The sequence below is a fragment of the Cervus elaphus genome, chromosome 19, assembly GCF_910594005.1.
Source record: "Cervus elaphus chromosome 19, mCerEla1.1, whole genome shotgun sequence".
Taxonomy (NCBI): Eukaryota; Metazoa; Chordata; class Mammalia; order Artiodactyla; family Cervidae; genus Cervus; species Cervus elaphus.
In genome coordinates, this window is record NC_057833.1 from 97,297,676 (window position 1) to 97,369,601 (window position 71,926).

A 71,926-nucleotide genomic window follows, 5' to 3' on the forward strand; every position below is an offset into this window, starting at 1 on the left:
TGAATGCAGGCTCGTCTTGCATCTCCCAAGACGAAAGGATGTCTGAATCCCCTGTGGAGACCACAGAGAAAGACCTAGTTCCCCACCTCATCGCGACCGGAGGCCTCACATCCTTTGAAAACTCCAGAGGTACGCGGAGATCAGTGCCTCCAAAGGAGACGATGCCTGACTCCTCGTGAAACTTGATAGGAGTCCCAGGATTCCTGTGGCACGTGGAAAGGGACCCTTGGTCTCCCGCCTCAGCTGGAGAGGCGTCCCAATTGCCCTGCCAAGCCTCGAGGAGAATCCCGAGTTGTCCCTCGCAACTAGGCAGGAGTCCTGAAGTCGCTGAACAAACACGTGGGTGGAGGTACCATCCCCGTCTTAACTCGAGAATATACCCCAGGTTCCCGCCGCAACTCGAGAAAAACCATGAGACTTCCCCCTCGCCGCGAGATGAGGCCCAATTCCCTTGCACTGCGTGCAGAGCAATTCCGTGTTGCACATCACACATGAAAGGAGCCTTGATTTCCTTGGTGGCACTCCAGAGAAACCCCAAGAACACTGTTTCAAGTCTACAGGGATCCTGAGGTCACTGTAGCAACACGAAAGAGCTCCGTGGACCAAAAATCAACTCGAGATGAGAGGTTAGTCCCTGGTTTCGACTCCAGAGGAATACCACCTTACCTCAAGCACCTCAAGAGGAGGCTTCTCTCAGCTCTAGGTATGTGAGAGGGACCCTGATTTTGCGGCCTCAAGTGGAATGGACACTGCGATGCCCTGACGCGAAATAAGGCCGGATATCCCTGCAGTGACTTGAATGCAGGCTCGTCTTGCATCTCCCAAGACGAAAGGATGTCTGAATCCCCTGTGGAGACCACAGAGAAAGACCTAGTTCCCCACCTCATCGCGACCGGAGGCCTCACATCCTTTGAAAACTCCAGAGGTACGCGGGGATCAGTGCCTCCAAAGGAGACGAAGCCTGACTCCTCGTGAAACTTGATAGGAGTCCCAGGATTCCTGTGGCACGTGGAAAGGGACCCTTGGTCTCCCGCCTCAGCTGGAGAGGCGTCCCAATTGCCCTGCCAAGCCTCGAGGAGAATCCCGAGTTGTCCCTCGCAACTAGGCAGGAGTCCTGACGTCGCTGAACAAACACGTGGGTGGAAGGGCCATCCCCGTCGTAACTCGAGAATATACACCAGGTTCCCGCCGCAACTCGAGAAAAACCATGAGACTTCCCCCTCGCCGCGACATGAGGCCCGATTCCCCTGCACTGCGTGCAGAGCAATTCCGTGTTGCACATCTCACATGAAAGGAGCCTTGATTTCCTTGATGACACTCCAGAGAAAACCCAAGAACACTGTTTCAATGCTAGAGGGATCCTGAGCTCACTGTAACAACACGAAAGAGCTCCGTGGACCAAAAATCAACTCGAGATGAGAGGTTAGTCCCTGGCTTCGACTCCAGAGGAATACCACCTTACCACAAGCACCTCAAGAGGAGGCTTCTCTCAGCTCTAGCTATGTGAGAGGGACCCTGAGTTTGCGGCCTCAAGTGGAATGGACACCGGGATGACCTGACTCGAAATAAGGCTGGATATCCTTACAGTGACTTGAATGCAGGCACGTCTTGCATCTCCCAAGAAGAAAGGATGTCTGAATCCCCTGTGGAGACCACAGAGAAAGACCTAGTTCCCCACCTCATCGCGACCGGAGGCCTCACATCCTTTGAAAGCTCCAGAGGTATGCGGAGATCAGTGCCTCCAAAGGAGAGGATGCCTGACTCCTCGTGAAACTTGATAGGAGTCCCAGGATTCCTGTGGCACGTGGAAAGGGACCCTTGGTCTCCCACCTCAGCTGGAGAGGCGTCCCAATTGCCCTGCCAAGCCTCGAGGAGAATCCCGAGTTGTCCCTCGCAACTAGGCAGGAGTCCTGACGTCGCTGAACAAACACGTGTGTGGAAGGGCCATCCCCGTCGTAACTCGAGAATATACCCCAGGTTCCCGCCGCAACTCGAGAAAAACCATGAGAGTTCCCCCTCGCCGCGAGATGAGGCCCGATTCCCATGCACTGCGTGCAGAGCAATTCCGTCTTGCACATCACACATGAAAGGAGTCTTGATTTCCTTGGTGGCACTCCAGAGAAACTCCAAGAACACTGTTTCAAGGCTAGAGGGATCCTGAGGTCACTGTAGCAACATGAAAGAGCTCCGTGGACCAAAAATCCACTCGAGATGAAAGGTTAGTCCCTGGCTTCGACTCCAGAGGAATACCACCTTTCCACAAGCACCTCAAGAGGAGGCTTCTCTCAGCTCTAGGTATGTTAGAGGGACCCTGAGTTTGCGGCCTCAAGTGGAATGGACACCGCGATGCCCTGACTCGAAATAAGGCCGGATATCCTTGCAGTGACTTGAATGCAGGCTCATCTTGCATCTCTCAAGACGAAAGGATGTCTGAATCACCTGTGTAGACCACAGAGAAGACCTAGTTCCCCACCTCATCGCGACCGGAGGCCTCACATCCTTTGAAAACTCCAGAGGTACACGGAGATCAGTGCCTCCAAAGGAGACGATGCCTGACTCCTCGTGAAACTTGATAGGAGTCCCAGGATTCCTGTGGCACGTGGAAAGAGAACCTTGGTCTCCCGCCTCAGGTGGAGAGGCGTCCCAATTGCCCTGCCAAGCCTCGAGGAGAATCCCGAGTTGTCCCTCGCAACTAGGCAGGAGTCCTGCCATCGCTGAACAAACACGTGGGTGGAAGGGCCATTCCCGTCGTAACTCGAGAATATACCCCAGGTTCCCGCCGCAACTTGAGAAAAACCATGAGACTTCCCCCTCGCCGCGAGATGAGGCCCGATTCCCTTGCACTGCGTGCAGAGCAATTCCGTGTTGCACATCACACATGAAAGGAGCCTTGATTTCCTTGGTGGCACTCCAGAGAAACCCCAAGAACACTGTTTCAAGTCTACAGGGATCCTGAGGTCACTGTAGCAACACGAAAGAGCTCCGTGGACCAAAAATCAACTAGAGATGAGAGGTTAGTCCCTGGCTTCGACTCCAGAGGAATACCACCTTACCACAAGCACCTCAAGAGGAGGCTTCTCTCAGCTCTAGGTAAGTGAAAGGGACCCTGAGTTTGCGGCCTCAAATGGAATGGACACTGCGATGCCCTGACGCGAAATAAGGCCGGATATCCCTGCAGTGACTTGAATGCAGGCTCGTCTTGCATCTCCCAAGACGAAAGGATGTCTGAATCCCCTGTGGAGACCACAGAGAAAGACCTAGTTCCCCACCTCATCGCGACCGGAGGCCTCACATCCTTTGAAAACTCCAGAGGTACGCGGAGATCAGTGCCTCCAAAGGAGACGATGCCTGACTCCTCGTGAAACTTGATAGGAGTCCCAGGATTCCTGTGGCACGTGGAAAGGGACCCTTGGTCTCCCGCCTCAGCTGGAGAGGCGTCCCAATTGCCCTGCCAAGCCTCGAGGAGAATCCCGAGTTGTCCCTCGCAACTAGGCAGGAGTCCTGACGTCGCTGAAAAAACACGTGTGTGGAAGGGCCATCCCCGTCGTAACTCGAGAATATACCCCAGGTTCCCGCCGCAACTCGAGAAAAACCATGAGACTTCCCCCTCGCCGCGAGATGAGGCCCGATTCCCCTGCACTGCGTGCAGAGCAATTCCGTGTTGCACATCACACATGAAAGGAGTCTTGATTTCCTTGGTGACACTCCAGAGAAACCCCAAGAACACTGTTTCAAGGCTAGAGGGATCCTGAGGTCACTGTAGCAACACGAAAGAGCTCCGTGGACCAAAAATCAACTCGAGATGAGAGGTTAGTCCCTGGCTTCGATTCCAGAGGAATACCACCTTACCACAAGCACCTCAAGAGGAGGCTTCTCTCAGCTCTATGTATGTTAGAGGGACCCTGAGTTTGCGGCCTCAGGTGGAATGGACACCGCGATGCCCTGACTCAAAATAAGGCCGGATATCCTTGCAGTGACTTGAATGCAGGCTCGTCTTCCATCTCCCAAGACGAAAGGATGTCTGAATCACCTGTGTAGACCACAGAAAAAGACCTAGTTCCCCACCTCATCGCGATCGGAGGCCTCACATCCTTTGAAAACTCCAGAGGTACACGGAGACCAGTGCCTCCAAAGGAGACGATGCCTGACTCCTCGTGAAACTTGATAGGAATCCCAGGATTCCTGTGGCACGTGGAAAGGGACCCTTGGTCTCCCGCCTCAGCTGGAGAGGCGTCCCAATTGCCCTGCCAAGCCTCGAGGAGAATCCCGAGTTGTCCCTCGCAACTAGGCAGGAGTCCTGAAGTCGCTGAACAAACACGTGGGTGGAGGTACCATCCCCGTCGTAACTCGAGAATATACCCCAGGTTCCCGCCGCAACTCGAGAAAAACCATGAGACTTCCCCCTCGCCTCGAGATGAGGCCCGATTCCCTTTCACTGCGTGCAGAGCAATTCCGTGTTGCACATCACACATGAAAGGAGCCTTGATTTCCTTGGTGGCACTCCAGAGAAACCCCAAGAACACTGTTTCAAGTCTACAGGGATCCTGAGGTCACTGTAGCAACACGAAAGAGCTCCGTGGACCAAAAATCAACTCGAGATGAGAGGTTAGTCCCTGGCTTCGACTCCAGAGGAATACCACCTTACCACAAGCACCTCAAGAGGAGGCTTCTCTCAGCTCTAGGTATGTGAGAGGGACCCTGAGTTTGCGGCCTCAAGTGGAATGGACACTGCGATGCCCTGACGCGAAATAAGGCCGGATATCCCTGCAGTGACTTGAATGCAGGCTCGTCTTGCATCTCCCAAGACGAAAGGATGTCTGAATCCCCTGTGGAGACCACAGAGAAAGACCTAGTTCCCCACCTCATCGCGACCGGAGGCCTCACATCCTTTGAAAACTCCAGAGGTACGCAGAGATCAGTGCCTGCAAAGGAGACGAAGCCTGACTCCTCGAGAAACTTGATAGGAGTCCCAGGATTCCTGTGGCACGTGGAAAGGGACCCTTGGTCTCCCGCCTCAGCTGGAGAGGCGTCTCAATTGCCCTGCCAAGCCTCGAGGAGAATCCCGAGTTGTCCCTCGCAACTAGGCAGGAGTCCTGACGTCGCTGAACAAACACGTGGGTGGAGGTACCATCCCCGTCGTAACTCGAGAATATACCCCAGGTTCCCGCCGCAACTCGAGAAAAACCATGAGACTTCCCCCTCGCCGCGAGATGAGGCCCGATTCCCCTGCACTGCGTGCAGAGCAATTTCGTGTTGCACATCACACATGAAAGAAGTCTTGATTTCCTTGGTGGCACTCCAGAGAAACCACAAGAACACGGTTTCAAGGCTAGAGGGATCCTGAGGTCACTGTAGCAACACGAAAGAGCTCCGTGGACCAAAAATCAACTCGAGATGAGAGGTTAGTCCCTGGCTTCGACTCCAGAGGAATACCACCTTACCACAAGCACCTCAAGAGGAGGCTTCTCTCAGCTCTAGGTATGTTAGAGGGACCCTGAGTTTGCGGCCTCAAGTGGAATGGACACCGCGATGCCCTGACTCAAAATAAGGCCGGATATCCTTGCAGTGACTTGAATGCAGGCCCGTCTTGCATCTCCCAAGACGAAAGGATGTCTGAATCACCTGTGTAGACCACAGAGAAAGAATTAGTTCCCCACCTCATCGCGATCGGAGGCCTCACATCCTTTGAAAACTCCAGAGGTACACGGAGATCAGTGCCTCGAAAGGAGACGATGCCTGACTCCTCGTTAAACTTGATTGGAGTCCCAGGATTCCTGTGGCACGTGGAAAGGGACCCTTGGTCTCCCGCCTCAGCTGGAGAGGCGTCCCAATTGCCCTGCCAAGCCTCGAGGATAATCCCGAGTTGTCCCTCGCAACTAGGCAGGAGTCCTGCCGTCGCTGAACAAACACGTGTGTGGAAGGGCCGTCCCCGTCGTAACTCGAGAATATACCCCAGGTTCCCGCCGCAACTCGAGAAAAACCATGAGACTTCCCCCTCGCCGCGAGATGAGGCCCGATTCCCCTGCACTGCGTGCAGAGCAATTCCGTGTTGCACATCACACATGAAAGGAGCCTTGAGTTCCTTGATGGCACTCCAGAGAAACCCCAAGAACACTGTTTCAAGGCTAGAGGGATCCTGAGGTCACTGTAGCAACACGAAAGAGCTCCGTGGACCAAGAATCAACTCGAGATGAAAGGTTAGTCCCTGGCTTCGAATCCAGCGGTATACCACCTTACCACAAGCACCTCAAGAGGAGGCTTCTCTGAGCTCTAGGTATGTGAGAGGGACCCTGAGTTTGCGGCCTCAAGTGGAATGGACACTGCGATGCCCTGACGCGAAATAAGGCCGGATATCCCTGCAGTGACTTGAATGCAGGCTCGTCTTGCATCTCCCAAGATGAAAGGATGTCTGAATCCCCTGTGGAGACCACAGAGAAAGACCTAGTTCCCCACGTCATCGCGACCGGAGGCCTCACATCCTTTGAAAACTCCAGAGGTACGCGGAGATCAGTGCCTCCAAAGGAGACGATGCCTGACTCCTCGTGAAACTTGATAGGAGTCCCAGGATTCCTGTGGCACGTGGAAAGGGACCCTTGGTCTCCCGCCTCAGCTGGAGAGGCGTCCCAATTGCCCTGCCAAGCCTCGAGGAGAATCCCGAGTTGTCCCTCGCAACTAGGCAGGAGTCCTGACGTCGCTGAACAAACACGTGTGTGGAAGGGCCATCCCCGTCGTAACTCGAGAATATACCCCAGGTTCCCGCCGCAACTCGAGAAAAACCATGAGACTTCCCCCTCGCCGCGAGATGAGGCCCGATTCCCCTGCACTGCGTGCAGAGCAATTTCGTGTTGCACATCACACATGAAAGAAGTCTTGATTTCCTTGGTGGCACTCCAGAGAAACCCCAAGAACACTGTTTCAAGGCTAGAGGGATCCTGAGGTCACTGTAGCAAAACGAAAGAGCTCCGTGGACCAAAAATCAACTCGAGATGAGAGGTTAGTCCCTGGCTTCGACTCCAGAGGAATACCACCTTACCACAAGCACCTCAAGAGGAGGCTTCTCTCAGCTCTAGGTATGTTAGAGGGACCCTGAGTTTGCGGCCTCAAGTGGAATGGACACCGCGATGCCCTGACTCAAAATAAGGCCGGATATCCTTGCAGTGACTTGAATGCAGGCTCGTCTTGCATCTCCCAAGACGAAAGGATGTCTGAATCACCTGTGTAGACCACAGAGAAAGACCTAGTTCCCCACCTCATGGCGATCGGAGGCCTCACATCCTTTGAAAACTCCAGAGGTACACGGAGATCAGTGCCTCGAAAGGAGACGATGCATGACTCCTCGTGAAACTTGATAGGAGTCCCAGGATTCCTGTGGCACGTGGAAAGGGACCCTTGGTCTCCCGCCTCAGCTGGAGAGGCGTCCCAATTGCCCTGCCAAGCCTCGAGGAGAATCCCGAGTTGTCCCTCGCAACTAGGCAGGAGTCCTGCCGTCGCTGATCAAACACGTGTGTGGAAGGTCCATCCCCGTCGTAACTCGAGAATATACCCCAGGTTCCCGCCGCAACTCGAGAAAAACCATGAGACTTCGCCCTCGCCGCGAGATGAGGCCCGATTCCCCTGCACTGCGTGCAGAGCAATTCCGTGTTGCACATCACACATGAAAGGAGCCTTGATTTCCTTGGTGGCACCCCAGAGAAACCCCAAGAACACTGTTTCAAGGCTAGAGGGATCCTGAGGTCACTGTAGCAACACGAAAGAGCTCCGTGGACCAAGAATCAACTCGAGATGAGAGGTTAGTCCCTGGCTTCGACTCCAGAGGAATACCACCTTACCACAAGCAGCTCAAGAGGAGGCTTCTCTCAGCTCTAGGTATGTGAGAGGGACCCTAGTTTGCGGCCTCAAGTGAAATGGACACTGCGATGCCCTGACGCGAAATAAGGCCGGATATCCCTGCAGTGACTTGAATGCAGGCTCGTCTTGCATCTCCCAAGACGATAGGATGTCTGAATCCCCTGTGGAGACCACAGAGAAAGACCTAGTTCCCCACCTCATCGCGACCGGAGGCCTCACATCCTTTGAAAACTCCAGAGGTACGCGGAGATCAGTGCCTCCAAAGGAGACGTTGCCTGACTCCTCGTGAAACTTGATAGGAGTCCCAGGATTCCTGTGGCACGTGGAAAGGGACCCTTGGTCTCCCGCCTCAGCTGGAGAGGCGTCCCAATTGCCCTGCCAAGCCTCGAGGAGAATCCCGAGTTGTCCCTCGCAACTAGGCAGGAGTCCTGAAGTCGCTGAACAAACACGTGGGTGGAGGTACCATCCCCGTCTTAACTCGAGAATATACCCCAGGTTCCCGCCGCAACTCGAGAAAAACCATGAGACTTCCCCCTCGCCGCGAGATGAGGCCCGATTCCCTTGCACTGCGTGCAGAGCAATTCCGTGTTGCACATCACACATGAAAGGAGCCTTGATTTCCTTGGTGGCACTCCAGAGAAACCCCAAGAACACTGTTTCAAGTCTACAGGGATCCTGAGGTCACTGTAGCAACACGAAAGAGCTCCGTGGACCAAAAATCAACTCGAGATGAGAGGTTAGTCCCTGGCTTCGACTCCAGAGGAATACCACCTTACCTCAAGCACCTCAAGAGGAGGCTTCTCTCAGCTCTAGGTATGTGAGAGGGACCCTGAGTTTGCGGCCTCAAGTGGAATGGAAACTGCGATGCCCTGACGCGAAAGAAGGCCGGATATCCCTGCAGTGACTTGAATGCAGGCTCGTCTTGCATCTCCCAAGACGAAAGGATGTCTGAATCCCCTGTGGAGAACACAGAGAAAGACCTAGTTTCCCACCTCATCGCGACCGGAGGCCTCACATCCTTTGAAAACTCCAGAGGTACGCGGAGATCAGTGCCTCCAAAGGAGACGATGCCTGACTCCTCGTGAAACTTGATAGGAGTCCAGGATTCCTGTGGCTCGTGGAAAGGGAACCTTGGTCTCCCGCCTCAGCTGGAGAGGCGTCCCAATTGCCCTGCCAAGCCTCGAGGAGAATCCCGAGTTGTCCCTCGCAACTAGGCAGGAGTCCTGAAGTCGCTGAACAAACACGTGGGTAGAGGTACCATCCCCGATTTAACTCGAGAATATACCCCAGGTTCCCGCCGCAACTCGAGAAAAACCATGAGACTTCCCCCTCGCCGCGAGATGAGGCCCGATTCCCTTGCACTGCGTGCAGAGCAATTCCGTGTTGCACATCACACATGAAAGGAGCCTTGATTTCCTTGGTGGCACTCCAGAGAAACCCCAAGAACACTGTTTCAAGTCTACAGGGATCCTGAGGTCACTGTAGAAACACGAAAGAGCTCCGTGGACCAAAAATCAACTCGAGATGAGAGGTTAGTCCCTGGCTTCGACTCCAGAGGAATACCACCTTACCACAAGCACCTCAAGAGGAGGCTTCTCTCAGCTCTAGGTAAGTGAAAGGGACCCTGAGTTTGCGGCCTCAAGTGGAATGGACACTGCGATGCCCTGACTCGAAATAAGGCCGGATATCCCTGCAGTGACTTGAATGCAGGCTCGTCTTGCATCTCCCAAGATGAAAGGATGTCTGAATCCCCTGTGGAGACCACAGAGAAAGACCTAGTTCCCCACCTCATCGCGACCGGAGGCCTCACATCCTTTGAAAACTCCAGAGGTACGCAGAGATCAGTGCCTCCAAAGGAGACGATGCCTGACTCCTCGTGAAACTTGATAGGAGTCCCAGGATTCCTGTGGCACGTGGAAAGGGACCCTTGGTCTCCCGCCTCAGCTGGAGAGGCGTCCCAATTGCCCTGCCAAGCCTCGAGGAGAATCCCGAGTTGTCCCTCGCAACTAGGCAGGAGTCCTGACGTCGCTGAACAAACACGTGGGTGGAAGGGCCATCAACGTCGTAACTCGAGAATATACCCCAGTTTCCCGCCGCAACTCGAGAAAAACCATGAGACTTCCCCCTCGCCGCGAGATGAGGCCCGATTCCCCTGCACTGCGTGCAGAGCAATTTCGTGTTGCACATCACACATGAAAGAAGTCTTGATTTCCTTGGTGGCACTCCAGAGAAACCCCAAGAACACTGTTTCAAGGCTAGAGGGATCCTGAGGTCACTGTAGCAACACGAAAGAGGTCCGTGGACCAAGAATCAACTCGAGATGAAAGGTTAGTCCCTGGCTTCGACTCCAGCAGTATACCACCTTACCACAAGCACCTCAAGAGGAGGCTTCTCTGAGCTCTAGGTATGTGAGAGGGACCCTGAGTTTGCGGCCTCAAGTGGAATGGACACTGCGATGCCCTGACGCGAAATAAGGCCGGATATCCCTGCAGTGACTTGAATGCAGGCTCGTCTTGCATCTCCCAAGACGAAAGGATGTCTGAATCCCCTGTGGAGACCACAGAGAAAGACCTAGTTCCCCACCTCATCGCGACCGGAGGCCTCACATCCTTTGAAAACTCCAGAGGTACGCGGAGATCAGTGCCTCCAAAGGAGACGATGCCTGACTCCTCGTGAAACTTGATAGGAGTCCCAGGATTCCTGTGGCACGTGGAAAGGGACCCTTGGTCTCCCGCCTCAGCTGGAGAGGCGTCCCAATTGCCCTGCCAAGCCTCGAGGAGAATCCCGAGTTGTCCCTCGCAACTAGGCAGGAGTCCTGAAGTCGCTGAATAAACACGTGGGTGGAGGTACCATCCCCGTCTTAACTCGAGAATATACCCCAGGTTCCCGCCGCAACTCGAGAAAAACCATGAGACTTCCCCCTCGCCGCGAGATGAGGCCCGATTCCCTTGCACTGCGTGCAGAGCAATTCCGTGTTGCACATCACACATGAAAGGAGCCTTGATTTCCTTGGTGGCACTCCAGAGAAACCCCAAGAACACTGTTTCAAGTGTACAGGGATCCTGAGGTCACTGTAGCAACACGAAAGAGCTCCGTGGACCAAGAATCAACTCGAGATGAGAGGTTAGTCCCTGGCTTCGACTCCAGAGGAATACCACCTTACCACAAGCACCTCAAGAGGAGGCTTCTCTCAGCTCTAGGTAAGTGAAAGGGACCCTGAGTTTGCGGCCTCAAGTGGAATGGACACTGCGATGCCCTGACTCGAAATAAGGCCGGATATCCCTGCAGTGACTTGAATGCAGGCTCGTCTTGCATCTCCCAAGATGAAAGGATGTCTGAATCCCCTGTGGAGACCACAGAGAAAGACCTAGTTCCCCACGTCATCGCGACCGGAGGCCTCACATCCTTTGAAAACTCCAGAGGTACGCGGAGATCAGTGCCTCCAAAGGAGACGATGCCTGACTCCTCGTGAAACTTGATAGGAGTCCCAGGATTCCTGTGGCACGTGGAAAGGGACCCTTGGTCTCCCGCCTCAGCTGGAGAGGCGTCCCAATTGCCCTGCCAAGCCTCGAGGAGAATCCCGAGTTGTCCCTCGCAACTAGGCAGGAGTCCTGACGTCGCTGAACAAACACGTGTGTGGAAGGGCCATCACCGTCGTAACTCGAGAATATACCCCAGTTTCCCGCCGCAACTTGAGAAAAACCATGAGACTTCCCCCTCGCCGCGAGATGAGGCCCGATTCCCCTGCACTGCGTGCAGAGCAATTTCGTGTTGCACATCACACATGAAAGAAGTCTTGATTTCCTTGGTGGCACTCCAGAGAAACCCCAAGAACACTGTTTCAAGGCTAGAGGGATCCTGAGGTCACTGTAGCAACACGAAAGAGCTCCGTGGACCAAAAATCAACTCGAGATGAGAGGTTAGTCCCTGGCTTCGACTCCAGAGGAATACCACCTTACCACAAGCACCTCAAGAGGAGGCTTCTCTCAGCTCTAGGTATGTTAGAGGGACCCTGAGTTTGCGGCCTCAAGTGGAATGGACACCGCGATGCCCTGACTCAAAATAAGGCCGGATATCCTTGCAGTGACTTGAATGCAGGCTCGTCTTGCATCTCCCAAGACGAAAGGATGTCTGAATCACCTGTGTAGACCACAGAGAAAGACCTAGTTCCCCACCTCATGGCGATCGGAGGCCTCACATCCTTTGAAAACTCCAGAGGTACACGGAGATCAGTGCCTCGAAAGGAGACGATGCATGACTCCTCGTGAAACTTGATAGGAGTTCCAGGATTCCTGTGGCACGTGGAAAGGGACCCTTGGTCTCCCGCCTCAGCTGGAGAGGCGTCCCAATTGCCCTGCCAAGCCTCGAGGAGAATCCCGAGTTGTCCCTCGCAACTAGGCAGGAGTCCTGACGTCGCTGAACAAACACGTGTGTGGAAGGGCCATCCCCGTCGTAACTCGAGAATATACCCCAGGTTCCCGCCGCAACTCGAGAAAAACCATGAGACTTCGCCCTCGCCGCGAGATGAGGCCCGATTCCCCTGCACTGCGTGCAGAGCAATTCCGTGTTGCACATCACACATGAAAGGAGCCTTGATTTCCTTGGTGGCACCCCAGAGAAACCCCAAGAACACTGTTTCAAGGCTAGAGGGATCCTGAGGTCACTGTAGCAACACGAAAGAGCTCCGTGGACCAAGAATCAACTCGAGATGAGAGGTTAGTCCCTGGCTTCGACTCCAGAGGAATACCACCTTACCACAAGCACCTCAAGAGGAGGCTTCTCTCAGCTCTAGGTATGTGAGAGGGACCCTAGTTTGCGGCCTCAAGTGAAATGGACACTGCGATGCCCTGACGCGAAATAAGGCCGGATATCCCTGCAGTGACTTGAATGCAGGCTCGTCTTGCATCTCCCAAGACGATAGGATGTCTGAATCCCCTGTGGAGACCACAGAGAAAGACCTAGTTCCCCACCTCATCGCGACCGGAGGCCTCACATCCTTTGAAAACTCCAGAGGTACGCGGAGATCAGTGCCTCCAAAGGAGACGTTGCCTGACTCCTCGTGAAACTTGATAGGAGTCCCAGGATTCCTGTGGCACGTGGAAAGGGACCCTTGGTCTCCCGCCTCAGCTGGAGAGGCGTCCCAATTGCCCTGCCAAGCCTCGAGGAGAATCCCGAGTTGTCCCTCGCAACTAGGCAGGAGTCCTGAAGTCGCTGAACAAACACGTGGGTGGAGGTACCATCCCCGTCTTAACTCGAGAATATACCCCAGGTTCCCGCCGCAACTCGAGAAAAACCATGAGACTTCCCCCTCGCCGCGAGATGAGGCCCGATTCCCTTGCACTGCGTGCAGAGCAATTCCGTGTTGCACATCACACATGAAAGGAGCCTTGATTTCCTTGGTAGCACTCCAGAGAAACCCCAAGAACACTGTTTCAAGTCTACAGGGATCCTGAGGTCACTGTAGCAACACGAAAGAGCTCCGTGGACCAAAAATCAACTCGAGATGAGAGGTTAGTCCCTGGCTTCGACTCCAGAGGAATACCACCTTACCTCAAGCACCTCAAGAGGAGGCTTCTCTCAGCTCTAGGTATGTGAGAGGGACCCTGAGTTTGCGGCCTCAAGTGGAATGGAAACTGCGATGCCCTGACGCGAAAGAAGGCCGGATATCCCTGCAGTGACTTGAATGCAGGCTCGTCTTGCATCTGCCAAGACGAAAGGATGTCTGAATCCCCTGTGGAGAACACAGAGAAAGACCTAGTTTCCCACCTCATCGCGACCGGAGGCCTCACATCCTTTGAAAACTCCAGAGGTACGCGGAGATCAGTGCCTCCAAAGGAGACGATGCCTGACTCCTCGTGAAACTTGATAGGAGTCCAGGATTCCTGTGGCACGTGGAAAGGGACCCTTGGTCTCCCGCCTCAGCTGGAGAGGCGTCCCAATTGCCCTGCCAAGCCTCGAGGAGAATCCCGAGTTGTCCCTCGCAACTAGGCAGGAGTCCTGAAGTCGCTGAACAAACACGTGGGTAGAGGTACCATCCCCGTCTTAACTCGAGAATATACCCCAGGTTCCCGCCGCAACTCGAGAAAAACCATGAGACTTCCCCCTCGCCGCGAGATGAGGCCCGATTCCCTTGCACTGCGTGCAGAGCAATTCCGTGTTGCACATCACACATGAAAGGAGCCTTGATTTCCTTGGTGGCACTCCAGAGAAACCCCAAGAACACTGTTTCAAGTCTACAGGGATCCTGAGGTCACTGTAGAAACACGAAAGAGCTCCGTGGACCAAAAATCAACTCGAGATGAGAGGTTAGTCCCTGGCTTCGACTCCAGAGGAATACCACCTTACCACAAGCACCTCAAGAGGAGGCTTCTCTCAGCTCTAGGTAAGTGAAAGGGACCCTGAGTTTGCGGCCTCAAGTGGAATGGACACTGCGATGCCCTGACTCGAAATAAGGCCGGATATCCCTGCAGTGACTTGAATGCAGGCTCGTCTTGCATCTCCCAAGATGAAAGGATGTCTGAATCCCCTGTGGAGACCACAGAGAAAGACCTAGTTCCCCACCTCATCGCGACCGGAGGCCTCACATCCTTTGAAAACTCCAGAGGTACGCGGAGATCAGTGCCTCCAAAGGAGACGATGCCTGACTCCTCGTGAAACTTGATAGGAGTCCCAGGATTCCTGTGGCACGTGGAAAGGGACCCTTGGTCTCCCGCCTCAGCTGGAGAGGCGTCCCAATTGCCCTGCCAAGCCTCGAGGAGAATCCCGAGTTGTCCCTCGCAACTAGGCAGGAGTCCTGACGTCGCTGAACAAACACGTGGGTGGAAGGGCCATCACCGTCGTAACTCGAGAATATACCCCAGTTTCCCGCCGCAACTCGAGAAAAACCATGAGACTTCCCCCTCGCCGCGAGATGAGGCCCGATTCCCCTGCACTGCGTGCAGAGCAATTTCGTGTTGCACATCACACATGAAAGAAGTCTTGATTTCCTTGGTGGCACTCCAGAGAAACCCCAAGAACACTGTTTCAAGGCTAGAGGGATCCTGAGGTCACTGTAGCAACACGAAAGAGGTCCGTGGACCAAGAATCAACTCGAGATGAAAGGTTAGTCCCTGGCTTCGACTCCAGCGGTATACCACCTTACCACAAGCAGCTCAAGAGGAGGCTTCTCTGAGCTCTAGGTATGTGAGAGGGACCCTGAGTTTGCGGCCTCAAGTGGAATGGACACTGCGATGCCCTGACGCGAAATAAGGCCGGATATCCCTGCAGTGACTTGAATGCAGGCTCGTCTTGCATCTCCCAAGACGAAAGGATGTCTGAATCCCCTGTGGAGACCACAGAGAAAGACCTAGTTCCCCACCTCATCGCGACCGGAGGCCTCACATCCTTTGAAAACTCCAGAGGTACGCGGAGATCAGTGCCTCCAAAGGAGACGATGCCTGACTCCTCGTGAAACTTGATAGGAGTCCCAGGATTCCTGTGGCACGTGGAAAGGGACCCTTGGTCTCCCGCCTCAGCTGGAGAGGCGTCCCAATTGCCCTGCCAAGCCTCGAGGAGAATCCCGAGTTGTCCCTCGCAACTAGGCAGGAGTCCTGAAGTCGCTGAATAAACACGTGGGTGGAGGTACCATCCCCGTCTTAACTCGAGAATATACCCCAGGTTCCCGCCGCAACTCGAGAAAAACCATGAGACTTCCCCCTCGCCGCGAGATGAGGCCCGATTCCCTTGCACTGCGTGCAGAGCAATTCCGTGTTGCACATCACACATGAAAGGAGCCTTGATTTCCTTGGTGGCACTCCAGAGAAACCCCAAGAACACTGTTTCAAGTGTACAGGGATCCTGAGGTCACTGTAGCAACACGAAAGAGCTCCGTGGACCAAGAATCAACTCGAGATGAGAGGTTAGTCCCTGGCTTCGACTCCAGAGGAATACCACCTTACCACAAGCACCTCAAGAGGAGGCTTCTCTCAGCTCTAGGTAAGTGAAAGGGACCCTGAGTTTGCGGCCTCAAGTGGAATGGACACTGCGATGCCCTGACTCGAAATAAGGCCGGATATCCCTGCAGTGACTTGAATGCAGGCTCGTCTTGCATCTCCCAAGATGAAAGGATGTCTGAATCCCCTGTGGAGACCACAGAGAAAGACCTAGTTCCCCACCTCATCGCGACCGGAGGCCTCACATCCTTTGAAAACTCCAGAGGTACGCGGAGATCAGTGCCTCCAAAGGAGACGATGCCTGACTCCTCGTGAAACTTGATAGGAGTCCCAGGATTCCTGTGGCACGTGGAAAGGGACCCTTGGTCTCCCGCCTCAGCTGGAGAGGCGTCCCAATTGCCCTGCCAAGCCTCGAGGAGAATCCCGAGTTGTCCCTCGCAACTAGGCAGGAGTCCTGACGTCGCTGAACAAACACGTGTGTGGAAGGGCCATCACCGTCGTAACTCGAGAATATACCCCAGTTTCCCGCCGCAACTCGAGAAAAACCATGAGACTTCCCCCTCGCCGCGAGATGAGGCCCGATTCCCCTGCACTGCGTGCAGAGCAATTTCGTGTTTCACATCACACATGAAAGAAGTCTTGATTTCCTTGGTGGCACTCCAGAGAAACCCCAAGAACACTGTTTCAAGGCTAGAGGGATCCTGAGGTCACTGTAGCAACACGAAAGAGCTCCGTGGCCCAAAAATCAACTCGAGATGAGAGGTTAGTCCCTGGCTTCGACTCCAGAGGAATACCACCTTACCACAAGCACCTCAAGAGGAGGCTTCTCTCAGCTCTAGGTATGTTAGAGGGACCCTGAGTTTGCGGCCTCAAGTGGAATGGACACCGCGATGCCCTGACTCAAAATAAGGCCGGATATCCTTGCAGTGACTTGAATGCAGGCTCGTCTTGCATCTCCCAAGACGAAAGGATGTCTGAATCACCTGTGTAGACCACAGAGAAAGAATTAGTTCCCCACCTCATCGCGATCGGAGGCCTCACATCCTTTGAAAACTCCAGAGGTACACGGAGATCAGTGCCTCGAAAGGAGACGATGCCTGACTCCTCGTGAAACTTGATTGGAGTCCCAGTATTCCTGTGGCTCGTGGAAAGGGACCCTTGGTCTCCCGCCTCAGCTGGAGAGGCGTCCCAATTGCCCTGCCAAGCCTCGAGGAGAATCCCGAGTTGTCCCTCGCAACTAGGCAGGAGTCCTGCCGTCGCTGAACAAACACGTGTGTGGAAGGGCCATCCCCGTCGTAACTCGAGAATATACCCCAGGTTCCCGCCGCAACTCGAGAAAAACCATGAGACTTCCCCCTCGCCGCGAGATGAGGCCCGATTCCCCTGCACTGCGTGCAGAGCAATTCCGTGTTGCACATCACACATGAAAGGAGCCTTGATTTCCTTGATGGCACTCCAGAGAAACCCCAAGAACACTGTTTCAAGGCTAGAGGGATCCTGAGGTCACTGTAGCAACACGAAAGAGCTCCGTGGACCAAGAATCAACTCGAGATGAGAGGTTAGTCCCTGGCTTCGACTCCAGAGGAATACCACCTTACACAAGCAGCTCAAGAGGAGGCTTCTCTCAGCTCTAGGTATGTGAGAGGGACCCTAGTTTGCGGCCTCAAGTGGAATGGACACTGCGATGCCCTGACGCGAAATAAGGCCGGATATCCCTGCAGTGACTTGAATGCCGGCTCGTCTTGCATCTCCCAAGACGAAAGGATGTCTGAATCCCCTGTGGAGACCACAGAGAAAGACCTAGTTCCCCACCTCATCGCGACCGGAGGCCTCACATCCTTTGAAACCTCCAGAGGTACGCGGAGATCAGTGCCTCCAAAGGAGACGATGCCTGACTCCTCGTGAAACTTGATAGGAGTCCCAGGATTCCTGTGGCACGTGGAAAGGGACCCTTGGTCTCCCGCCTCAGCTGGAGAGGCGTCCCAATTGCCCTGCCAAGCCTCGAGGAGAATCCCGAGTTGTCCCTCGCAACTAGGCAGGAGTCCTGAAGTCGCTGAACAAACACGTGGGTGGAGGTACCATCCCCGTCTTAACTCGAGAATATACCCCAGGTTCCCGCCGCAACTCGAGAAAAACCATGAGACTTCCCCCTCGCCGCGAGATGAGGCCCGATTCCCTTGCACTGCGTGCAGAGCAATTCCGTGTTGCACATCACACATGAAAGGAGCCTTGATTTCCTTGGTGGCACTCCAGAGAAACCCCAAGAACACTGTTTCAAGTCTACAGGGATCCTGAGGTCACTGTAGCAACACGAAAGAGCTCCGTGGACCAAAAATCAACTCGAGATGAGAGGTTAGTCCCTGGCTTCGACTCCAGAGGAATACCACCTTACCTCAAGCACCTCAAGAGGAGGCTTCTCTCAGCTCTAGGTATGTGAGAGGGACCCTGAGTTTGCGGCCTCAAGTGGAATGGACACTGCGATGCCCTGACGCGAAATAAGGCCGGATATCCCTGCAGTGACTTGAATGCAGGCTCGTCTTGCATCTCCCAAGACGAAAGGATGTCTGAATCCCCTGTGGAGACCACAGAGAAAGACCTAGTTCCCCACCTCATCGCGACCAGAGGCCTCACATCCTTTGAAAACTCCAGAGGTACGCGGAGATCAGTGCCTCCAAAGGAGACGAAGCCTGACTCCTCGTGAAACTTGATAGGAGTCCCAGGATTCCTGTGGCACGTGGAAAGGGGACCCTTGGTCTCCCGCCTCAGCTGGAGAGGCGTCCCAATTGCCCTGCCAAGCCTCGAGGAGAATCCCGAGTTGTCCCTCGCAACTAGGCAGGAGTCCTGAAGTCGCTGAACAAACACGTGGGTGGAGGTACCATCCCCGTCTTAACTCGAGAATATACCCCAGGTTCCCGCCGCAACTCGAGAAAAACCATGAGACTTCCCCCTCGCCGCGAGATGAGGCCCGATTCCCTTGCACTGCGTGCAGAGCAATTCCGTGTTGCACATCACACATGAAAGGAGCCTTGATTTCCTTGGTGGCACTCCAGAGAAACCCCAAGAACACTGTTTCAAGTCTACAGGGATCCTGAGGTCACTGTAGCAACACGAAAGAGCTCCGTGGACCAAAAATCAACTCGAGATGAGAGGTTAGTCCCTGGCTTCGACTCCAGAGGAATACCACCTTACCACAAGCACCTCAAGAGGAGGCTTCTCTCAGCTCTAGGTAAGTGAGAGGGACCCTGAGTTTGCGGCCTCAAGTGGAATGGACACTGCGATGCCCTGACTCGAAATAAGGCCAGATATCCCTGCAGTGACTTGAATGCAGGCTCGTCTTGCATCTCCCAAGACGAAAGGATGTCTGAATCCCCTGTGGAGACCACAGAGAAAGACCTAGTTCCCCACCTCATCGCGACCGGAGGCCTCACATCCTTTGAAAACTCCAGAGGTACGCGGAGATCAGTGCCTCCAAAGGAGACGATGCCTGACTCCTCGTGAAACTTGATAGGAGTCCCAGGATTCCTGTGGCACGTGGAAAGGGACCCTTGGTCTCCCGCCTCAGCTGGAGAGGCGTCCCAATTGCCCTGCCAAGCCTCGAGGAGAATCCCGAGTTGTCCCTCGCAACTAGGCAGGAGTCCTGACGTCGCTGAACAAACACGTGGGTGGAAGGGCCATCCCCGTCGTAACTCGAGAATATACCCCAGGTTCCCGCCGCAACTCGAGAAAAACCATGAGACTTCCCCCTCGCCGCGACATGAGGCCCGATTCCCCTGCACTGCGTGCAGAGCAATTCCGTGTTGCACATCTCACATGAAAGGAGCCTTGATTTCCTTGATGACACTCCAGAGAAAACCCAAGAACACTGTTTCAATGCTAGAGGGATCCTGAGGTCACTGTAACAACACGAAAGAGCTCCGTGGACCAAAAATCAACTCGAGATGAGAGGTTAGTCCCTGGCTTCGACTCCAGAGGAATACCACCTTACCACAAGCACCTCAAGAGGAGGCTTCTCTCAGCTCTAGCTATGTGAGAGGGACCCTGAGTTTGCGGCCTCAAGTGGAATGGACACCGGGATGACCTGACTCGAAATAAGGCTGGATATCCTTACAGTGACTTGAATGCAGGCACGTCTTGCATCTCCCAAGAAGAAAGGATGTCTGAATCCCCTGTGGAGACCACAGAGAAAGACCTAGTTCCCCACCTCATCGCGACCGGAGGCCTCACATCCTTTGAAAACTCCAGAGGTATGCGGAGATCAGTGCCTCCAAAGGAGACGATGCCTGACTCCTCGTGAAACTTGATAGGGGTCCCAGGATTCCTGTGGCACGTGGAAAGGGACCCTTGGTCTCCCACCTCAGCTGGAGAGGCGTCCCAATTGCCCTGCCAAGCCTCGAGGAGAATCCCGAGTTGTCCCTCGCAACTAGGCAGGAGTCCTGACGTCGCTGAACAAACACGTGTGTGGAAGGGCCATCCCCGTCGTAACTCGAGAATATACCCCAGGTTCCCGCCGCAACTCGAGAAAAACCATGAGAGTTCCCCCTCGCCGCGAGATGAGGCCCGATTCCCATGCACTGCGTGCAGAGCAATTCCGTCTTGCACATCACACATGAAAGGAGTCTTGATTTCCTTGGTGGCACTCCAGAGAAATTTCAAGAACACTGTTTCAAGGCTAGAGGGATCCTGAGGTCACTGTAGCAACACGAAAGAGCTCCGTGGACCAAAAATCAACTCGAGATGAAAGGTTAGTCCCTGGCTTCGACTCCAGAGGAATACCACCTTTCCACAAGCACCTCAAGAGGAGGCTTCTCTCAGCTCTAGGTATGTTAGAGGGACCCTGAGTTTGCGGCCTCAAGTGGAATGGACACCGCGATGCCCTGACTCGAAATAAGGCCGGATATCCTTGCAGTGACTTGAATGCAGGCTCGTCTTGCATCTCTCAAGACGAAAGGATGTCTGAATCACCTGTGTAGACCACAGAGAAAGACCTAGTTCCCCACCTCATCGCGACCGGAGGCCTCACATCCTTTGAAAACTCCAGAGGTACACGGAGATTAGTGCCTCCAAAGGAGACGATGCATGACTCCTCGTGAAACTTGATAGGAGTCCCAGGATTCCTTTGGCACGTGGAAAGAGAACCTTGGTCTCCCGCCTCAGGTGGAGAGGCGTCCCAATTGCCCTGCCAAGCCTCGAGGAGAATCCCGAGTTGTCCCTCGCAACTAGGCAGGAGTCCTGCCATCGCTGAACAAACACGTGGCTGGAAGGGCCATCCCCGTCGTAACTCGAGAATATACCCCAGGTTCCCGCCGCAACTCGAGAAAAACCATGAGACTTCCCCGTCGCCGGGAGATGAGGCCCGATTCCCCTGCACTGCGTGCACAGCAATTCAGTGTTGCACATCAAACATGAAAGGAGCCTTGATTTCCTTGATGGCACTGCAGAGAAACCCCAAGAACACTGTTTCAAGGCTAGAGGGATCCTGAGGTGACTGTAGCAACATGAAAGAGCTCCGTGGACCACAAATCAACTCGAGATGAGAGGTTAGTCCCTGGCTTCGACTCCAGAGGAATACCACCTTACCACAAGCACCTCAAGAGGAGGCTTCTCTGAGCTCTAGGTATGTGAGAGGGACCCTGAGTTTGCGGCCTCAAGTGGAATGGACACTGCGATGCCCTGGCTCGAAATAAGGCCGGATATCCCTGCAGTGACTTGAATGCAGGCTCGTCTTGCATCTCCCAAGACGAAAGGATGTCTGAATCCCCTGTGGAGACCACAGAGAAAGACCTAGTTCCCCACCTCATCGCGACCGGAGGCCTCACATCCTTTGAAAACTCCAGAGGTACGCGGAGATCAGTGCCTCCAAAGGAGACGATGCCTGACTCCTCGTGAAACTTGATAGGAGTCCCAGGATTCCTGTGGCACGTGGAAAGGGACCCTTGGTCTCCCGCCTCAGCTGGAGAGGGGTCCCAATTGCCCTGCCAAGCCTCGAGGAGAATCCCGAGTTTTCCCTCGCAACTAGGCAGGAGTCCTGAAGTCGCTGAACAAACACGTGGGTGGAGGTACCATCCCCGTCTTAACTCGAGAATATACCCCAGGTTCCCGCCGCAACTCGAGAAAAACCATGAGACTTCCCCTTCGCCGCGAGATGAGGCCCGATTCCCTTGCAATGCGTGCAGAGCAATTCCGTGTTGCACATCACACATGAAAGGAGCCTTGATTTCCTTGGTGGCACTCCAGAGAAACCCCAAGAACACTGTTTCAAGTCTACAGGGATCCTGAGGTCACTGTAGCAACACGAAAGAGCTCCGTGGACCAAAAATCAACTCGAGATGAGAGGTTAGTCCCTGGCTTCGACTCCAGAGGAATACCACCTTACCACAAGCACCTCAAGAGGAGGCTTCTCTCAGCTCTAGGTAAGCGAAAGGGACCCTGAGTTTGCGGCCTCAAATGGAATGGACACTGCGATGCCCTGACGCGAAATAAGGCGGGATATCCCTGCAGTGACTTGAATGCAGGCTCGTCTTGCATCTCCCAAGACGAAAGGATGTCTGAATCCCCTGTGGAGACCACAGAGAAAGAACTAGTTCACCACCTCATCGCGACCGGAGGCCTCACATCCTTTGAAAACTCCAGAGGTACGCGGAGATCAGTGCCTCCAAAGGAGACGATGCCTGACTCCTCGTGAAACTTGATAGGAGTCCCAGGATTCCTGTGGCACGTGGAAAGGGACCCTTGGTCTCCCGCCTCAGCTGGAGAGGCGTCCCAATTGCCCTGCCAAGCCTCGAGGAGAATCCCGAGTTGTCCCTCGCAACTAGGCAGGAGTCCTGACGTCGCTGAACAAACACGTGTGTGGAAGGGCCATCCCCGTCGTAACTCGAGAATATACCCCAGTTTCCCGCCGCAACTCGAGAAAAACCATGAGACTTCCCCCTCGCCGCGAGATGAGGCCCGATTCCCCTGCACTGCGTGCAGAGCAATTCCATGTTGCACATCACACATGAAAGGAGTCTTGATTTCCATGGTGACACTCCAGAGAAACCCCAAGAACACTGTTTCAAGGCTAGAGGGATCCTGAGGTCACTGTAGCAACACGAAAGAGCTCCGTGGACCAAAAATCAACTCGAGATGAGAGGTTAGTCCCTGGCTTCGACTCCAGAGGAATACCACCTTACCACAAGCACCTCAAGAGGAGGCTTCTCTCAGCTCTAGGTATGTTAGAGGGACCCTGAGTTTGCGGCCTCAAGTGGAATGGACACCGCGATGCCCTGACTCAAAATAAGGCCGGATATCCTTGCAGTGACTTGAATGCAGGCTCGTCTTCCATCTCCCAAGACGAAAGGATGTCTGAATCACCTGTGTAGACCACAGAGAAAGACCTAGTTCCCCAGCTCATCGCGATCGGAGGCCTCACATCCTTTGAAAACTCCAGAGGTACACGGAGATCAGTGCCTCCAAAGCAGACGATGCCTGACTCCTCGTGAAACTTGATAGGAATCCCAGGATTCCTGTGGCACGTGGAAAGGGACCCTTGGTCTCCCGCCTCAGCTTGAGAGGCGTCCCAATTGCCCTTCCAAGCCTCCAGAAGAATCCCGAGTTGTCCCTCGCAACTAGGCAGGAGTCCTGAAGTCACTGAACAAACACGTGGGTGGAGGTACCATCCCCGTCGTAACTCGAGAATATACCCCAGGTTCCCGCCGCATCTCGAGAAAAACCATGAGACTTCCCCCTCGCCTCGAGATGAGGCCCGATTCCCTTTCACTGCGTGCAGAGCAATTCCGTGTTGCACATCACACATGAAAGGAGCCTTGATTTCCTTGGTGGCACTCCAGAGAAACCCCTAGAACACTGTTTCAAGTCTACAGGGATCCTGAGGTCACTGTAGCAACACGAAAGAGCTCCATGGACCAAAAATCAACTCGAGATGAGAGGTTAGTCCCTGGCTTCGACTCCAGAGGAATACCACCTTACCACAAGCACCTCAAGAGGAGGCTTCTCTCAGCTCTAGGTATGTGAGAGGGACCCTGAGTTTGCGGCCTCAAGTGGAATGGACACTGCGATGCCCTGACGCGAAATAAGGCCGGATATCCCTGCAGTGACTTGAATGCAGGCTCGTCTTGCATCTCCCAAGACGAAAGGATGTCTGAATCCCCTGTGGAGACCACAGAGAAAGACCTAGTTCCCCACCTCATCGCGACCGGAGGCCTCACATCCTTTGAAAACTCCAGAGGTACGCAGAGATCAGTGCCTGCAAAGGAGACGAAGCCTGACTCCTCGAGAAACTTGATAGGAGTCCCAGGATTCCTGTGGCACGTGGAAAGGGACCCTTGGTCTCCCGCCTCAGCTGGAGAGGCGTCCCAATTGCCCTGCCAAGCCTCGAGGAGAATCCCGAGTTGTCCCTCGCAACTAGGCAGGAGTCCTGACGTCGCTGAACAAACACGTGGGTGGAGGTACCATCCCCGTCGTAACTCGAGAATATACCCCAGGTTCCCGCCGCAACTCGAGAAAAACCATGAGACTTCCCCCTCGCCGCGAGATGAGGCCCGATTCCCCTGCACTGCGTGCAGAGCAATTTCGTGTTGCACATCACACATGAAAGAAGTCTTGATTTCCTTGGTGGCACTCCAGAGAAACCCCAAGAACACTGTTTCAAGGCTAGAGGGATCCTGAGGTCACTGTAGCAACACGAAAGAGCTCCGTGGACCAAAAATCAACTCGAGATGAGAGGTTAGTCCCTGGCTTCGACTCCAGAGGAATACCACCTTACCACAAGCACCTCAAGAGGAGGCTTCTCTCAGCTCTAGGTATGTTAGAGGGACCCTGAGTTTGCGGCCTCAAGTGGAATGGACACCGCGATGCCCTGACTCGAGATAAGGCCGGATATCCCTGCAGTGACTTGAATGCAGGCTCGTCTTGCATCTCCCAAGACGAAAGGATGTCTGAATCACCTGTGTAGACCACAGAGAAAGAATTAGTTCCCCACCTCATCGCGATCGGAGGCCTCACATCCTTTGAAAACTCCAGAGGTACACGGAGATCAGTGCCTCGAAAGGAGACGATGCCTGACTCCTCGTTAAACTTGATTGGAGTCCCAGGATTCCTGTGGCACGTGGAAAGGGACCCTTGGTCTCCCGCCTCAGCTGGAGAGGCGTCCCAATTGCCCTGCCAAGCCTCGAGGATAATCCCGAGTTGTCCCTCGCAACTAGGCAGGAGTCCTGCCGTCGCTGAACAAACACGTGTGTGGAAGGGCCATCCCCGTCGTAACTCGAGAATATACCCCAGGTTCCCGCCGCAACTCGAGAAAAACCATGAGACTTCCCCCTCGCCGCGAGATGAGGCCCGATTCCCCTGCACTGCGTGCAGAGCAATTCCGTGTTGCACATCACACATGAAAGGAGCCTTGATTTCCTTGATGGCACTCCAGAGAAACCCCAAGAACACTGTTTCAAGGCTAGAGGGATCCTGAGGTCACTGTAGCAACACGAAAGAGCTCCGTGGACCAAGAATCAACTCGAGATGAGAGGTTAGTCCCTGGCTTCGACTCCAGAGGAATACCACCTTACCACAAGCAGCTCAAGAGGAGGCTTCTCTCAGCTCTAGGTATGTGAGAGGGACCCTAGTTTGCGGCCTCAAGTGAAATGGACACTGCGATGCCCTGACGTGAAATAAGGCCGGATATCCCTGCAGTGACTTGAATGCAGGCTCGTCTTGCATCTCCCAAGACGAAAGGATGTCTGAATCCCCTGTGGAGACCACAGAGAAAGACCTAGTTCCCCACCTCATCGCGACCGGAGGCCTCACATCCTTTGAAAACTCCAGAGGTACGCGGAGATCAGTGCCTCCAAAGGAGACGAAGCCTGACTCCTCGTGAAACTTGATAGGAGTCCCAGGATTCCTGTGGCACGTGGAAAGGGACCCTTGGTCTCCCGCCTCAGCTGGAGAGGCGTCCCAATTGCCCTGCCAAGCCTCGAGGAGAATCCCGAGTTGTCCCTCGCAACTAGGCAGGAGTCCTGAAGTCGCTGAACAAACACGTGGGTGGAGGTACCATCCCCGTCTTAACTCGAGAATATACCCCAGGTTCCCGCCGCAACTCGAGAAAAACCATGAGACTTCCCCCTCGCCGCGAGATGAGGCCCGATTCCCTTGCACTGCGTGCAGAGCAATTCCGTGTTGCACATCACACATGAAAGGAGCCTTGATTTCCTTGGTGGCACTCCAGAGAAACCCCAAGAACACTGTTTCAAGTCTACAGGGATCCTGAGGTCACTGTAGCAACACGAAAGAGCTCCGTGGACCAAAAATCAACTCGAGATGAGAGGTTAGTCCCTGGCTTCGACTCCAGAGGAATACCACCTTACCTCAAGCACCTCAAGAGGAGGCTTCTCTCAGCTCTAGGTATGTGAGAGGGACCCTGAGTTTGCGGCCTCAAGTGGAATGGACACTGCGATGCCCTGACGCGAAATAAGGCCGGATATCCCTGCAGTGACTTGAATGCAGGCTCGTCTTGCATCTCCCAAGACGAAAGGATGTCTGAATCCCCTGTGGAGACCACAGAGAAAGACCTAGTTCCCCACCTCATCGCGACCGGAGGCCTCACATACTTCGAAAACTCCAGAGGTACGCGGGGATCAGTGCCTCCAAAGGAGACGAAGCCTGACTCCTCGTGAAACTTGATAGGAGTCCCAGGATTCCTGTGGCACGTGGAAAGGGACCCTTGGTCTCCCGCCTCAGCTGGAGAGGCGTCCCAATTGCCCTGCCAAGCCTCGAGGAGAATCCCGAGTTGTCCCTCGCAACTAGGCAGGAGTCCTGAAGTCGCTGAACAAACACGTGGGTGGAGGTACCATCCCCGTCTTAACTCGAGAATATACCCCAGGTTCCCGCCGCAACTCGAGAAAAACCATGAGACTTCCCCCTCGCCACGAGATGAGGCCCGATTCCCTTGCACTGCGTGCAGAGCAATTCCGTGTTGCACATCACACATGAAAGGAGCCTTGATTTCCTTGGTGGCACTCCAGAGAAACCCCAAGAACACTGTTTCAAGTCTACAGGGATCCTGAGGTCACTGTAGCAACACGAAAGAGCTCCGTGGACCAAAAATCAACTCGAGATGAGAGGTTAGTCCCTGGCTTCGACTCCAGAGGAATACCACCTTACCACAAGCACCTCAAGAAGAGGCTTCTCTCAGCTCTAGGTAAGTGAGAGGGACCCTGAGTTTGCGGCCTCAAGTGGAATGGACACTGCGATGCCCTGACTCGAAATAAGGCCGGATATCCCTGCAGTGACTTGAATGCAGGCTCGTCTTGCATCTCCCAAGACGAAAGGATGTCTGAATGCCCTGTGGAGACCATAGAGAAAGACCTAGTTCCCCACCTCATCGCGACCGGAGGCCTCACATCCTTTGAAAACTCCAGAGGTACGCGGAGATCAGTGCCTCCAAAGGAGACGATGCCTGACTCCTCGTGAAACTTGATAGGAGTCCCAGGATTCCTGTGGCACGTGGAAAGGGACCCTTGGTCTCCCGCCTCAGCTGGAGAGGCGTCCCAATTGCCCTGCCAAGCCTCGAGGAGAATCCCGAGTTGTCCCTCGCAACTAGGCAGGAGTCCTGACGTCGCTGAATAAACACGTGGGTGGAAGGGCCATCCCCGTCGTAACTCGAGAATATACACCAGGTTCCCGCCGCAACTCGAGAAAAACCATGAGACTTCCCCCTCGCCGCGAGATGAGGCCCGATTCCCCTGCAATGCGTCCAGAGCAATTCCGTGTTGCACATCACACATGAAAGGAGCCTTGATTTCCTTGGTGGCACTCCAGAGAAACCCCAAGAACACTGTTTCAAGTCTACAGGGATCCTGAGGTCACTGTAGCAACACGAAAGAGCTCCGTGGACCAAAAATCAACTCGAGATGAGAGGTTAGTCCCTGGCTTCGACTCCAGAGGAATACCACCTTACCACAAGCACCTCAAGAGGAGGCTTCTCTCAGCTCTAGCTATGTGAGAGGGACCCTGAGTTTGCGGCCTCAAGTGGAATGGACACCGGGATGACCTGACTCGAAATAAGGCTGGATATCCTTACAGTGACTTGAATGCAGGCACGTCTTGCATCTCCCAAGAAGAAAGGATGTCTGAATCCCCTGTGGAGACCACAGAGAAAGACCTAGTTCCCCACCTCATCGCGACCGGAGGCCTCACATCCTTTGAAAGCTCCAGAGGTATGCGGAGATCAGTGCCTCCAAAGGAGACGAAGCCTGACTCCTCGTGAAACTTGATAGGAGTCCCAGGATTCCTGTGGCACGTGGAAAGGGACCCTTGGTCTCCCACCTCAGCTGGAGAGGCGTCCCAATTGCCCTGCCAAGCCTCGAGGAGAATCCCGAGTTGTCCCTCGCAGGTAGGCAGGAGTCCTGACGTCGCTGAACAAACACGTGTGTGGAAGGGCCTTCCCCGTCGTAACTCGAGAATATACCCCAGGTTCCCGCCGCAACTCGAGAAAAACCATGAGAGTTCCCCCTCGCTGCGAGATGAGGCCCGATTCCCATGCACTGCGTGCAGAGCAATTCCGTCTTGCACATCACACATGAAAGGAGTCTTGATTTCCTTGGTGGCACTCCAGAGAAACCCCAAGAACACTGTTTCAAGGCTAGAGGGATCCTGAGGTCACTGTAGCAACATGAAAGAGCTCCGTGGACCAAAAATCAACTCGAGATGAAAGGTTAGTCCCTGGCTTCGACTCCAGAGGAATACCACCTTTCCACAAGCACCTCAAGAGGAGGCTTCTCTCAGCTCTAGGTACGTTAGAGGGACCCTGAGTTTGCGGCCTCAAGTGGAATGGACACCGCGATGCCCTGACTCGAAATAAGGCCGGATATACTTGCAGTGACTTGAATGCAGGCTCGTCTTGCATCTCTCAAGACGAAAGGATGTCTGAATCACCTGTGTAGACCACAGAGAAAGACCTAGTTCCCCACCTCATCGCGACCGGAGGCCTCACATCATTTGAAAACTCCAGAGGTACACGGAGATCAGTGCCTCCAAAGGAGACGATGCCTGACTCCTCGTGAAACTTGATAGGAGTCCCAGGATTCCTGTGTCACGTGGAAAGAGAAACTTGGTCTCCCGCCTCAGGTGGAGAGGCGTCCCAATTGCCCTGCCAAGCCTCGAGGAGAATCCCGAGTTGTCCCTCGCAACTAGGCAGGAGTCCTGAAGTCGCTGAACAAACACGTGGGTGGAGGTACCATCCCCGTCTTAACTCGAGAATATACCCCAGGTTCCCGCCGCAACTCGAGAAAAACCATGAGACTTCCCCTTCGCCGCGAGATGAGGCCCGATTCCCTTGCAATGCGTGCAGAGCAATTCCGTGTTGCACATCACACATGAAAGGAGCCTTGATTTCCTTGGTGGCACTCCAGAGAAACCCCAAGAACACTGTTTCAAGTCTACAGGGATCCTGAGGTCACTGTAGCAACACGAAAGAGCTCCGTGGACCAAAAATCAACTCGAGATGAGAGGTTAGTCCCTGGCTTCGACTCCAGAGGAATACCACCTTACCGCAAGCACCTCAAGAGGAGGCTTCTCTCAGCTCTAGGTAAGTGAGAGGGACCCTGAGTTTGCGGCCTCAAATGGAATGGACACTGCGATGCCCTGACGCGAAATAAGGCCGGATATCCCTGCAGTGACTTGAATGCAGGCTCGTCTTGCATCTCCCAAGACGAAAGGATGTCTGAATCCCCTGTGGAGACCACAGAGAAAGACCTAGTTCCCCACCTCATCGCGACCGGAGGCCTCACATCCTTTGAAAACTCCAGAGGGACGCGGAGATCAGTGCCTCCAAAGGAGACGATGCCTGACTCCTCGTGAAACTTGATAGGAGTCCCAGGATTCCTGTGGCACGTGGAAAGGGACCCTTGGTCTCCCGCCTCAGCTGGAGAGGCGTCCCAATTGCCCTGCCAAGCCTCGAGGAGAATCCCGAGTTGTCCCTCGCAACTAGGCAGGAGTCCTGACTTCGCTGAGCAAACACGTGTGTGGAAGGGCCATCCCCGTCGTAACTCGAGAATATACCCCAGTTTCCCGCCGCAACTCGAGAAAAACCATGAGACTTCCCCCTCGCCGCGAGATGAAGCCCGATTCCCCTGCACTGCGTGCAGAGCAATTCCGTGTTGCACATCACACATGAAAGGAGTCTTGATTTCCTTGGTGACACTCCAGAGAAACCCCAAGAACACTGTTTCAAGGCTAGAGGGATCCTGAGGTCACTGTAGCAACACGAAAGAGCTCCGTGGACCAAAAATCAACTCGAGATGAGAGGTTAGTCCCTGGCTTCGATTCCAGAGGAATACCACCTTACCACAAGCACCTCAAGAGGAGGCTTCTCTCAGCTCTAGGTATGTTAGAGGGACCCTGAGTTTGCGGCCTCAAGTGGAATGGACACCGCGATGCCCTGACTCAAAATAAGGCCGGATATCCTTGCAGTGACTTGAATGCAGGCTCGTCTTCCATCTCCCAAGACGAAAGGATGTCTGAATCACCTGTGTAGACCACAGAGAAAGACCTAGTTCCCCACCTCATCGCGATCGGAGGCCTCACATCCTTTGAAAACTCCAGAGGTACACGGAGATCAGTGCCTCCAAAGGAGACGATGCCTGACTCCTCGTGAAACTTGATAGGAATCCCAGGATTCCTGTGGCACGTGGAAAGGGACCCTTGGTCTCCCGCCTCAGCTGGAGAGGCGTCCCAATTGCCCTGCCAAGCCTCGAGGAGAATCCCGAGTTGTCCCTCGCAACTAGGCAGGAGTCCTGAAGTCGCTGAACAAACACGTGGGTGGAGGTACCATCCCCGTCGTAACTCGAGAATATACCCCAGGTTCCCGCCGCAACTCCAGAAAAACCATGAGACTTCCCCCTCGCCTCGAGATAAGGCCCGATTCCCTTTCACTGCGTGCAGAGCAATTCCGTGTTGCACATCACACATGAAAGAAGTCTTGATTTCCTTGGTGGCACTCCAGAGAAACCCCAAGAACACTGTTTCAAGGCTAGAGGGATCCTGAGGTCACTGTAGCAACACGAAAGAGCTCCGTGGACCAAAAATCAACTCGAGATGAGAGGTTAGTCCCTGGCTTCGACTCCAGAGGAATACCACCTTACCACAAGCACCTCAAGAGGAGGCTTCTCTCAGCTCTAGGTATGTTAGAGGGACCCTGAGTTTGCGGCCTCAAGTGGAATCGACACCGCGATGCCCTGACTCAAAATAAGGCCGGATATCCTTGCAGTGACTTGAATGCAGGCTCGTCTTGCATCTCCCAAGACGAAAGGATGTCTGAATCACCTGTGTAGACCACAGAGAAAGAATTAGTTCCCCACCTCATCGCGATCGGAGGCCTCACATCCTTTGAAAACTCCAGAGGTACACGGAGATCAGTGCCTCGAAAGGAGACGATGCCTGACTCCTCGTTAAACTTGATTGGAGTCCCAGGATTCCTGTGGCACGTGGAAAGGGACCCTTGGTCTCCCGCCTCAGCTGGAGAGGCGTCCCAATTGCCCTGCCAAGCCTCGAGGATAATCCCGAGTTGTCCCTCGCAACTAGGCAGGAGTCCTGCCGTCGCTGAACAAACACGTGTGTGGAAGGGCCATCCCCGTCGTAACTCGAGAATATACCCCAGGTTCCCGCCGCAACTCGAGAAAAACCATGAGACTTCCCCCTCGCCGCGAGATGAGGCCCGATTCCCCTGCACTGCGTGCAGAGCAATTCCGTGTTGCACATCACACATGAAAGGAGCCTTGATTTCCTTGATGGCACTCCAGAGAAACCCCAAGAACACTGTTTCAAGGCTAGAGGGATCCTGAGGTCACTGTAGCAACACGAAAGAGCTCCGTGGACCAAGAATCAACTCGAGATGAGAGGTTAGTCCCTGGCTTCGACTCCAGAGGAATACCACCTTACCACAAGCAGCTCAAGAGGAGGCTTCTCTCAGCTCTAGGTATGTGAGAGGGACCCTAGTTTGCGGCCTCAAGTGAAATGGACACTGCGATGCCCTGACGCGAAATAAGGCCGGATATCCCTGCAGTGACTTGAATGCAGGCTCGTCTTGCATCTCCCAAGACGAAAGGATGTCTGAATCCCCTGTGGAGACCACAGAGAAAGACCTAGTTCCCCACCTCATCGCGACCGGAGGCCTCACATCCTTTGAAAACTCCAGAGGTACGCGGAGATCAGTGCCTCCAAAGGAGACGATGCCTGACTCCTCGTGAAACTTGATAGGAGTCCCAGGATTCCTGTGGCACGTGGAAAGGGACCCTTGGTCTCCCGCCTCAGCTGGAGAGGCGTCCCAATTGCCCTGCCAAGCCTCGAGGAGAATCCCGAGTTGTCCCTCGCAACTAGGCAGGAGTCCTGAAGTCGCTGAAAAAACACGTGGGTGGAGGTACCATCCCCGTCTTAACTCGAGAATATACCCCAGGTTCCCGCCGCAACTCGAGAAAAACCATGAGACTTCCCCCTCGCCACGAGATGAGGCCCGATTCCCTTGCACTGCGTGCAGAGCAATTCCGTGTTGCACATCACACATGAAAGGAGCCTTGATTTCCTTGGTGGCACTCCAGAGAAACCCCAAGAACACTGTTTCAAGTCTACAGGGATCCTGAGGTCACTGTAGCAACACGAAAGAGCTCCGTGGACCAAAAATCAACTCGAGATGAGAGGTTAGTCCCTGGCTTCGACTCCAGAGGAATACCACCTTACCACAAGCACCTCAAGAGGAGGCTTCTCTCAGCTGTAGGTAAGTGAGAGGGACCCTGAGTTTGCGGCCTCAAGTGGAATGGACACTGCGATGCCCTGTCTCGAAATAAGGCCGGATATCCCTGCAGTGACTTGAATGCAGGCTCGTCTTGCATCTCCCAAGACGAAAGGATGTCTGAATCCCCTGTGGAGACCACAGAGAAAGACCTAGTTCCCCACATCATCGCGACCGGAGGCCTCACATCCTTTGAAAACTCCAGAGGTACGCGGAGATCAGTGCCTCCAAAGGAGACGATGCCTGACTCCTCGTGAAACTTGATAGGAGTCCCAGGATTCCTGTGGCACGTGGAAAGGGACCCTTGGTCTCCCGCCTCAGCTGGAGAGGCGTCCCAATTGCCCTGCCAAGCCTCGAGGAGAATCCCGAGTTGTCCCTCGCAACTAGGCAGGAGTCCTGACGTCGCTGAACAAACACGTGGGTGGAAGGGCCATCCCCGTCGTAACTCGAGAATATACACCAGGTTCCCGCCGCAACTCCAGAAAAACCATGAGACTTCCCCCTCGCCGCGACATGAGGCCCGATTCCCCTGCACTGCGTGCAGAGCAATTCCGTGTTGCACATCTCACATGAAAGGAGCCTTGATTTCCTTGATGACACTCCAGAGAAAACCCAAAAACACTGTTTCAATGCTAGAGGGATCCTGAGGTCACTGTAACAACACGAAAGAGCTCCGTGGACCAAAAATCAACTCGAGATGAGAGGTTAGTCCCTGGCTTCGACTCCAGAGGAATACCACCTTACCACAAGCACCTCAAGAGGAGGCTTCTCTCAGCTCTAGGTATGTTAGAGGGACCCTGAGTTTGCGGCCTCAAGTGGAATGGACACCGCGATGCCCTGACTCAAAATAAGGCCGGATATCCTTGCAGTGACTTAAATGCAGGCTCGTCTTGCATCTCCCAAGAGGAAAGGATGTCTGAATCACCTGTGTAGACCACAGAGAAAGACCTAGTTCCCCACCTCATCGCGACCGGAGGCCTCACATCCTTTGAAAACTCCAGAGGTACGCGGAGATCAGTGCCTCCAAAGGAGACGATGCCTGACTCCTCGTGAAACTTGATAGGAGTCCCAGGATTCCTGTGGCACGTGGAAAGAGAACCTTGGTCTCCCGCCTCAGGTGGAGAGGCGTCCCAATTGCCCTGCCAAGCCTCGAGGAGAATCCCGAGTTGTCCCTCGCAACTAGGCAGGAGTCCTGCCATCGCTGAACAAACACGTGGGTGGAAGGGCCATTCCCGTCGTAACTCGAGAATATACCCCAGGTTCCCGCCGCAACTTGAGAAAAACCATGAGACTTCCCCCTCGCCGCGAGATGAGGCCCGATTCCCCTGCACTGCGTGCAGAGAAATTCCGTGTTGCACATCACACATGAAAAGAGCCTTGATTTCCTTGATGGCACTCCAGAGAAACCCCAAGAACACTGTTTCAAGGCTAGAGGGATCCTGAGGTCACTGTAGCAACACGAAAGAGCTCCGTGGACCAAGAATCAACTCGAGATGAGAGGTTAGTCCCTGGCTTCGACTCCCGAGGAATACCACCTTACCACAAGCACCTCAAGAGGAGGCTTCTCTCAGCTCTAGGTATGTGAGAGGGACCCTGAGTTTGCGGCCTCAAGTGGAATGGACGCTGCGATGCCCTGACGCGAAATAAGGCCGGATATCCCTGCAGTGACTTGAATGCAGGCTCGTCTTGCATCTCCCAAGACGAAAGGATGTCTTAATCCCCTTTGGAGACCACAGAGAAAGACCTAGTTCCCAACCTCATCGCGACCGGAGGCCTCACATCCTTTGAAAACTCCAGAGGTACGCGGAGATCAGTGCCTCCAAAGGAGACGATGCCTGACTCCTCGTGAAACTTGATAGGAGTCCCAGGATTCCTGTGGCACACGGAAAGGGACACTTGGTCTCCCGCCTCAGCTGGAGAGGCGTCCCAATTGCCCTGCCAAGCCTCGAGGAGAATCTCGAGTTGTCCCTCGCAACTAGGCAGGAGTCCTGACGTCGCTGAACAAACACGTGGCTGGAAGGGCCATCCCCGTCGTAACTCGAGAATATACCCCAGGTTCCCGCCGCAACTCGAGAAAAACCATGAGACTTCCCCCTCGCCACGAGATGAGGCCCGATTCCCTTGCACTGCGTGCACAGCAATTCCGTGTTGCACATCAAACATGAAAGGAGCCTTGATTTCCTTGATGGCACTGCAGAGAAACCCCAAGAACACTGTTTCAAGGCTAGAGGGATCCTGAGGTGACTGTAGCACCATGAAAGAGCTCCGTGGACCACAAATCAACTCGAGATGAGAGGTTAGTCCCTGGCTTCGACTCCAGAGGAATACCACCTTACCACAAGCACCTCAAGAGGAGGCTTCTCTGAGCTCTAGGTATGTGAGAGGGACCCTGAGTTTGCGGCCTCAAGTGGAATGGACACTGCGATGCCCTGACGCGAAATAAGGCCGGATATCCCTGCAGTGACTTGAATGCAGGCTCGTCTTGCATCTCCCAAGACGAAAGGATGTCTGAATCCCCTGTGGAGACCACAGAGAAAGACCTCGTTCCCCACCTCATCGCGACCGGAGGCCTCACATCCTTTGAAAACTCCAGAGGTACGCGGAGATGAGTGCCTCCAAAGGAGACGATGCCTGACTCCTCGTGAAACTTGATAGGAGTCCCAGGATTCCTGTGGCACGTGGAAAGGGACCCTTGGTCTCCCGCCTCAGCTGGAGAGGGGTCCCAATTGCCCTGCCAAGCCTCGAGGAGAATCCCGAGTTGTCCCTCGCAACTAGGCAGGAGTCCTGAAGTCGCTGAACAAACACGTGGGTGGAGGTACCATCCCCGTCTTAACTCGAGAATATACCCCAGGTTCCCGCCGCAACTCGAGAAAAACCATGAGACTTCCCCCTCGCCGCGAGATGAGGCCCGATTCCCTTGCAATGCGCGCAGAGCAATTCCGTGTTGCACATCACACATGAAAGGAGCCTTGATTTCCTTGGTGGCACTCCAGAGAAACCCCAAGAACACTGTTTCAAGTCTACAGGGATCCTGAGGTCACTGTTGCAACACGAAAGAGCTCCGTGGACCAAAAATCAACTCGAGATGAGAGGTTAGTCCCTGGCTTCGACTCCAGAGGAATACCACCTTACCACAAGCACCTCAAGAGGAGGCTTCTCTCAGCTCTAGGTAAGTGAAAGGGACCCTGAGTTTGCGGCCTCAAATGGAATGGACACTGCGATGCCCTGACGCGAAATAAGGCCGGATATCCCTGCAGTGACTTGAATGCAGGCTCGTCTTGCATCTCCCAAGACGAAAGGATGTCTGAATCCCCTGTGGAGACCACAGAGAAAGACCTAGTTCCCCACCTCATCGCGACCGGAAGCCTCACATCCTTTGAAAACTCCAGAGGTACGCGGAGATCAGTGCCTCCAAAGGAGACGATGCCTGACTCCTCGTGAAACTTGATAGGAGTCCCAGGATTCCTGTGGCACGTGGAAAGGGACCCTTGGTCTCCCGCCTCAGCTGGAGAGGCGTCCCAATTGCCCTGCCAAGCCTCGAGGAGAATCCCGAGTTGTCCCTCGCAACTAGGCAGGAGTCCTGACGTCGCTGAACAAACACGTGTGTGGAAGGGCCATCCCCGTCGCAACTCGAGAATATACCCCAGTTTCCCGCCGCAACTCAAGAAAAACCATGAGACTTCCCCCTCGCCGCGAGATTAGGCCCGATTCCCCTGCACTGCGTGCAGAGCAATTCCGTGTTGCACATCACACATGAAAGGAGCCTTGATTTCCTTGGTGGCACTTCAGAGAAACCCCAAGAACACTGTTTCAAGTCTACAGGGATCCTGAGGTCACTGTAGCAACACGAAAGAGCTCCATGGACCAAAAATCAACTCGAGATGAGAGGTTAGTCCCTGGCTTCGACTCCAGAGGAATACCACCTTACCACAAGCACCTCAAGAGGAGGCTTCTCTCAGCTCTAGGTATGTGAGAGGGACCCTGATTTTGCGGCCTCAAGTGGAATGGACACTGCGATGCCCTGACGCCAAATAAGGCCGGATATCCCTGCAGTGACTTGAATGCAGGCTCGTCTTGCATCTCCCAAGACGAAAGGATGTCTGAATCCCCTGTGGAGACCACAGAGAAAGACCTAATTCCCCACCTCATCGCGACCGGAGGCCTCACATCCTTTGAAAACTCCAGAGGTACGCGGAGATCAGTGCCTGCAAAGGAGACGAAGCCTGACTCCTCGAGAAACTTGATAGGAGTCCCAGGATTCCTGTGGCACGTGGAAAGGGACCCTTGGTCTCCCGCCTCAGCTGGAGAGGCGTCCCAATTGCCCTGCCAAGCCTCGAGGAGAATCCCGAGTGGTCCCTCGCAACTAGGCAGGAGTCCTGAAGTCGCTGAACAAACACGGGGGTGGAGGTACCATCCCCGTCTTAACTCGAGAATATACCCCAGGTTCCCGCCGCAACTCGAGAAAAACCATGAGACTTCCCCCTCGCCGCGAGATGAGGCCCGATTCCCTTTCACTGCGTGCAGAGCAACTCCGTGTTGCACATCACACATAAAAGGAGCCTTGATTTCCTTGGTGGCACTCCAGAGAAACCCCAAGAACACTGTTTCAAGTCTACAGGGATCCTGAGGTCACTGTAGCAACACGAAAGAGCTCCGTGGACCAAAAATCAACTCGAGATGAGAGGTTAGTCCCTGGCTTCGACTCTAGAGGAATACCACCTTACCACAAGCACCTCCAGAGGAGGCTTCTCTCAGCTCTAGGTAAGTGAGAGGGACCCTGAGTTTGCGGCCTCAAGGTGAATGGACACTGCGATGCCCTGACTCGAAATAAGGCCGGATATCCCTGCAGTGACTTGAATGCAGGCTCGTCTTGCATCTCTCAAAACGAAAGGATGTCTGAATCCCCTGTGGAGACCACAGAGAAAGACCTAGTTCCCCACCTCATCGCGTCCGGAGGCCTCACATCCTTTGAAAACTCCAGAGGAATGCGGAGATCAGTGCCTCCAAAGGAGACGATGCCTGACTCCTCGTGAAACTTGATAGGAGTCCCAGGATTCTTGTGGCTCGTGGAAAGGGACCCTTGGTCTCCCGCCTCAGCTGGAGAGGCGTCCCAATTGCCCTGCCAAGCCTCGAGGAGAATCCCGAGTTGTCCCTCGCAACTAGGCAGGAGTCCTGACGTCGCTGAACAAACACGTGTGTGGAAGGGCCATCCCCGTCGTAACTCGAGAATATACCCCAGGTTCCCACCGCAACTCGAGAAAAACCATGAGACTTCCCCCTCGCCACGAGATGAGGCCCGATTCCCCTGCACTGCGTGCAGAGCAATTCCGTCCTGCACATCACACATGAAAGGAGACTTGATTTCCTTGGTGGCACTCCAGAGAAACTCCAAGAACACTGTTTCAAGGCTAGAGGGATCCTGACGTCACTGTAGCAACACGAAAGAGCTCCGTGGACCAAAAATCAACTCGAGATGAGAGGTTAGTCCCTGGCTTCGACTCCAGAGGAATACCACCTTACCACAAGCACCTCAAGAGGAGGCTTCTCTCAGCTCTAGGTATGTTAGAGGGACCCTGAGTTTGCGGGCTCAAGTGGAATGGACACTGCGATGCCCTGACGCGAAATAAGGCCGGATATCACTGCAGTGACTTGAATGCAGGCTCGTCTTGCATCTCCCAAGACGAAAGGATGTCTTAATCCCCTTTGGAGACCACAGAGAAAGACCTAGTTCCCAACCTCATCGCGACCGGAGGCCTCACATCCTTTGAAAACTCCAGAGGTACGCGGAGATCAGTGCTTCCAAAGGAGACGATGCCTGACTCCTCGTGAAACTTGATAGGAGTCCCAGGATTCCTGTGGCACACGGAAAGGGACACTTGGTCTCCCGCCTCAGCTGGAGAGGCGTCCCAATTGCCCTGCCAAGCCTCGAGGAGAATCCCGAGTTGTCCCTCGCAACTAGGCAGGAGTCCTGACCTCGCTGAACAAACACGTGGGTGGAAGGGCCATCCCCGTTGTAACTCGAGAATATACCCCAGGTTCCCGCCGCAACTCGAGAAAAACCATGAGACTTCCCCCTCGCCGCGAGATGAGGCCCGATTCCCCTGCACTGCGTGCAGAGCAATTCCGTGTTGCACATCACACATGAAAGGAGCCTTGATTTCCTTGGTGGCACTCCAGAGAAACCCCAAGAACACTGTTTCAAGGCTAGAGGGATCCTGAGGTGACTGTAGCAACATGAAAGAGCTCCGTGGACCACAAATCAACTCGAGATGAGAGGTTAGTCCCTGGTTTCGACTCCAGAGGAATACCACCTTACCACAAGCACCTCAAGAGGAGGCTTCTCTCAGCTCTAGGTATGTGAGAGGGACCCTGAGTTTGCGGCCTCAAGTTTAATGGACACCGCGATGCCCTGACTCGAAATAAGGCCGGATATCCCTGCAGTGACTTGAATGCAGGCTCGTCTTGCATCTCCCAAGACGAAAGGATGTCTGAATCCCCTGTGGAGACCGCAGAGAAAGACCGAGTTCCCCACCTCATCGCGACCGGAGGCCTCACATCCTTTGAAAACTCCAGAGGTATGCGGAGATCAGTGCCTCCAAAGGAGACGATGCCTGACTCCTCGTGAAACTTGATAGGAGTCCCAGGATTCCTGTGGCACGTGGAAAGGGACCCTTGGTCTCCCGCCTCAGCTGGAGAGGCGTCCCAATTGCCCTGCCAAGCCTCGAGGAGAATCCCGAGTTGTCCCTCGCAACTAGGCAGGAGTCCTGCCGTCACTGAACAAACACGTGTGTGGAAGGGCCATCCCCGTCGTAACTCGAGAATATACCCCAGGTTCCGGCCGCAACTCGAGAAAAACCATGAGACTTCCCCCTCGCCGCGAGATGAGGCCCGATTCCCCTGCACTGCGTGCAGAGCAATTCCGTGTTGCACATCACACATGAAAGGAGCCTTGATTTCCTTGATGGCACTCCAGAGAAACCCCAAGAACACTGTTTCAAGGCTAGAGGGATCCTGAGGTCACTGGAGCAACACGAAAGAGCTCCGTGGACCAAGAATCCACTCGAGATGAGAGGTTAGTCCCTGGCTTCGACTCCAGAGGAATACCACCTTACCACAAGCACCTCAAGAGGAGGCTTCTCTCAGCTCTAGGTATGTGAGAGGGACCCTGAGTTTGGGGCATCAAGTGAAATGGACACTGCGATACCCTGACGCGAAATAAGGCCGGATATCCCTGCAGTGACTTGAATGCAGGCTCGTCTTGCATCTCCCAAGACGAAAGGATGTCTGAATCCCCTGTGGAGACCACAGAGAAAGACCTAGTTCCCCACCTCATCGCGACCGGAGGCCTCACATCCTTTGAAAACTCCAGAGGTAGGCGGAGATCAGTGCCTCCAAAGGAGACGATGCCTGACTCCTCGTGAAACTTGATAGGAGTCCCAGGATTCCTGTGGCACATGGAAAGGGACCCTTGGTCTCCCGCTTCAGCTGGAGAGCCATCCCAAGTGCCCTGCCAAGCCTCGAGGAGAATCCCGAGTTGTCCCTCGCAACTAGGCAGGAGTCCTCACGTCGCTGATGAAACACGTGTGTGGATGGGGCATCCCAGTCGTAACTCGAGAATATACCCCAGGTTCCGGCCGCAACTCGAGAAAAACCATGAGACTTCCCCCTCGCCGCGAGATGAGGCCCGATTCCCCTGCACTGCAAGCAGAGCAATTCCGTGTTGCACATCACACATGAAAGGAGCCTTGATTTCCTTGGTGGCACTCCAGAGAAACCCCAAGAACACTGTTTCAAGTCTACAGGGATCCTGAGGTCACTGTAGCAACACGAAAGAGCTCCGCGGACCAAAAATCAACTCGAGATGAGAGGTTAGTCCCTGGCTTCGACTCCAGAGGAATACTACCTTACCACAAGCACCTCAAGAGGAGGCTTCTCTCAGCTCTAGGTATGTTAGAGGGACCCTGAGTTTGCGGCCTCAAGTGGAATGGACACCGCGATGACCTGACTCGAAATAAGGCCGGATATCCCTGCAGTGACTTGAATGCAGGCTCGTCTTGCATCTCCCAAGACGAAAGGATGTCTTAATCCCCTTTGGAGACCACAGAGAAAGACCTAGTTCCCCACCTCATCGCGACCGGAGGCCTCACATCCTTTGAAAACTCCAGAGGTACACGGAGATCAGTGCCTCCAAAGGAGACGATGCCTGACTCCTCGTGAAACTTGATAGGAGTCCCAGGATTCCTGTGGCACGTGGAAAGAGACCCTTGGTCTCCCGCCTCAGCTGGAGAGGCCTCCCAATTGCCCTGCCAAGCCTCGAGGAGAATCCCGAGTTGTCCCTCGCAACTAGGCAGGAGTCCTGATGTTGCTGAACAAACACGTGGGTGGAAGGGCCATTCCCGTCGTAACTCGAGAATATACCCCAGGTTCCCGCCGCAACTTGAGAAAAACCATGAGACTTCCCCCTCGCCGCGAGATCAGGCCCGATTCCCCTGCACTGCGTGCAGAGCAATTCCGTGTTGCACATCACACATGAAAAGAGCCTTGATTTCCTTGATGGCACTCCAGAGAAACCCCAAGAACACTGTTTCAAGGCTAGAGGGATCCTGAGGTCACTGTAGCAACAGGAAAGAGCTCCGTGGACCAAGAATCAACTCGAGATGAGAGGTTAGTCCCTGGCTTCGACTCCCGAGGAATACCACCTTACCGCAAGCACCTCAAGAGGAGGCTTCTCTTAGCTCTAGGTATGTGAGAGGGACCCTGAGTTTGCGGCCTCAAGTGGAATGGACACTGCGATGCCCTGACGCGAAATAAGGCCGGATATCACTGCAGTGACTTGAATGCAGGCTCGTCTTGCATCTCCCAAGACGAAAGGATGTCTTAATCCCCTTTGGAGACCACAGAGTAAGACCTAGTTCCCAACCTCATCGCGACCGGAGGCCTCACATCCTTTGAAAACTCCAGAGGTACGCGGAGATCAGTGCCTCCAAAGGAGACGATGCCTGACTCCTCGTGAAACTTGATAGGAGTCCCAGGATTCCTGTGGCACACGGAAAGGGACACTTGGTCTCCCGCCTCAGCTGGAGAGGCGTCCCAATTGCCCTGCCAAGCCTCGAGGAGAATCCCGAGTTGTCCCTCGCAACTAGGCAGGAGTCCTGACCTCGCTGAACAAACACGTGGGTGGAAGGGCCATCCCCGTTGTAACTCGAGAATATACCCCAGGTTCCCGCCGCAACTCGAGAAAAACCATGAGACTTCCCCCTCGCCGCGAGATGAGGCCCGATTGCCCTGCACTGCGTGCAGAGCAATTCCGTGTTGCACATCACACATGAAAGGAGCCTTGATTTCCTTGGTGGCACTCCAGAGAAACCCCAAGAACACTGTTTCAAGGCTAGAGGGATCCTGAGGTGACTGTAGCAACATGAAAGAGCTCCGTGGACCACAAGTCAACTCGAGATGAGAGGTTAGTCCCTGGTTTCGACTCCAGAGGAATACCACCTTACCACAAGCACCTCAAGAGGAGGCTTCTCTCAGCTCTAGGTATGTGAGAGGGACCCTGAGTTTGCGGCCTCAAGTTTAATGGACACCGCGATGCCCTGACTCGAAATAAGGAAGGATATCCCTGCAGTGACTTGAATGCAGGCTCGTCTTGCATCTCCCAAGACGAAAGGATGTCTGAATCCCCTGTGGAGATCGCAGAGAAAGACCGAGTTCCCCACCTCATCGCGACCGGAGGCCTCACATCCTTTGAAAACTCCAGAGGTACGCGGAGATCAGTGCCTCCAAAGGAGACGATGCCTGACTCCTCGTGAAACTTGATAGGAGTCCCAGGATTCCTGTGGCACGTGGAAAGGGACCCTTGGTCTCCCGCCTCAGCTGGAGAGGCGTCCCAATTGCCCTGCCAAGTCTCGAGGAGAATCCCGAGTTGTCCCTCGCAACTAGGTAGGAGTCCTGACGTCGCTGAACAAACACGTGTGTGGAAGGGCCATCCCCGTCGTAACTCGAGAATATACCCCAGGTTCCGGCCGCAACTCGAGAAAAACCATGAGACTTCCCCGTCGCCGCGAGATGAGGCCCGATTCCCCTGCACTGCGTGCAGAGCAATTCCGTGTTGCACATCACACATGAAAGGAGCCTTGATTTCCTTGATGGCACTCCAGAGAAACCCCAAGAACACTGTTTCAAGGCTAGAGGGATCCTGAGGTCACTGTAGCAACACGAAAGAGCTCCGTGGACCAAGAATCCACTCGAGATGAGAGGTTAGTCCCTGGCTTCGACTCCAGAGGAATACCACCTTACCACAAGCACCTCAAGAGGAGGCTTCTCTCAGCTCTAGGTATGTGAGAGGGACCCTGAGTTTGGGGCCTCAAGTGAAATGGACACTGCGATGCCCTGACGCGAAATAAGGCCGGATATCCCTGCAGTGACTTGAATGCAGGCTCGTCTTGCATCTCCCAAGACGAAAGGATATCTGAATCCCCTTTGGAGACCACAGAGAAAGACCTAGTTCCCCACCTCATCGCGACCGGTGGCCTCACATCCTTTGAAAACTCCAGAGGTAGGCGGAGATCAGTGCCTCCAAAGGAGACGATGCCTGACTCCTCGTGAAACTTGATAGGAGTCCCAGGATTCCTGTGGCACATGGAAAGGGACCCTTGGTCTCCCGCTTCAGCTGGAGAGGCATCCCAAATGCCCTGCCAAGCCTCGAGGAGAATCCCGAGTTGTCCCTCGCAACTAGGCAGGAGTCCTCACGTCGCTGATGAAACACGTGTGTGGATGGGGCATCCCAGTCGTAACTCGAGAATATACCCCAGGTTCCGGCCGCAACTCGAGAAAAACCATGAGACTTCCCCCTCGCCGCGAGATGAGGCCCGATTCCCCTGCACTGCGTGCAGAGCAATTCCGTGTTGCACATCACACATGAAAGGAGCCTTGATTTCCTTGGTGGCACTCCAGAGAAACCCCAAGAACACTGTTTCAAGTCTACAGGGATCCTGAGGTCACTGTAGCAACACGAAAGAGCTCCGTGGACCAAAAATCAACTCGAGATGAGAGGTTAGTCCCTGGCTTCGACTCCAGAGGAATACCACCTTACCACAAGCACCTCAAGAGGAGGCTTCTCTCAGCTCTAGGTATGTTAGAGGGACCCTGAGTTTGCGGCCTCAAGTGGAATGGACACCGCGATGCCCTGACTCAAAATAAGGCCGGATATCCTTGCAGTGACTTGAATGCAGGCTCGTCTTGCATCTCCCAAGACGAAAGGATGTCTGAATCACCTGTGGAGACCACAGAGAAAGACCTAGTTCCCCACCTCATCGCGACCGGAGGCCTCACATCCTTTGAAAACTCCAGAGGTACACGGAGATCAGTGCCTCCAAAGGAGACGATGCCTGACTCCTCGTGAAACTTGATAGGAGTCCCAGGATTCCTGTGGCACGTGGAAAGGGACCCTTGGTCTCCCGCCTCAGCTGGAGAGGCGTCCCAATTGCCCTGCCAAGCCTCGAGGAGAATCCCGAGTTGTCCCTCGCAACTAGGCAAGAGTCCTGCCGTCGCTGAACAAACACGTGGGTGGAAGGGCCATCCCCGTCGTAACTCGAGAATATACCCCAGGTTCCCGCCGCAACTTGAGAAAAACCATGAGACTTCCCCCTCGCCGCGAGATGAGGCCCGATTCCCCTGCACTGCGTGCAGAGCAATTCCGTGTTGCACATCACACATGAAAGGAGCCTTGATTTCCTTGATGGCACTCCAGAGAAAACCCAAGAACACTGTTTCAAGGCTAGAGGGATCCTGAGGTCACTGTAGCAACACGAAAGAGCTCCGTGGACCAAGAATCAACTCGAGATTAGAGGTTAGTCCCTGGCTTCGACTCCAGAGGAATACCACCTTACCACAAGCAGCTCAAAAGGAGGCTTCTCTCAGCTCTAGGTATGTGAGAGGGACCCTGAGTTTGCGGCCTCAAGTGAAATGGACACTGCGATGCCCTGACGCGAAATAAGGCCGGATATCCCTGCAGTGACTTGAATGCAAGCTCGTCTTGCATCTCCCAAGACGAAAGGTTGTCTGAATCCCCTGTGGAGACCACAGAGAAAGACCTAGTTCCCCACCTCATCGCGACCGGAGGCCTCACATCCTTTGAAAACTCCAGAGGTACGCGGAGATCAGTGCCTCCAAAGGAGACGATGCCTGACTCCTCGTGAAACTTCATAGGAGTCCCAGGATTCCTGTGGCACGTGGAAAGGGACCCTTGGTCTCCCGCCTCAGCTGGAGAGGCGTCCCAATTGCCCTGCCAAGCCTCGAGGAGAATCCCGAGTTGTCCCTCGCAACTAGGCAGGAGTCCTGACGTCGCTGAACAAACACGTGGCTGGAAGGGCCATCCCCGTCTTAACTCGAGAATATACCCCAGGTTCCCCCCGCAACTCGAGAAAAACCATGAGACTTGCCCCTCGCCGCGAGATGAGGCCCGATTCCCCTGCACTGCGTGCAGAGCAATTCCGTGTTGCACATCACACATGAAAGGAGCCTTAATTTCCTTGATGGCACTCCAGAGAAACCCCAAGAACACTGTTTCAAGGCTAGAGGGATCCTGAGGTCACTGTAGCAACACGAAAGAGCTCCGTGGACCAAGAATCAACTCGAGATGAGAGGTTAGTCCCTGGCTTCGACTCCAGAGGAATACCACCTTACCACAAGCACCTCAAGAGGAGGCTTCTCTCAGCTCCAGTTATGTGAGAGGGACCCTGATTTTGCGGCCTGAAGTGGAATGGACACTGCGATGCCCTGACGCGAAATAAGACGGGATATCCATGCAGTGACTTGAATGCAGGCTCGTCTTGCATTTCCCAAGACGAAAGGATGTCTGAATCCCCTGTGGAGACCACAGAGAAAGACCTAGTTCCCCACCTCATCGCGACCGGAGGCCTCACATCCTTTGAAAACTCCAGAGGTAGGCGGAGATCAGTGCCTCCAAAGGAGACGATGCCTGACTCCACGTGAAACTTGATAGGAGTCCCAGGATTCCTGTGGCACATGGAAAGGGACCCTTGGTCTCCCGCTTCAGCTGGAGAGGCATTCCAAATGCCCTGCCAAGCCTCGAGGAGAATCCCGAGTTGTCCCTCGCAACTAGGTAGGAGTCCTCACGTCGCTGATGAAACACGTGTGTGGAAGGGGCATCCCAGTCGTAACTCGAGAATATACCCCAGGTTCCGGCCGCAACTCGAGAAAAACCATGAGAGTTCCCCCTCGCCGCGAGATGAGGCCCGATTCCCCTGCACTGCGTGCAGAGCAATTCCGTGTTGCACATCACACATGAAAGGAGCCTTGATTTCCTTGATGGCACTCCAGAGAAACCCCAAGAACATTGTTTCAAGGCTAGAGGGATCCTGAGGTCACTGTAGCAACATGAAAGAGCTCCGTGGACCACAAATCAACTCGAGATGAGAGGTTAGTCCCTGGCTTCGACTCTAGAGGAATACCACCTTCCCACAAGCACCTCAAGAGGAGGCTTCTCTCAGCTCTAAGTATGTGAGAGGGACCCTGAGTTTGCGGCCTCAAGTGGAATGGACACCCCGATGCCCTGACTCGAAATAAGGCCAGATATCCCTGCAGTGACTTGAATGCAGGCTCGTCTTGCATCTCCCAAGACGAAAGGATGTCTGAATCCCCTGTGGAGACCACAGAGAAAGACCTAGTTCCCCACCTCATCGCGACCGGAGGCCTCACATCCTTTGAAAATTCCAGAGCTACGCGATCACTGCCTCCAAAGGAGACGATGCCTGACTCCTCGTGAAACTTGATAGGAGTCCCAGGATTCCTGTGGCACGTGGAAAGGGACCCTTGGTCTCCCGCCTCAGCTGGAGAGGCGTCCCAATTGCCCTGCCAAGCCTCGAGGAGAATCCCGATTTGTCCCTCGCAACTAGGCAGGAGTCCTGACGTCGCTGAACAAACACGTGGGTGGAAGGGCCATCCCCGTCATAACTCGAGAATATACACCAGGTTCCCACCGAAACTCGAGAAAAACCATGAGACTTCCCCCTCGCCGCAAAATGAGGCCCTATATCCTGCACTGCGTGCAGAGCAATTTCGTGCTGCACATCACACATGAAAGGAACCTTGATTTCCTTAATGGCACTCCAGAGAAACCCCAAGAACACTGTTTCAAGGCTAGAGGGATCCTGAGGTCACTGTAGCAAAACGAAAGAGCTCCGTGGACCAAAAATCAACTCGAGATGAGAGGTTAGTCCCTGGCTTCGACTCCAGAGGAATACCACCTTACCACAAGCACCTCAAGAGGAGGCTTCTCTCAGCTCTAGGTATGTGAGAGGGACCCTGAGTTTGTGGCCTCAAGTGAAATGGACACCGTGATGCCCTGACGCGAAATAAGGCCGGATATCCCTGCAGTGACTTGAATGCAGGCTCGTCTTGCATCTCCCAAGACGAAAGGATGTCTTAATCCCCTGTGGAGACCACAGAGAAAGACCTAGTTTCCCACATCATCGCGACCGGAGGCCTCACATCCTATGAAAACACCAGAGGTACAAGGAAATCAGTGCCTCCAAAGGAGACGATGCCTGACTCCTCGTGAAACCTGATAGGAGTCCCAGGATTCCTGTGGCACGTGGAAAGGGACTCTTGGTCTCCCGCCTCAGCTGGAGAGGCGTCCCAATTGCCCTGCCAAGCCTCGAGGAGAATCCCGATTTGTCCCTCGCAACTAGGCAGGAGTCCTGACGTCGCTGAACAAACACGTGGGTGGAAGGGCCATCCCCGTCATAACTCGAGAATATACCCCAGGTTCCCACCGCAACTCGAGAAAAACCATGAGACTTCCCCCTCGCCGCAAAATGAGGCCCGATATCCTGCACTGCGTGCAGAGCAATTCCGTGCTGCACATCACACATGAAAGGAGCCTTGATTTCCTTGATGGCCCTCCAGAGAAACCTCAAGAACACTGTTTCAAGGCTAGAGGGAACCTGAGGTCACTGTAGCAAAACGAAAGAGCTCCGTGGACCAAAAATCAACTCGAGATGAGAGGTTAGTCCCTGGCTTCGACTCCAGAGGAATACCACCTTACCACAAGCACCTCAAGAGGAGGCTTCTCTCAGCTCTAGGTATGTGAGAGGGACCCTGAATTTGTGGCCTCAATTGAAATGGACACCGCGATGCCCTGACTCAAAATAAGGCCGGATATTCCTGCAGTGACTTGAATGCAGGCTCGTCTTGCATCTCCCAAGACGAAAGGATGTCTGAATCCCCTGTGGAGACCACAGAGAAAGACCTAGTTCCCCACCTCATCGCGACCGGAGGCCTCACATCCTATGAAAACTCCAGAGGTACGCGGAAATCAGTGCCTCCAAAGGAGACGATGCCTGACTCCTCGTGAAACTTGATAGGATTCCCAGGATTCCTGTGGCACGTGGAAAGGGACCCTTGGTCTCCCGCCTCAGCTGGAGAGGCGTCCCAATTGCCCTGCCAAGCCTCGAGGAGAATCCCGATTTGTCCCTCGCAACTAGGCAGGAGTCCTGACGTCGCTGAACAAACACGTGGGTGGAAGGGCCATCCCCGTCATAACTCGAGAATATACCCCAGGTTCCCACCGCAACTCGAGAAAAACCATGAGACTTCCCCCTCGCTGCGAGATGAGGCCCGATTCCCCTGCACTGCATGCAGAGCAATTCCGTGTTGCACATCACACATGAAAGGAGCCTTGATTTCCTTGATGGCACTCCAGAGTAACACCAAGAACACTGTTTCAAGGCTAGAGGGATCCTGAGGTCACTGTAGCAACACGAAAGAGCTCCGTGGACCAAAAATCAACTCGAGATGAGAGGTTAGTCCCTGGCTTCGACTCCAGAGGAATACCACCTTACCACAAGCACCTCAAGAGGAGGCTTCTCTCAGCTCTAGGTATGTGAGAGGGACCCTGAGTTTGCGGCCTCAAGTGGAATGGACACCGCGATGCCCTGACTCGAAATAAGGCCGGATATCCCTGCAGCGACTTGAATGCAGGCTCGTCTTGCATCTCCCAAGACGAAAGGATGTCTGAATCCCCTGTGGAGACCACAGAGAAAGACGTAGTTCCCCACCTCATCGCGAACGGAGGCCTCAAATCCTTTGAAAACTCCAGAGGTACGCGGAGATCAGTGCCTCCAAAGGAGACGATGCCTGACTCCTCGTGAAACTTGATAGGAGTCCCAGGATTCCTGTGGCACTTGGAAAGAGACCCTTCGTCTCCCGCATCAGCTGGATAGGCGTCCTAATTGCCCTGCCAAGCCTCGAGGAGAATCCCGAGTGGTCCCTCGAAACTAGGCAGGAGTCCTGCCGACGCTGAACAAACACGTGGGTGGAAGGGCCATCCCCGTCGTAACTCGAGAATATACCCCAGGTTCCCGCCGCAACTCGAGAAAAACCATGAGACTTCCCCCTCGCCGCGAGATGAGGCCCGATTCCCCTGCACTGCGTGCAGAGCAATTCCGTGTTGCACATCACACATGAAAGCAGCCTTGATTTTCTTGATGGCACTCCAGAGAAACCCCAAGAACACTGTTTCAAGGCAAGCGAGATCCTGAGGTCACTGTAGCAACACGAAAGAGCTCCGTGGACCAACAATCAACTCGAGATGAGAGGTTAGTCCCTGGCTTCGACTCCAGAGGAATACCACCTTACCACAAGCACCTCAAGAAGAGTCTTCTCTCAGCTCTAGCTATGTTCTGAGTTTGCGGCCTCAAGTGGAATGGACACTGCGATGCCCTGACTCGAAATAAGGCCGGATATCCCTGCAGTGACTTGAATGCAGGCTCGTCTTGCATCTCCCAAGACGAAAGGATGTCTGAATCCCCTGTGGAGACCACAGAGAAAGACCTAGTTCCCCACCTCATCGCGACCGGAAGCCTCACATCATTTGAAATCTCCAGAGGTATGCGGAGATCAGTGCCTCCAAAGGAGACGATGCCTGACTCCTCGTGAAACTTGATAGGAGTCCCAGGATTCCTGTGGCACGTGGAAAGGGACCCTTGGTCTCCCGCCTCAGGTGGAGAGGCGTCCCAATTGCCCTGCCAAGCCTCGAGGAGAATCCCGAGTTGTCCTTCGAAACTAGGCAGGATTCCTGTCGTCGCTGAACAAACACGTGGGTGGAAGGGCCATCCCTGTCGAAACTCGAGAATATACCCCAGGTTCCCGCCGCAACTCGAGAAAAACCATGAGACTTCCCCCTCGCCGCGAGATGAGGCCCGATTCCCCTGCACTGCGTGCAGAGCAATTCCGTGTTGCACATCACACATGAAAGGAGCCTTGATTTCCTTGATGGCACTCCAGAGAAACCCCAAGAACACTGTTTCAAGGCTAGAGGGATCCTGAGGTCACTGTAGCAACACGAAAGAGCTCCGTGGACGAAAAATCAACTCGAGATGAGAGGTTAGACCCTGGCTTCGACTCCAGAGGAATACCACCTTACCACAAGCACCTCAAGAGGAGGCTTCTCTCAGCTCTAGGTATGTGAGAGGGACCCTGATTTTGCGGCCTCAAGTGGAATGGACACCGCGATGCCCTGGCTCGAAATAAGGCCGGATATCCCTGCAGTGACTTGAATGCAGGCTCGTCTTGCATCTTCCAAGACGAAAGGATGTCTGAATCCCCTGTGGAGACCACAGAGAAAGACCTAGTTCCCCACCTCATCGCGACCGGAGGCCTCACATCCTTTGAAAACTCCAGAGGTACGCGGAGATCAGTGCCTCCAAAGGAGACGATGCCTGACTCCTCGTGAAACTTGATAGGAGTCCCAGGATTCTTGTGGCACGTGGAAAGGGACCCTTGGTCTCCCACCTCAGCTGGAGAGGCGTCCCAATTGCCCTGCCAAGTCTCGAGGAGAATCTCGAGTTGTCCCTCGCAACTAGGCAGGAGTCCTGACGTCGCTGAACAAACAAGTGGGTGGAAGGGCCATCCCCGTCGTAACTCGAGAATATACCCCAGGTTCCCGCCGCAACTCCAGAAAAACCATGAGACTTCCCCCTCGCCGCGAGATGAGGCCCGATTCCCCTGCACTGCGTGCAGAGCAATTCCGTGTTGCACATCACACATGAAAGGAGCCTTGATTTCCTTGATGGCACTCCAGAGAAACCCCAAGAACACTGTTTCAAGGCTAGAGGGATCCTGAGGTCACTGTAGCAACATGAAAGAGCTCCGTGGACCAAAAATCAGCTCGAGATGAGAGGTTAGTCCCTGGCTTCGACTCCAGAGGAATACCACCTTACCACAAGCACCTCAAGAGGAGGCTTCTCTCAGCTCTAGGTATGTGAGAGGGACCCTGAGTTTGCGGCCTCAAGTGGAATGGACACCGCGATGCCCTGACTCGAAATAAGGCCAGATATCCCTGCAGTGACTTGAATGCAGGCTCGTCTTGCATCTCCCAAGACGAAAGGATGTCTGAATCCCCTGTGGAGACCACAGAGAAAGACCTAGTTCCCCACCTCATCGCGACCGGAGGCCTCACAACCTTTGAAAACTTCAGAGGAACACTGAGATCAGTGCCTCCAAAGGAGACGATGCCTGACTCCTCGTGAAACTTGATAGGAGTCCCAGGATTCCTGTGGCACGTGGAAAGGGACCCTTGGTCTCCCGCCTCAGCTGGAGAGGCGTCCCAATTGCCCTGCCAAGCCTCGAGGAGAATCCCGAGTTGTCCCTCCCAACTAGGCAGGAGTCCTGACATCGCTGAACAAACACGTGGTTGAAAGGGAAATCCCCGTCGTAACTCGAGAATATACCCCAGGTTCCCGCCGCAACTCGAGAAAAACCATGAGAGTTCCCCCTCGCCGCGAGATAAGGTCCGATTCCCCTGCACTGCGTGAAGAGCAATTCCGTGTTGCACGTCACACATGAAAGGAGCCTTGATTTCCATGGTGGCACTCCAGAGAAACCCCAAGAACACTGTTTCAAGGCTAGAGGGATCCTGAGGTCACTGTAGCCACACGAAAGAGCTCCGTGGACCAACAATCAACTCGAGATGAGAGGTTAGTCCCTGGCTTCGACTCCAGAGGAATACCACCTTACCATAAGCACCTCAAGAGGAGGCTTCTTTCATCTCTAGGTATGTGAGAGGGACCCTGAATTTGCGGCCTCAAGTGGAATGGACACCGCGATGCCCTGACTCGAAATAAGGCCGGATATCCCTGCAGTGACTTGAATGCAGGCTCGTCTTGCATCTCCCAAGACGAAAGGATGTCTGAATCCCCTGTGGAGACCACAGAGAAAGACCTAGTTCCCCACCTCATCGCGACCGGAGGCCTCACATCCTTTGAAAACTCCAGAGGTACGCGGAGATCAGTGCCTCCAAAGGAGACGATGCCTGACTCCTCGTGAAACTTGATAGGAGTCCCAGGATTCCTGTGGCACGTGGAAAGGGACCCTTCGTCTCCCGCCTCAGCTGGATAGGCGTCCTAATTGCCCTGTCAAGCCTCGAGGAGAATCCCGAGTTGTCCCTCGAAACTAGGCAGGAGTCCTGCCGACGCTGAACAAACACGTGGGTGGAAGGGCCATCCCCGTCGTAACTCGAGAATATACCCCAGGTTCCCGCCGCAACTCGAGAAAAACCATGAGACTTCCCCCTCGCCGCGAGATGAGGCCCGATTCCCCTGCACTGCGTGCAGAGCAATTCCGTGTTGCACATCACACATGAAAGCAGCCTTGATTTTCTTGATGGCACTCCAGAGAAACCCCAAGAACACTGTTTCAAGGCAAGCGAGATCCTGAGGTCACTGTAGCAACACGAAAGAGCTCCGTGGACCAACAATCAACTCGAGATGAGAGGTTAGTCCCTGGCTTCGACTCCAGAGGAATACCACCTTACCGCAAGCACCCCAAGAAGAGGCTTCTCTCAGCTCTAGCTATGTTCTGAGTTTGCGGCCTCAAGTGGAATGGACACTGCGATGCCCTGACTCGAAATAAGGCCGGATATCCCTGCAGTGACTTGAATGCAGGCTCGTCTTGCATCTCCCAAGACGAAAGGATGTCTGAATCCCCTGTGGAGACCACAGAGAAAGACCTAGTTCCCCACCTCATCGTGACCGGAGGCCTCACATCTTTTGAAAACTCCAGAGGTACGCGGAGATCAGTGCCACCAAAGGAGACGATGCCTGACTCCTCGTGAAACTTGATAGGAGTCCCAGGATTCCTGTGGCACGTGGAAAGGGACCCTTGGTCTCCCGCCTCAGCTGGAGAGGCGTCCCAATTGCCCTGCCAAGCCTCGAGGAGAATCCCGAGTTGTCCCTCGCAACTAGGCAGGAGTCCTGACATCGCTGAACAAACACGTGTGTGGAAGGGCCATCCCCGTCGTAACTCGAGAATATACCCCATGTTCCCGCCGCAACTCGAGAAAAACCATGAGACTTCCCCCTCGCCGCGAGATGAGGCCCGATTCCCCTGTACTGCGTGCAGAGCAATTCCGTGTTGCACATCACACAAGAAAGGAGCCTTGATTTCCTTGATGGCACTCCAGAGAAACCCCAAGAACACTGTTTCAAGGCTAGAGGGATCCTGAGGTCACTGTAGCAACACGAAAGAGCTCCGTGGACCAAAAATCAACTCGAGATGAGAGGTTAGTCCCTAACTTCGACTTGAGGAATACCACCTTACCACAAGCACCTCAAGAGGAGGCTTCTCTCAGCTCTAGGTATGTGTGAGGGACCGTGAGTTTGCGGCCTCAATTTGAATGGACACTGCGATGCCCTGACGCTAAATAAGGCCGGATATCCCTGCAGTGACTTGAATGCAGGCTCGTCTTGCATCTCCCAAGATGAAAGGATGTCTGAATCCCCTGTGGAGACCACAGAGAAAGACCTAGTTCCCCACCTCATCGCGACCGGAGGCCTCACATCATTTGAAATCTCCAGAGGTATGCGGAGATCAGTGCCTCCAAAGGAGACGATGCCTGACTCCTCGTGAAACTTGATAGGAGTCCCAGGATTCCTGTGGCACGTGGAAAGGGACCCTTGGTCTCCCGCCTCAGCTGGAGAGGCGTCCCAATTGCCCTGCCAGCCTCGAGGAGAATCCCGAGTTGTCCTTCGAAACTAGGCAGGATTCCTGTCGTCGCTGAACAAACACGTGGGTGGGAGGGCCATCCCTGTCGAAACTCGAGAATATACCCCAGGTTCCCACCGCAACTCGAGAAAAACCATGAGACTTCCCCCTCGCCGCGAGATGAGGCCCGATTCCCCTGCACTGCGTGCAGAGCAATTCCGTGTTGCACATCACACATGAAAGGAGCCTTGATTTCCTTGATGGCACTCCAGAGAAACCCCAAGAACACTGTTTCAAGGCTAGAGGGATCCTGAGGTCACTGTAGCAACACGAAAGAGCTCCGTGGACCAAAAATCAACTCGAGATGAGAGGTTAGACCCTGGCTTCGACTCCAGAGGAATACCACCTTACCACAAGCACCTCAAGAGGAGGCTTCTCTCAGCTCTAGGTATGTGAGAGGGACCCTGATTTTGCGGCCTCAAGTGGAATGGACACCGCGATGCCCTGGCTCGAAATAAGGCCGGATATCCCTGCAGTGACTTGAATGCAGGCTCGTCTTGCATCTCCCAAGACGAAATGATGTCTGAATCCCCTGTGGAGACCACAGAGAAAGACCTAGTTCCCCACTTCATCGCGACCGGAGGCCTCACATCCTTTGAAAACTCCAGAGGTACACGGAGATCAGTGCCTCCAAAGGAGACGATGCCTGACTCCTCGTGAAACTTGATAGGAGTCCCAGGATTCCTGTGGCACGTGGAAAGGGACCCTTGGTCTCCCGCCTCAGCTGGAGAGGCGTCCCAATTGCCCTGCCAAGCATCGAGGAGAATCCCGAGTTGTCCCTCGCAACTAGGCAGGAGTCCTTACGTCGCTGAACAAACAAGTGGGTGGAAGGGCCATCCCCGTCGTAACTCGAGAATATACCCCAGGTTCCCGCCGCAACTCCAGAAAAACCATGAGACTTCCGCCTCACCGCGATATGAGGCCTGATTCCCCTGCACTCCGTGGAGAGCAATTCCGTGTTGCACATCACACATGAAAGGAGCCTTGATTTCCTTGGTGGCACTCCAGAGAAACCCCAAGAACACTGTTTCAAGGCTAGAGGGATCCTGAGGTCACTGTAGCAACATGAAAGATCTCCGTGGACCAAAAATCAGCTCGAGATGAGAGGTTAGTCCCTGGCTTCGACTCCAGAGGAATACCACCTTACCACAAGCACCTCAAGAGGAGGCTTCTCTCAGCTCTAGGTATGTGAGAGGGACCCTGAGTTTGCGGCCTCAAGTGGAATGGACACCGCGATGCCCTGACTCGAAATAAGGCCAGATATCCCTGCAGTGACTTGAATGCAGGCTCGTCTTGCATCTCCCAAGACGAAAGGATGTCTGAATCCCCTGTGGAGACCACAGAGAAAGACCTAGTTCCCCACCTCATCGCGACCGGAGGCCTCACATCCTTTGAAAACTTCAGAGGAACACGGAGATCAGTGCCTCCAAAGGAGACGATGCCTGACTCCTCGTGAAACTTGATAGGAGTCCCAGGATTCCTGTGGCACGTGGAAAGGGACCCTTGGTCTCCCGCCTCAGCTGGAGAGGCGTCCCAATTGCCCTGCCAAGCCTCGAGGAGAATCCCGAGTTGTCCCTCGCAACTAGGCAGGAGTCCTGACATCGCTGAACAAACACGTGGTTGAAAGGGAAATCCCCGTCGTAACTCGAGAATATACCCCAGGTTCCCGCCGCAACTGGAGAAAAACCATGAGAGTTCCCCCTCGCCGCGAGATAAGGTCCGATTCCCCTGCACTGCGTGAAGAGCAATTCCGTGTTGCACATCACACATGAAAGCAGCCTTGATTTTCTTGATGGCACTCCAGAGAAACCCCAAGAACACTGTTTCAAGGCAACGAGATCCTGAGGTCACTGTAGCAACACGAAAGAGCTCCGTGGACCAACAATCAACTCGAGATGAGAGGTTAGTCCCTGGCTTCGACTCCAGAGGAATACCACCTTACCACAAGCACCTCAAGAAGAGGCTTCTCTCAGCTCTTGCTATGTTCTGAGTTTGCGGCCTCAAGTGGAATGGACACTGAGATGCCCTGACTCGAAATAAGGCCGGATATCCCTGCAGTGACTTGAATGCAGGCTCGTCTTGCATCTCCCAAGACGAAAGGATGTCTGAATCCCCTGTGGAGACCACAGAGAAAGACCTAGTTCCCCACCTCATCGTGACCGGAGGCCTCACATCTTTTGAAAACTCCAGAGGTACGCGGAGATCAGTGCCTCCAAAGGAGACGATGCCTGACTCCTCGTGAAACTTGATAGGAGTCCCAGGATTCCTGTGGCACGTGGAAAGGGACCCTTGGTCTCCCGCCTCAGCTGGAGAGGCGTCCCAATTGCCCTGCCAAGCCTCGAGGAGAATCCCGAGTTGTCCCTCGCAACTAGGCAGGAGTCCTGACGTCGCTGAACAAACACGTGTGTGGAAGGGCCATCCCCGTCGTAACTCGAGAATATACCCCATGTTCCCGCCGCAACTCGAGAAAAACCATGAGACTTCCCCCTCGCCGCGAGATGAGGCCCGATTCCCCTGTACTGCGTGCAGAGCAATTCCGTGTTGCACATCACACAAGAAAGGAGCCTTGATTTCCTTGATGGCACTCCAGAGAAACCCCAAGAACACTGTTTCAAGGCTAGAGGGATCCTGAGGTCACTGTAGCAACACGAAAGAGCTCCGTGGACCAAAAATCAACTCGAGATGAGAGGTTAGTCGCTAACTTCGACTTGAGGAATACCACCTTACCACAAGCACCTCAAGAGGAGGCTTCTCTCAGCTCTAGGTATGTGAGAGGGACCCTGAGTTTGCGGCCTCAATTTGAATGGACACTGCGATGCCCTGACGCTAAATAAGGCCGGATATCCCTGCAGTGACTTGAATGCAGGCTCGTCTTGCATCTCCCAAGATGAAAGGATGTCTGAATCCCCTGTGGAGACCACAGAGAAAGACCTAGTTCCCCACCTCATCGCGACCGGAGGCCTCACATCATTTGAAATCTCCAGAGGTATGCGGAGATCAGTGCCTCCAAAGGAGAGGATGCCTGACTCCTCGTGAAACTTGATAGGAGTCCCAGGATTCCTGTGGCACGTGGAAAGGGACCCTTGGTCTCCCGCCTCAGCTGGAGAGGCGTCCCAATTGCCCTGCCAGCCTCGAGGAGAATCCCGAGTTGTCCTTCGAAACTAGGCAGGATTCCTGTCGTCGCTGAACAAACACGTGGGTGGAAGGGCCATCCCTGTCGAAACTCGAGAATATACCCCAGGTTCCCACCGCAACTCGAGAAAAACCATGAGACTTCCCCCTCGCCACGAGATGAGGCCCGATTCCCCTGCACTGCGTGCAGAGCAATTCCGTGTTGCACATCACACATGAAAGGAGCCTTGATTTCCTTGATGGCACTCCAGAGAAACCCCAAGAACACTGTTTCAAAGCTAGAGGGATCCTGAGGTCACTGTAGCAACACGAAAGAGCTCCGTGGACCAAAAATCAACTCGAGATGAGAGGTTAGACCCTGGCTTCGACTCCAGAGGAATACCACCTTACCACAAGCACCTCAAGAGGAGGCTTCTCTCAGCTCTAAGTATGTGAGAGGGACCCTGATTTTGCGGCCTCAAGTGGAATGGACACCGCGATGCCCTGGCTCGAAATAAGGCCGGATATCCCTGCAGTGACTTGAATGCAGGCTCGTCTTGCATCTCCCAAGACGAAATGATGTCTGAATCCCCTGTGGAGACCACAGAGAAAGACCTAGTTCCCCACTTCATCGCGACCGGAGGCCTCACATCCTTTGAAAACTCCAGAGGTACACGGAGATCAGTGCCTCCAAAGGAGACGATGCCTGACTCCTCGTGAAACTTGATAGGAGTCCCAGGATTCCTGTGGCACGTGGAAAGGGACCCTTGGTCTCCCGCCTCAGCTGGAGAGGCATCCCAATTGCCCTGCCAAGCCTCGAGGAGAATCCCGAGTTGTCCCTCGCAACTAGGCAGGAGTCCTGACGTCGCTGAACAAACAAGTGGGTGGAAGGGCCATCCCCGTCGTAACTCGAGAATATACCCCAGGTTCCCGCCGCAACTCCAGAAAAACCATGAGACGTCCGCCTCACCGCGATATGAGGCCTGATTCCCCTGCACTCCGTGGAGAGCAATTCCGTGTTGCACATCACACATGAAAGGAGCCTTGATTTCCTTGGTGGCACTCCAGAGAAACCCCAAGAACACTGTTTCAAGGATAGAGGGATCCTGAGGTCACTGTAGCAACATGAAAGATCTCCGTGGACCAAAAATCAGCTCGAGATGAGAGGTTAGTCCCTGGCTTCGACTCCAGAGGAATACCACCTTACCACAAGCACCTCAAGAGGAGGCTTCTCTCAGCTCTAGGTATGTGAGAGGGACCCTGAGTTTGCGGCCTCAAGTGGAATGGACACCGCGATGCCCTGACTCGAAATAAGGCCAGATATCCCTGCAGTGACTTGAATGCAGGCTCGTCTTGCATCTCCCAAGACGAAAGGATGTCTGAATCCCCTGTGGAGACCACAGAGAAAGACCTAGTTCCCCACCTCATCGCGACCGGAGGCCTCACATCCTTTGAAAACTTCAGAGGAACACGGAGATCAGTGCCTCCAAAGGAGACGATGCCTGACTCCTCGTGAAACTTGATAGGAGTCCCAGGATTCCTGTGGCACGTGGAAAGGGACCCTTGGTCTCCCGCCTCAGCTGGAGAGGCGTCCCAATTGCCCTGCCAAGCCTCGAGGAGAATCCCGAGTTGTCCCTCGCAACTAGGCAGGAGTCCTGACATCGCTGAACAAACACGTGGTTGAAAGGGAAATCCCCGTCGTAACTCGAGAATATACCCCAGCTTCCCGCCGCAACTCGAGAAAAACCATGAGAGTTCCCCCTCGCCGCGAGATAAGGTCCGATTCCCCTGCACTGCGTGAAGAGCAATTCCGTGTTGAACATCACACATGAAAGGAGTCTTGATTTCCTTGATGGCACTCCAGAGAAAAACCAAGAACACTGTTTCAAGGCTAGAGGGATCCTGAGGTCACTATAGCAGCACGAAAGAGCTCCGTGGAATAAGAATCAACTCGAGATGAGAGGTTAGTCCCTGGCTTCGACTCCAGAGGAATACCACCTTACCACAAGCACCTCAAGAGGAGGCTTCTTTCATCTCTAGGTATGTGAGAGGGACCCTGAATTTGCGGCCTCAAGTGGAATGGACACCGCGATGCCCTGACTCGAAATAAGGCCGGATATCCCTGCAGTGACTTGAATGCAGGCTCGTCTTGCATCTCCCAAGACGAAAGGATGTCTGAATCCCCTGTGGAGACCACAGAGAAAGACCTAGTTCCCCACCTCATCGCGACCGGAGGCCTCACATCCTTTGAAAACTCCAGAGGTACGCGGAGATCAGTGCCTCCAAAGGAGACGATGCCTGACTCCTCGTGAAACTTGATAGGAGTCCCAGGATTCCTGTGGCACGTGGAAAGGGACCCTTGGTCTCCCGCCTCAGCTGGAGAGGCGTCCCAATTGCCCTGCCAAGCCTCGAGGAGAATCCCGAGTTGTCCCTCGCAACTAGGCACGAGTCCTTACGTCGCTGAACAAACAAGTGGGTGGAAGGGCCATCCCCGTCGTAACTCGAGAATATACCCCAGGTTCCCGCCGCAACTCCAGAAAAACCATGAGACTTCCGCCTCACCGCGATATGAGGCCTGATTCCCCTGCACTCCGTGGAGAGCAATTCCGTGTTGCACATCACACATGAAAGGAGCCTTGATTTCCTTGGTGGCACTCCAGAGAAACCCCAAGAACACTGTTTCAAGGCTAGAGGGATCCTGAGGTCACTGTAGCAACATGAAAGATCTCCGTGGACCAAAAATCAGCTCGAGATGAGAGGTTAGTCCCTGGCTTCGACTCCAGAGGAATACCACCTTACCACAAGCACCTCAAGAGGAGGCTTCTCTCAGCTCTAGGTATGTGAGAGGGACCCTGAGTTTGCGGCCTCAAGTGGAATGGACACCGCGATGCCCTGACTCGAAATAAGGCCAGATATCCCTGCAGTGACTTGAATGCAGGCTCGTCTTGCATCTCCCAAGACGAAAGGATGTCTGAATCCCCTGTGGAGACCACAGAGAAAGACCTAGTTCCCCACCTCATCGCGACCGGAGGCCTCACATCCTTTGAAAACTTCAGAGGAACACGGAGATCAGTGCCTCCAAAGGAGACGATGCCTGACTCCTCGTGAAACTTGATAGGAGTCCCAGGATTCCTGTGGCACGTGGAAAGGGACCCTTGGTCTCCCGCCTCAGCTGGAGAGGCGTCCCAATTGCCCTGCCAAGCCTCGAGGAGAATCCCGAGTTGTCCCTCGCAACTAGGCAGGAGTCCTGACATCGCTGAACAAACACGTGGTTGAAAGGGAAATCCCCGTCGTAACTCGAGAATACACCCCAGGTTCCCGCCGCAACTGGAGAAAAACCATGAGAGTTCCCCCTCGCCGCGAGATAAGGTCCGATTCCCCTGCACTGCGTGAAGAGCAATTCCGTGTTGCACATCACACATGAAAGCAGCCTTGATTTTCTTGATGGCACTCCAGAGAAACCCCAAGAACACTGTTTCAAGGCAACGAGATCCTGAGGTCACTGTAGCAACACGAAAGAGCTCCGTGGACCAACAATCAACTCGAGATGAGAGGTTAGTCCCTGGCTTCGACTCCAGAGGAATACCACCTTACCACAAGCACCTCAAGAAGAGGCTTCTCTCAGCTCTAGCTATGTTCTGAGTTTGCGGCCTCAAGTGGAATGGACACTGCGATGCCCTGACTCGAAATAAGGCCGGATATCCCTGCAGTGACTTGAATGCAGGCTCGTCTTGCATCTCCCAAGACGAAAGGATGTCTGAATCCCCTGTGGAGACCACAGAGAAAGACCTAGTTCCCCACCTCATCGTGACCGGAGGCCTCACATCTTTTGAAAACTCCAGAGGTACGCGGAGATCAGTGCCTCCAAAGGAGACGATGCCTGACTCCTCGTGAAACTTGATAGGAGTCCCAGGATTCCTGTGGCACGTGGAAAGGGACCCTTGGTCTCCCGCCTCAGCTGGAGAGGCGTCCCAATTGCCCTGCCAAGCCTCGAGGAGAATCCCGAGTTGTCCCTCGCAACTAGGCAGGAGTCCTGACGTCGCTGAACAAACACGTGTGTGGAAGGGCCATCCCCGTCGTAACTCGAGAATATACCCCATGTTCCCGCCGCAACTCGAGAAAAACCATGAGACTTCCCCCTCGCCGCGAGATGAGGCCCGATTCCCCTGTACTGCGTGCAGAGCAATTCCGTGTTGCACATCACACAAGAAAGGAGCCTTGATTTCCTTGATGGCACTCCAGAGAAACCCCAAGAACACTGTTTCAAGGCTAGAGGGATCCTGAGGTCACTGTAGCAACACGAAAGAGCTCCGTGGACCAAAAATCAACTCGAGATGAGAGGTTAGTCCCTAACTTCGACTTGAGGAATACCACCTTACCACAAGCACCTCAAGAGGAGGCTTCTCTCAGCTCTAGGTATGTGAGAGGGACCCTGAGTTTGCGGCCTCAATTTGAATGGACACTGCGATGCCCTGACGCTAAATAAGGCCGGATATCCCTGCAGTGACTTGAATGCAGGCTCGTCTTGCATCTCCCAAGATGAAAGGATGTCTGAATCCCCTGTGGAGACCACAGAGAAAGACCTAGTTCCCCACCTCATCGCGACCGGAGGCCTCACATCATTTGAAATCTCCAGAGGTATGCGGAGATCAGTGCCTCCAAAGGAGAGGATGCCTGACTCCTCGTGAAACTTGATAGGAGTCCCAGGATTCCTGTGGCACGTGGAAAGGGACCCTTGGTCTCCCGCCTCAGCTGGAGAGGCGTCCCAATTGCCCTGCCAGCCTCGAGGAGAATCCCGAGTTGTCCTTCGAAACTAGGCAGGATTCCTGTCGTCGCTGAACAAACACGTGGGTGGAAGGGCCATCCCTGTCGAAACTCGAGAATATACCCCAGGTTCCCACCGCAACTCGAGAAAAACCATGAGACTTCCCCCTCGCCACGAGATGAGGCCCGATTCCCCTGCACTGCGTGCAGAGCAATTCCGTGTTGCACATCACACATGAAAGGAGCCTTGATTTCCTTGATGGCACTCCAGAGAAACCCCAAGAACACTGTTTCAAAGCTAGAGGGATCCTGAGGTCACTGTAGCAACACGAAAGAGCTCCGTGGACCAAAAATCAACTCGAGATGAGAGGTTAGACCCTGGCTTCGACTCCAGAGGAATACCACCTTACCACAAGCACCTCAAGAGGAGGCTTCTCTCAGCTCTAGGTATGTGAGAGGGACCCTGATTTTGCGGCCTCAAGTGGAATGGACACCGCGATGCCCTGGCTCGAAATAAGGCCGGATATCCCTGCAGTGACTTGAATGCAGGCTCGTCTTGCATCTCCCAAGACGAAATGATGTCTGAATCCCCTGTGGAGACCACAGAGAAAGACCTAGTTCCCCACTTCATCGCGACCGGAGGCCTCACATCCTTTGAAAACTCCAGAGGTACACGGAGATCAGTGCCTCCAAAGGAGACGATGCCTGACTCCTCGTGAAACTTGATAGGAGTCCCAGGATTCCTGTGGCACGTGGAAAGGGACCCTTGGTCTCCCGCCTCAGCTGGAGAGGCATCCCAATTGCCCTGCCAAGCCTCGAGGAGAATCCCGAGTTGTCCCTCGCAACTAGGCAGGAGTCCTGACGTCGCTGAACAAACAAGTGGGTGGAAGGGCCATCCCCGTCGTAACTCGAGAATATACCCCAGGTTCCCGCCGCAACTCCAGAAAAACCATGAGACGTCCGCCTCACCGCGATATGAGGCCTGATTCCCCTGCACTCCGTGGAGAGCAATTCCGTGTTGAACATCACACATGAAAGGAGTCTTGATTTCCTTGATGGCACTCCAGAGAAAAACCAAGAACACTGTTTCAAGGCTAGAGGGATCCTGAGGTCACTATAGCAGCACGAAAGAGCTCCGTGGAATAAGAATCAACTCGAGATGAGAGGTTAGTCCCTGGCTTCGACTCCAGAGGAATACCACCTTACCACAAGCACCTCAAGAGGAGGCTTCTCCCAGCTCTAGGTATGTGAGAGGGACCCTGAGTTTGCGGCCTCAAGTGGAATGGACACTGCGATGCCCTGACTCGAAATAAGGCCGGATATCCCTGCAGTGACTTGAATGCTGCCTCGTCTTGCATCTCCCAAGATGAAAGGATGTCTGAATCCCCTGTGGAGACCTCAGATAAAGATCTAGTTCCCCACCTGATCGCGACCGGAGGCCTCACATCCTTTGAAAACTCCAGAGGTACGCGGAGATCAGTGCCTCCAAAGGAGACGATGCCTGACTCCTCGTGAAACTTGATAGGAGTCCCAGGATTCCTGTGGCACGTGGAAAGGGACCCTTGGTCTCCCGCCTCAGCTGGAGAGGCGTCCCAATTGCCCTGCCAAGCCTCGAGGAGAATCCCGAGTTGTCCCTCGCAACTAGGCAGGAGTCCTGCCGTCGCTGAACAAACACGTGTGTGGAAGGGCCATCCCCGTCGTAACTCGAGAATATACCCCAGGTTCCCGCCGCAACTCGAGAAAAACCATGAGACTTCCCCCTCGCCGCGAGATGAGGCCCGATTCCCCTGCACTGCGTGCAGAGCAATTCCGTGTTGCACATCACACAAGAAAGGAGCCTTGATTTCCTTGATGGCACTCCAGAGAAACCCCAAGAACACTGTTTCAAGGCTAGAGGGATCCTGAGGTCACTGTAGCAACACGAAAGTGCTCCGTGGACCAACAATCAACTCGAGATGAGAGGTTAGTCCCTGGCTTCGACTCCAGAGGAATATCACCTTACCACAAGCACCTCAAGAGGAGGCTTCTTTCATCTCTAGGTATGTGAGAGGGACCCTGAATTTGCGGCCTCAAGTGGAATGGACACCGCAATGCCCTGACTCGAAATAAGGCCGGATATCCCTGCAGTGACTTGAATGCAGGCTCGTCTTGCATCTCCCAAGACGAAAGGATGTCTGAATCCCCTGTGGAGACCACAGAGAAAGACCTAGTTCCCCACCTCATCGCGACCGGAGGCCTCACATCCTTTGAAAACTCCAGAGGTACGCGGAGATCAGTGCCTCCAAAGGAGACGATGCCTGACTCCTCGTGAAACTTGATAGGAGTCCCAGGATTCTTGTGGCACGTGGAAAGGGACCCTTGGTCTCCTGCCTCAGCTGGAGAGGCGTCCCAATTGCCCTGCCAAGTCTCGAGGAGAATCTCGAGTTGTCCCTCGCAACTAGGCAGGAGTCCTGACGTCGCTGAACAAACAAGTGGGTGGAAGGGCCATCCCCGTCGTAACTCGAGAATATACCCCAGGTTCCCGCCGCAACTCCAGAAAAACCATGAGACTTCCCCCTCGCCGCGAGATGAGGCCCGATTCCCCTGCACTGCGTGCAGAGCAATTCCGTGTTGCACATCACACATGAAAGGAGCCTTGATTTCCTTGATGGCACTCCAGAGAAACCCCAAGAACACTGTTTCAAGGCTAGAGAGATCCTGAGGTCACTGTAGCAACACGAAAGAGCTCCGTGGACCAAAAATCAGCTCGAGAGGAGAGGTTAGTCCCTGGCTTCGACTCCAGAGGAATACCACCTTACCACAAGCACCTCAAGAGGAGGCTTCCCTCAGCTCTAGGTATGTGAGAGGGACCCTGAGTTTGCGGCCTCAAGTGGAATGGACACCGCGATGGCCTGACTCGAAATAAGGCCAGATATCCCTGCAGTGACTTGAATGCAGGCTCGTCTTGCATCTCCCAAGACGAAAGGATGTCTGAATCCCCTGTGGAGACCACAGAGAAAGACCTAGTTCCCCACCTCATCGCGACCGGAGGCCTCACATCCTTTGAAAACTTCAGAGGAACACTGAGATCAGTGCCTCCAAAGGAGACGATGCCTGACTCCTCGTGAAACTTGATAGGAGTCCCAGGATTCCTGTGGCACGTGGAAAGGGACCCTTGGTCTCCCGCCTCAGCTGGAGAGGCGTCCCAATTGCCCTGCCAAGCCTCGAGGAGAATCCCGAGTTGTCCCTCGCAACTAGGCAGGAGTCCTGCCGTCTCTGAACAAACACGTGTGTGGAAGGGCCATCCCCGTCGTAACTCGAGAATATACCCCAGGTTCCCGCCGCAACTCCAGAAAAACCATGAGACTTCCCCCTCGCCGCGAGATGAGGCGCGATTCCCCTGCACTGCGTGCAGAGCAATTCCGTGTTGCACATCACACAAGAAAGGAGCCTTGATTTCCTTGATGGCACTCCAGAGAAACCCCAAGAACACTGTTTCAAGGCTAGAGGGATCCTGAGGTCACTGTAGCAACACGAAAGTGCTCCGTGGACCAACAATCAACTCGAGATGAGAGGTTAGTCCCTGGCTTCGACTCCAGAGGAATACCACCTTACCACAAGCACCTCAAGAGGAGGCTTCTTTCATCTCTAGGTATGTGAGAGGGACCCTGAATTTGCGGCCTCAAGTGGAATGGACACTGCGATGCCCTGACTCGAAATAAGGCCGGATATCCCTGCAGTGACTTGAATGCAGGCTCGTCTTGCATCTCCCAAGACGAAAGGATGTCTGAATCCCCTGTGGAGACCACAGAGAAAGACCTAGTTCCCCACCTCATCGCGACCGGAGGCCTCACATCCTTTGAAAACTCCAGAGGTACGCGGAGATCAGTGCCTCCAAAGGAGACGATGCCTGACTCCTCGTGAAACTTGATAGGAGTCCCAGGATTCTTGTGGCACGTGGAAAGGGACCCTTGGTCTCCCGCTTCAGCTGGAGAGGCGTCCCAATTGCCCTGCCAAGCCTCGAGGAGAATCCCGAGTTGTCCCTCGCAACTAGGCAGGAGTCCTGCCGTCGCTGAACAAACACGTGTGTGGAAGGGCCATCCCCGTCGTAACTCGAGAATATACCCCAGGTTCCCGCCGCAACTCGAGAAAAACCATGAGACTTCCCCCTCGCCGCGAGATGAGGCCCGATTCCCCTGCACTGCGTGCAGAGCAATTCCGTGTTGCACATCACACAAGAAAGGAGCCTTGATTTCCTTGATGGCACTCCAGAGAAACCCCAAGAACACTGTTTCAAGGCTAGAGGGATCCTGAGGTCACTGTAGCAACACGAAAGTGCTCCGTGGACCAACAATCAACTGGAGATGAGAGGTTAGTCCCTGGCTTCGACTCCAGAGGAATACCACCTTACCACAAGCACCTCAAGAGGAGGCTTCTTTCATCTCTAGGTATGTGAGAGGGACCCTGAATTTGCGGCCTCAAGTGGAATGGACACCGCGATGCCCTGACTCGAAATAAGGCCGGATATCCCTGCAGTGACTTGAATGCAGGCTCGTCTTGCATCTCCCAAGACGAAAGGATGTCTGAATCCAATGTGGAGACCACAGAGAAAGACCTAGTTCCCCACCTCATCTCGACCGGAGGCCTCACATCCTTTGAAAACTCCAGAGGTACGCGGAGATCAGTGCCTCCAAAGGAGACGATGCCTGACTCCTCGTGAAACTTGATAGAAGTCCCAGGATTCCTGTGGCACGTGGAAAGGGACCCTTCGTCTCCCGCCTCAGCTGGATAGGCGTCCTAATTGCCCTGTCAAGCCTCGAGGAGAATCCCGAGTTGTCCCTCGAAACTAGGCAGGAGTCCTGCCGACGCTGAACAAACACGTGGGTGGAAGGGCCATCCCCGTCGTAACTCGAGAATATACCCCAGGTTCCCGCCGCAACTCGAGAAAAACCATGAGACTTCCCCCTCGCCGCGAGATGAGGCCCGATTCCCCTGCACTGCGTGCAGAGCAATTCCGTGTTGCACATCACACATGAAAGCAGCCTTGATTTTCTTGATGGCACTCCAGAGAAACCCCAAGAACACTGTTTCAAGGCAAGCGAGATCCTGAGGTCACTGTAGCAACACGAAAGAGCTCCGTGGACCAACAATCAACTCGAGATGAGAGGTTAGTCCCTGGCTTCGACTCCAGAGGAATACCACCTTACCACAAGCACCTCAAGAAGAGGCTTCTCTCAGCTCTAGCTATGTTCTGAGTTTGCGGCCTCAAGTGGAATGGACACTGCGATGCCCTGACTCGAAATAAGGCCGGATATCCCTGCAGTGACTTGAATGCAGGCTCGTCTTGCATCTCCCAAGACGAAAGGATGTCTGAATCCCCTGTGGAGACCACAGAGAAAGACCTAGTTCCCCACCTCATCGTGACCGGAGGCCTCACATCCTTTGAAAACTCCAGAGGTACGCGGAGATCAGTGCCTCCAAAGGAGACGATGCCTGACTCCTCGTGAAACTTGATAGGAGTCCCAGGATTCCTGTGGCACGTGGAAAGGGACCCTTGGTCTCCCGCCTCAGCTGGAGAGGCGTCCCAATTGCCCTGCCAAGCCTCGAGGAGAATCCCGAGTTGTCCCTCCCAACTAGGCAGGAGTCCTGACGTCGCTGAACAAACACGTGTGTGGAAGGGCCATCCCCGTCGTAACTCGAGAATATACCCCATGTTCCCGCCGCAACTCGAGAAAAACCATGAGACTTCCCCCTCGCCGCGAGATGAGGCCCGATTTCCCTGTACTGCGTGCAGAGCAATTCCGTGTTGCACATCACACAAGAAAGGAGCCTTGATTTCCTTGATGGCACTCCAGAGAAACCCCAAGAACACTGTTTCAAGGCTAGAGGGATCCTGAGGTCACTGTAGCAACACGAAAGAGCTCCGTGGACCAAAAATCAACTCGAGATGAGAGGTTAGTCCCTAACTTCGACTTGAGGAATACCACCTTACCACAAGCACCTCAAGAGGAGGCTTCTCTCAGCTCTAGGTATGTGAGAGGGACCCTGAGTTTGCGGCCTCAATTTGAATGGACACTGCGATGCCCTGACGCTAAATAAGGCCGGATATCCCTGCAGTGACTTGAATGCAGGCTCGTCTTGCATCTCCCAAGATGAAAGGATGTCTGAATCCCCTGTGGAGACCACAGAGAAAGACCTAGTTCCCCACCTCATCGCGACCGGAGGCCTCACATCATTTGAAATCTCCAGAGGTATGCGGAGATCAGTGCCTCCAAAGGAGACGATGCCTGACTCCTCGTGAAACTTAATAGGAGTCCCAGGATTCCTGTGGCACGTCGAAAGGGACCCTTGGTCTCCCGCCTCAGCTGGAGAGGCGTCCCAATTGCCCTGCCAGCCTCGAGGAGAATCCCGAGTTGTCCTTCGAAACTAGGCAGGATTCCTGTCGTCGCTGAACAAACACGTGGGTGGAAGGGCCATCCCTGTCGAAACTCGAGAATATACCCCAGGTTCCCGCCGCAACTCGAGAAAAACCATGAGACTTCCCCCTCGCCACGAGATGAGGCCCGATTCCCCTGCACTGCGTGCAGAGCAATTCCGTGTTGCACATCACACATGAAAGGAGCCTTGATTTCCTTGATGGCACTCCAGAGAAACCCCAAGAACACTGTTTCAAGGCTAGAGGAATCCTGAGGTCACTGTAGCAACACGAAAGAGCTCCGTGGACGAAAAATCAACTCGAGATGAGAGGTTAGACCCTGGCTTCGACTCCAGAGGAATACCACCTTACCACAAGCAGCTCAAGAGGAGGCTTCTCTCAGCTCTAGGTATGTGAGAGGGACCCTGATTTTGCGGCCTCAAGTGGAATGGACACCGCGATGCCCTGGCTCGAAATAAGGCCGGATATCCCTGCAGTGACTTGAATGCAGGCTCGTCTTGCATCTCCCAAGACGAAAGGATGTCTGAATCCCCTGTGGAGACCACAGAGAAAGACCTAGTTCCCCACTTCATCGCGACCGGAGGCCTCACATCCTTTGAAAACTCCAGAGGTACGCGGAGATCAGTGCCTCCAAAGGAGACGATGCCTGACTCCTCGTGAAACTTGATAGGAGTCCCAGGATTCCTGTGGCACGTGGAAAGGGACCCTTGGTCTCCCGCCTCAGCTGGAGAGGCGTCCCAATTGCCCTGCCAAGCCTCGAGGAGAATCCCGAGTTGTCCCTCGCAACTAGGCAGGAGTCCTGACGTCGCTGAACAAACAAGTGGGTGGAAGGGCCATCCCCGTCGTAACTCGAGAATATACCCCAGGTTTCCGCCGCAACTCCAGAAAAACCATGAGACTTCCGCCTCACCGCGATATGAGGCCTGATTCCCCTGCACTCCGTGGAGAGCAATTCCGTGTTGCACATCACACATGAAAGGAGCCTTGATTTCCTTGGTGGCACTCCAGAGAAACCCCAAGAACACTGTTTCAAGGCTCGAGGGATCCTGAGGTCACTGTAGCAACACGAAAGAGCTCCGTGGCCCAAAAATCAACTCGAGATGAGAGGTTAGTCCCTGGCTTCGACTCCAGAGGAATACCACCTTACCACAAGCACCTCAAGAGGAGGCTTCTCTCAGCTCTAGGTATGTGAGAGGGACCCTGAGTTTGCGGCCTCAAGTGGAATGGACACCGCGATGCCCTGACTCGAAATAAGGCCGGATATCCCTGCAGTGACTTGAATGCAGGCTCGTCTTGCATCTCCCAAGACGAAAGGATGTCTGAATCCCCTGTGGAGACCACAGAGAAAGACCTAGTTCCCCACCTCATGGCGACCGGAGGCCTCACATCCTTTGAAAACTCCAGAGGTACGCAGAGATCAGTGCCTCCAAAGGAGACGATGCACGACTCCTCGTGAAACTTGATAGGAGTCCCAGGATTCCTGTGGCACGTGGAAAGGGACCCTTGGTCTCCCGCCTCAGCTGGAGAGGCGTCCCAATTGCCCTGCCAAGTCTCGAGGAGAATCTCGAGTTGTCCCTCGCAACTAGGCAGGAGTCTTGACGTCGCTGAACAAACACGTGGGTGGAAGGGCCATCCCCGTCGTAACTCGAGATTTTACCCCAGGTTCCCGCCGCAACTCCAGAAAAACCATGAGACTTCCCCCTCGCCGCGAGATGAGGCCCGATTCCCCTGCACTGCGTGCAGAGCAATTCCGTGTTGCACATCACACATGAAAGGAGCCTTGATTTCCTTGGTGGCACTCCAGAGAAACCCCAAGAACACTGTTTCAAGGCTAGAGGGATCCTGAGGTCACTGTAGCAACATGAAAGAGCTCCGTGGACCAAAAATCAGCTCGAGATGAGAGGTTAGTCCCTGGCTTCGACTCCAGAGGAATACCACCTTACCACAAGCACCTCAAGAGGAGGCTTCTCTCAGCTCTAGGTATGTGAGAGGGACCCTGAGTTTGCGGCCTCAAGTGGAATGGACACCGCGATGCCCTGACTCGAAATAAGGCCAGATATCCCTGCAGTGACTTGAATGCAGGCTCGTCTTGCATCTCCCAAGACGAAAGGATGTCTGAATCCCCTGTGGAGACCACAGAGAAAGACCTAGTTCCCCACCTCATCGCGACCGGAGGCCTCACATCCTTTGAAAACTCCAGAGGTACGCGGAGATCAGTGCCTCCAAAGGAGACGATGCCTGACACCTCGTGAAACTTGATAGGAGTCCCAGGATTCCTGTGGCACGTGGAAAGGGACCCTTGGTCTCCCACCTCAGCTGGAGAGGCATCCCAATTGCCCCGCCAAGCCTCGAGGAGAATCCCAAGTTGTCCCTCGCAACTAGGCAGGAGTCCTGACGTCGCTGAACAAACACGTGGGTGGAAGGTCCATCTCCGCCTAACTCGAGAATATAGCCCAGGTTCCCGCCCCAACTCGAGAAAAACCATGAGACTTCCCCCTCGCCGCGAGATGAGGCCCGATTCCCCTGCACTGCGTGCAGAGCAATTCCGTGTTGCACATCACACATGAAAGGAGCCTTGATTTCCTTGATGGCACTCCAGAGAAACCCCAAGAACAGTGTTTCAAGGCTAGAGGGATCCTGAGGTCACTGTGGCAACACAAAAGAGCTTCGTGGATCAAAAATCAACTCGAGATGAGAGGATAGTCCCTGGCTTCGACTCCAGAGGAATACCACCTTACCACAAGCACCTCAAGAGCAGGCTTATCTCAGCTCTAGGTATGTGAGAGGGACCCTGAGTTTGCGGCCTCAAGTGGAATGGAGACCGCGATGCCCTGACTCGAAATAAGGCCGAATATCCCTGCAGTGACTTGAATGCAGGCTCGTCTTGCATCTCCCAAGACGAAAGGATGTCTGAATCCAATGTGGAGACCACAGAGAAAGACCTAGTTCCCCACCTCATCTCGACCGGAGGCCTCACATCCTTTGAAAACTCCAGAGGTACGCGGAGATCAGTGCCTCCAAAGGAGACGATGCCTGACTCCTCGTGAAACTTGATAGAAGTCCCAGGATTCCTGTGGCACGTGGAAAGGGACCCTTCGTCTCCCGCCTCAGCTGGATAGGCGTCCTAATTGCCCTGTCAAGCCTCGAGGAGAATCCCGAGTTGTCCCTCGAAACTAGGCAGGAGTCCTGCCGACGCTGAACAAACACGTGGGTGGAAGGGCCATCCCCGTCGTAACTCGAGAATATACCCCAGGTTCCCGCCGCAACTCGAGAAAAACCATGAGACTTCCCCCTCGCCGCGAGATGAGGCCCGATTCCCCTGCACTGCGTGCAGAGCAATTCCGTGTTGCACATCACACATGAAAGCAGCCTTGATTTTCTTGATGGCACTCCAGAGAAACCCCAAGAACACTGTTTCAAGGCAAGCGAGATCCTGAGGTCACTGTAGCAACACGAAAGAGCTCCGTGGACCAACAATCAACTCGAGATGAGAGGTTAGTCCCTGGCTTCGACTCCAGAGGAATACCACCTTACCACAAGCACCTCAAGAAGAGGCTTCTCTCAGCTCTAGCTATGTTCTGAGTTTGCGGCCTCAAGTGGAATGGACACTGCGATGCCCTGACTCGAAATAAGGCCGGATATCCCTGCAGTGACTTGAATGCAGGCTCGTCTTGCATCTCCCAAGACGAAAGGATGTCTGAATCCCCTGTGGAGACCACAGAGAAAGACCTAGTTCCCCACCTCATCGTGACCGGAGGCCTCACATCCTTTGAAAACTCCAGAGGTACGCGGAGATCAGTGCCTCCAAAGGAGACGATGCCTGACTCCTCGTGAAACTTGATAGGAGTCCCAGGATTCCTGTGGCACGTGGAAAGGGACCCTTGGTCTCCCGCCTCAGCTGGAGAGGCGTCCCAATTGCCCTGCCAAGCCTCGAGGAGAATCCCGAGTTGTCCCTCCCAACTAGGCAGGAGTCCTGACGTCGCTGAACAAACACGTGTGTGGAAGGGCCATCCCCGTCGTAAC